Here is a 71,765-nt window from a genome sequence, read left to right on the forward strand (position 1 = left end):
CCAGGGTTTGTATCATGCATAATCCTAAATTAAAGCAAACAAAAACAACTAGGACCTGAATTCAAAATGAATCCAAGCATTCATTTTCTAAGGCTGTTAGAAGTCATCATCAATATGGTCTTTAAATGACATCTACTGGAGACTGAGCTGATATTTCCTTCATGTGGAGCTTCCAGACTTGAGATACAAAGAAAAAAAAAAACAAAATAAAACAATAAAATTAAACACACAATTACCATATGATATAGCAGTTCTATTTCTGAGAATATTCTCAAAAGAATTGAAAGCAGGGACTGGAACAGATATTTGTATACCCATGTTCTTAGCACTTTTATTCATGATAGCCAAAAGGTGGGAGCAACCCATGTGTCCATCGGCAAATGAATGGATAGACAAAATGCAGTATATCCACATTTTGCAGTATTTACACAGCCTTAAAAAGGGAAGAAACTCTGACACATGCCACAACACGGATGAACCTAGAGAACATTATGCTGGTTAAGTAAGTCAGTCACAGAGGACACCTACTTTATGATTCCACTTATACCAGGTTACTAGAGTGTCAAATCCATGGAGACTGAAAACAGAATGGTGGGTGCCAGGGCCTGGGGAGAATTGGCAATAAAGAGTTAGTGTTTAATGGTTGCAGAATTTCAGTTTGGAAAGATGAGAAAGTTCTGGAGATGGATGGTGGTGATGGTTACACAACAATGTGAATGTACTTAAATGCCTCTAAAGTGACACTTTAAAATGGTTAAAATAGCTGTGCATGGTGAGGGGACACACAGCTATTTTAGATGGCTGAATAGGAACAGCCCTGGAGTGCAGTTCCCAGTGAGAATGCAGAGGGTGAGTGATCATCTCATTTCCAAATAACTTTTTACTGCCAGGAGATTCCCAGGCAGAAAAGCGCCACAAGTCTCTGGCATGGCTGAAACAGCCAGCACAGCAGGTCTCCACACAAAAACTCACACGAATCTGGGTGGCAATTTCAACTGGTGCCTGGAACACCTGGGAGACAGAGTTGCCTATTCAACAGAAAAAAAGGGGGCTGAAACAGGCAGCCAGGTGATCTGGCTCACCAGGTCCCACCCCAAAAAAGACCAGCAATCTGAAACACTCTGCATTGAGAGTTTCACAGCAAGTGCAGCTGGACCCGGGATGGTCCAGCTCTGTGGGGGGAAGGGCATCTGCCATTAGTGAGGCAGTCCACCATTACCGAGGCAGTCTGCCATTATTGAGGCCATCTGCCATTACGGAGGCAGTCTGCCATTACAGAGACACTCTGCCATTACAGAGGCAGACTGCCATTACTGAGGCAGTTCTAACTATACTTCTATAAACAAAACCACAAGGAAGTTCGCACAGCAGTTGGACAGAGGGCACAGCAGCTTAGCAATGCCTCTGCTGGCAAACTGTGACTAGGCTACCTCCTCGCTGGGCAGGGCACATTTGAAAAAAGGCAGCAGCACATCAGGAACTTATAAAAAAAGCCCCACCTTCCCAGGACAGAGCACCTGGGGAAAAAAAGCCAGATATGAGTTTTGCTGCAGCAGACTTAAATGTACCTGCCCAGCAGCTCTGAACAGAACAACAGAGCTCCCAGCTCAGTACTTGATCTCCTATAAGGGACAGATGGTCTCCTCAAGCAGCTCCTTGAGCCCTGTATATCCAAAGAGACACCCCAAAAAGGAGAGCTCAGGCTGACATCTGGTAGGTATCCTTCTGGGACAAAGATAACAAAAAAAGAAACTGGCAGCAACCCTTACTGTTCTGCAGCCACTGCAGGTGATCTCCAGAAAAGCAGGGTCTGGAGTGAACCTCTAGCAGTCCTATAGCAGAGGGGCCTGACTGTTAGAAGGAAAACTAAAAAACAGAAAGAAATGACTTCATCATCAACAAAAAGGATGTCCACTCAGAGACCCCATCCAAAGGTCACCAACTACAAAGACCACAGGTAGATAAATCCACAAAGATGGGGCAGCCAGCACAAAAAGGATGAAAACACCCAAAATCAGAATGCCTCTTCTCCTCCAAGGGATTACAACTCCTCACCAGCAAGGGAAAAAAGGCTGGATGGAGAATGAGTCTGATGAATTGACAGAAGCAGGCTTCAGAAGGTGGGTAATAACTAACTTCTCTGAGCTGAAAGAACATGTTCTAACCCAATGTAAAGAGACTAAGAACCTTGAAAAAAGATTGGATGAAATGCTAACGGGAATAAACAGCTTAGAGAAGAATACAAATGAATTGATGGAGCTGAAAAACACAACACAAGAACTTCGTGAAGCATACACAAGTTTCAATAGCCAAATTGACCAAGCAGAAGAAAGAATATCAGAGATTGAAGATCAATTCAATGAAATAAAACGAGAAGGCAAGATTAGAGAAAAAAGAGTATAATGAAATGAACAAAGCCTCAAGAAATATGGGATTATGTGAAAAAACCTAATCTATGTTTGATAGGTATACCTGAATGTGATGGAGAGAATGAATCCAAGCTGGAAAACACTCTTCAGGATATTATCCAGGAGAACTTCCCCAAACTAGAAAGGTAGGCCAATATTCAAGTCCAGGAAATACAGAGAACACCACAAAGATATTCCTTGAGAATAGCACCCCCAAGGCACATAACCATCAGATTCACCAGGATTGAAATGAAGGAAAAAATGCTAAGGGCAGCCAGAGAGAAAGGTCGGGTTACCCACAAAGGGAAGCCCATCAGACTTACAGTGGATCTCTTGGCAGAAACCCTACAAGCCAGATGAGAGTGGGGGCCAATATTTATTGTTGACACAATAAAGAAATGTGTCAACTAATGAGCAAAACAACCACCTAAGCATCAAAATGGCGGGATCAAATTCACACATAACTATATTAACCTCAAATGTAAATGGGCTAAATGCCCCAATCAAAAGAAACAGGCTGGCAAATTGGATAAAAAGTCAAAACCCATTGGTGTGCTGTATCCAGGAAACCCATCTCATGTGCAAGGATACACATAGGCTCAAAATAAAGGGATGGAGGAAGATTTACTAAGCAAATGGAGAGCAAAAAAAAGCAGGAGTTGCAATCCTAGTCTCTTATAAAATAGACTTTAAACCAACAAAGATCAAAAGAGACACAGAAGGACATTACATAATGGTAAAAGAATCAATGCAACAAGAAGAGCTAACAATCCAAAATATATATGCACCCAATACAGCAGCACCCAGATACATAAAGCAAGTTCTTAACTACCTACAAAGAGACTTAGACTCTTACACAATAATAGCGGGAGATTCTAACACACTACTGTCAATATTAGACAGATCAAGGAGACAGAAAATTAACAAGGATATCCAGGACTTGAACTCAGACCTGAACCAAGCAAACCTAATAGAAATTTACAGAACTCTCCACCCCAAGTCCACAGAATATACATTCTTCTCAGCACCACATCACACCTACTCTAAAAGTGACCACATAATTGCAAGTAAATCACTCCTCAGCAAATGCAAAAGAACAGAAATCATAACAAATAGTCTCTCAGACCACAGTGCAATCAAATTAGAGCTCAAGGTTAAGAAACTAACTCAGAACTGCACAACTTCATGGAAACTGAACAACTGGCTCTTGAATGTTGACTAGATAAACAATGAAATGAAGGTAGAAATAAAGATGTTCTTTGAAACCAATGGGAACAAAGACACAATGTACCAGAATCTCTGGGACACATTTAAAGCACTGTCTAGAGGAAAATTTATACCAGTAATTGCCCACATGAGAAGCAAGGAAAAATCTAAAATCAACACCGTATCTTCAAAATTGGAAGAGCTAGAGGAGCAAGATCAGAAAAACTCAAAAGCTAGCAGAAGACAAGAAATAACTAAGATCAGAGCAGAACTGAAGGAGATAGAGACACAAAAAACCCTTCAAAAATCAATAAATCCAGGAGCTGTTTTTTTTAAAACATCAGCAAAATAGACAGACTACTAGCCAGATTAATAAAAAGAAAAGAGAGAAGAATCAAATACATGCAATACAATGGGATAAAGGGGATACCACCACAGATTCCACAGAAATACAAACTACCATCAGAGATTACTACAAACAACTGTATGTACATAACCAGTAAACCTGGCAGAAATTGATAAATTCCTGGACACTTGCACCCTCCCAAGCCTAAACCAGGAAGAAGTCAAAACCCTGACTAGACCAATAACAAGGGCTGAAGTTGAGACAGCAATTAATAGCCTACCAACCAAAAAAAAGCCCAGGTCCAGATGGGTTCACAGCTGAATTCTACCAGACATACAAAGAGGAGCTGGTACCACTCCTTCTGAAACTATTCCAAACAATCCAAAAAGAGGGAATCCTTCCCAAATAATTTTATGAAACCAACATCATCCTGATACCAAAACCCAGAAGAGACTCAACAGGATAAGAAAACTTCAGGCCAATATCTATGATGAACATTGATGCAAAAATCTTCAATAAAATACTGGCAAACCAATTGCAACAGCATATGAAAAAGCTTATCCATCACAATCAAGTAGGCTTTATTCTAGAGATGCAAGGCTGGTTCAACATATGCAAGTCTATAAATGTAATTCACCACATAAACAGAACCAAAGACAAAAACCACATGATCATCTCAATAGATGCAGAGAAGGCCTTCAACAAAATTCAACAGCCCTTTGTGCTAAAAACTATCAAGAAACTAGATATCTGCAGAATGTATCTCAAAATAATAAAAGCTATTTATGACAAACTCACAGCTAATATCACACAGAATGGGCAAAAACTAGAAGCATTTCCTTTGAAATCTGGCTCTAGACAAAGATGCCCTCTCTCACCACTCCTGTTCAATATAGTATTGGAAGTTCTAGCCAGAGCAATCAGGCAAGAAAAAGAAATAAAGGGCATTCAATTAGGAAAGGAGGAAGTCAAATTGTCTCTTTTTGCAGACAACATGACTGTATATTTAGAAGATCCCATCATCTTAGCCCAAAATCTCCTGAAACTGATAGCAACTTCGGCAAAGTCTCAGGATACAAAATCAATGTGCAGAAATCACAAGCATTCCTATATACCAATAACAGACTTAAAGAGAGCCAAATCAAAAACGAACTGCCATTCACAATTGCTACAAAGAGAATAAAATACCTAGGAATACAACTAACAAAAGACATAAAGGACCTCTTCAAGGAGAACTAAAAACCACTGCTCAATGAAGTAAGAGAAGACACAAACAGATGGAGAAACATTCCATGTTCATGGTTAGGAAGAATCAATATTGTGAAAATGGCCATACTGCCCAAAGTAATTTATAGATTCAATGCTATCCCCATCAAGCTTCCTATGACCCTTTTCACAGAACTGGAAAAAAACACCTTAAGCTTCATATGGAAACAAAAGAGAGCCTGCATAGCCAAGTCAATTCTAAGCAAAAAGAACAAAGTTGGAGGCATCACGCTACCTGACTTCAAACTATACTGCAAGGCTACAGTAATCAAGAAAGCATGGTACTGGTACCAAAACAGACATATAGACCAACAGAACAGAACAGAGGCCTCGGAGGCAATGCCACACATCTACAACCATCTGATCTTTGACAAATCTGACAAAAACAAGCAATGGGGAAAGAATTCTCTGTTTAATAAATGGTGTTGGAAAAACTGGCTAGCCATGTGCAGAAAGAAGGCACTGGACCCCTTCCTGACACCTTACACTAAAATTAACTCCAGATGGATTAAAGACTTAAACATAAGACCCAACGCCATAAAAACCCCAGAAGAAAACCTAGGCAAAACCATTCAGGTCATAGGCATAGGCAAGGACTTCATGACTAACACACCAAAAGCATTGGCAACAAAAGCCAAAATAGACAAATGAGATCTAATTTAACTCCAGAGCTTCTGTAGAGCAAAAGAAACAATCATTAGAGTGAATCAGCAACCAACAGAATGGGAAAAAATTTTTGCAGTTTACCCATCTGACAAAGGGCTGATATCCAGAATCTACAAAGAAATAAAACAGATTTACAAGAAAAAAACAAAACAAAACAGAAAACAAAGAAACAAACCCATTCAAAAGTGGACACGAACAAACACTTTTCAAAAGAAGACATCTATGAGGTCAACAAGCATACGAAAAAATGCTCATCATCACTGGTCATAAGAGAAATGCAAATCAAAACCACATTGAGATACAATCTCATGCCAGTTAGAACAGTGATCATTAAAAAATCTGGAGACAACAGATGCTGGAGAGGATGTGGAGAAATAGGAACACTTTTACACTGTTGGTGGGAGTGTAAATTAGTTCAACCATTGTGGAAGACACCATGGAGATTACTCAAGGATCTAGAAATAGAAATTTCATTTGACCCAGCAATCCCATGACTGGGTATATATCCAAAGGATTATAAATAGTTCTGTTATAAAGACAAATGCACACATATGTTCATAATGGCAATGTTTACAATAGCAAAGACCTGGAACCAACCCAAATGTCCATCGATGATAGACTGGACAAGGAAAATGTGGCACATATACACACAGAATACTATGCAGCCATAAAAAATGATGAGTTCATGTCCTTTGTAGGGACATGGATGAATCTGGAAACCATCATTCTCAGTAAACTGATATAAGAACAAAAAATCAGACACCACATGTTCTCACTCATAGGCGGGTGTTGAACAATGAGAACACATGGACACAAGAAGGGGAGCATCACACACTGGGGTCTGTTTTGGGAGAGTAGGGGAGGGACAGCAGGGTGTAAGGAGTTGGGGAGGGATAACATGGGGAGAAATGCCAGTTATAGGTGATGGCGATGGAGGCAGCAAACCACATTGCCATGTAAGTACCTATGCAACAATCCTGCATGTTCTTCACAGGCACCCCAGAACCTAAAGTGAAATTATATATATATATATATGTAAAAATTGCTGTGTGTGGAGGCTCACACCTATAATCCCAGTACTTTGGGAGGCTGAGGCGGGTGAATCACCTGAAGACAGCAGTTCGAGACCAGCCTACCAACATGGAGAAACCCCATCTCTACTAAAAATACAAAATTAGCCAAGCATGGTGGTGTATGGCTGTAATTTCAGCTACTTGGGAGGCTGAGACAGGAGATTGCTTGAACCCAGGAGGCAGAGATTGCAGTGAGCCAAGATTGCACCGTTGCACTCCAGCCTGGGCAACAAGAGTGAAATTGTGTCTTTAAAAAAATTGTTAAAATAGTAAATTTTACATTATGTATATTTTACCACAATAAATCAAAACAACAGGAGTGTGCCCCATGGTTCTTAGTCTGTAGAGATTCTTTCTGAGGGAGGTGCTGAGCTGCTGTGGATGTCCTGGAGGGCATCCTGTGGCATGGGCCCAGGAGTTTCAGGGGCCATCTGATGGCTCTGGAGGGCATGGCAGAGAAATCCAATCAGGGTAAATGTGGGTTTTCTTTCACCTTCTTGGGCAGAGTGGCCATCTCCCCACCAGACAGCCAAGGAGCAGCCTGGAGGGGAACAAAGCCAGGAGGGTAATTAAAGGTACCTCATTCTTCCCCTCCAGGGGCAGCTCCAACCATTGTACTGAGCTCCCCACCCCTTTTCTACCAGGATCCACCAATCATAAATAGGCACAAATAACTGAGGCCCAAATCCTTTCCCATTTCTGCAGTGGGCTCCCCAGTACTTGGGACAAGAAGGAAATTTGGAGGCAGGAACTCAGACGAATCGGACAGAACTTACATTTCCAACTGTGCAAGACACCTCCCTGGAACTCACAGCAGCCATCATAATTGTCACTTGCAAAAGGGGTCTTATCACATAACAGCTTTCTCACTCCTCAGGGGACAGGGGGTGGGGCCCAGACTCAACCGCAGGGACTTGTGTCTTCATTCATTATTTCCCAAACAAGTCAGTAGAAAATTGAGGTTTCTGAGCAATTTGCCGATTAATAACCACTGGAGATGTGGGTCCATATAAACTCACCAAGCAAAAAAGTAAGACCCTCCTCTCTCTCTTTCTGTTGAATAAGGACCTACAGTAGGTATCTCGAGAAGAAAAAAAAGAGAAAAGCAGAAACGTAAGTAACCTTTCCTTTCCAGCGCAGCAACTCTGCTTGCAGCCCTGCCGCCCAGCAACTCCTGGATTAATCTTTCTTTCTTTCTTTCTTTCTTTTCTTTTTTTCCTTTTTCTACTCAATGGATTGTGGTCAAGGCCATTGTAACGTGAGCAGTGCCTCGGAGGGGATTGGCCGAGGGGGCTGTGAGGGGCCCCTTTCACAGAGGGCTAATTGCGTTTCAGACCACCAGTATTCGGGAGCTACAGATGTCTTCCTTCATTTGCCTAGGCAGTACAATTGGACCCATCTGTTGCATTTATTCCGCTGGCTCCCCTGCCCGCCCCCTGCCTACCCCCCAACCCCTTGCCACCCCTCCTCCCCTCCCTTCCCTTGTCTGCTGAGCCTAAATTGAAAACTCATCAAAATGTAATCCAAGAGCAGTTTGGCTGCCTAGCCGCTGAGAAGGGGCTCGGTGGGAATAAAGGCCCCCCGCCACTTTTACACATGGGCCAGAGCCCGGGGAGCCGGGTCACAGGCAGCCTTAGGGGGGAAAGTGAGAAGTTAGCTGGCAGATGGGCTGCTCCATGCGGCCCTATAACCTGATGCCTCCGAAGAGGGGCCCTAGCAACGGGCTGGCCCAGGCCGGAGGACGCCGCTGCCCTGGAGGTGGCGACCCCACCTCGAAGGCCTCGCCCCTGGCCCGAGATTTCAAACGGGGCTGGGGCCAGGGCTCATCACTCTCTGACCCCCATCTGCCCTCTGGAGCTCAAAGGGATTTCCAAGGCAGAGAGGGCAGGGACGGTATGGCCTTGCAAGGGTTGGGGAATGTGGCATTCGGGAAGGCCGGCTGCCTGGCCTAGGGTGCCCCCCTCCTGCCCTGCCCAGGCCTGCCCTCTGTTCACTCCTCCCTGGCTGCTGCTTGGCTGCAGGCTCACACCCTTTCCTGCACCTCCTCCTCTTTCTCCCATGCAGGCCGTGAACTCTAGAAGGTAGGGTAGTGCCGCTAGTGCCTCTGCGATGCCCCAGGCTGAGTCTGGTTGTGGGGCAGGCTTTGGGGCTCTGCGCTTGCCATCAGTACAAGCCCAGGCTGCAGTCTCTTTTGGGGCCCCTTTCTGACACCTGCCCCAGTATGGGCCGGGAATGGGCCTATCGATCCCCAGAACAGCAGATGGCTGCACCTTCGGACCTGTCTGCAGATGACTTCCGGGAAAGGGCAGACTTCCGGCGATCATGATGTTTTAGGATCAATAGGCTGGAGGAGCAGCTATGGTTAAGATTTCATTGAATTGGGTGCCTATGAGGGCTTTGACATCTCATTGTTGAAGTGTTATGAGTGCGGGGTTTCTTTTTTTTAAACTTCTTTTTACTGACATCTACAGTTAAAAAAAAAATTCATAGAACCCAGTATAAATACACACAAAATGAAAGCCAAAGGTTCATGAATACTTACTCTAATGCTATGCAATGTCCTCTGATAGTTTCTATTCTGATATTTTGTTTCATTTCATTCCAATGCTTAAAATGCTGATCATCTTGATCTGTTAAATTGCTTTCACAACCTACAGAGGCAGCAGTTCTCAACACCCACAGGCATCAGAACCCAGTCTTGAAATGCATAAAAGAGCAGGCTCCTGGGCCATCATCTCAGAGAGCTGGGATAAGTGCTGGGGCGAGGCCCAGGAACAGGCGTCTGGGTGTCAAGCCCACAGTCTGAGCTGGAAACTTCAATAGGTTGACCATGGTGGTTAGCTCAAGGTGGGGTGTTCCCAGATCGCCTCCTCCCCTCGACCTCCTACCATTCTTAATTAAATCCTCACCCAGTGAGAGTGTGGACGTCAGGCCTGGCTTGGCTAGCTTTTAATTGAAGTGTTAATTTGCTGCTACAGAGAGTAAGGGTCCTGCAGTTCTGGAGCCTTCATTTGCTGCCATCCTAAGCTGATTAGCTTTGTGGGGGCGGGTGGTGGTGGTGATGGGGGGATCGGCAGGGGAGCTAGCTGGGCCAGAATCAGGCCTTGGAGCAGCCTTTGCAGACAGAGGGCGGGCCAGGGCCAAAACCTTCTGCACCTGCCTCATTCTGCCCACCAGCCGCTAGGCAAACACCTGCTCCAATGGGCCTCCAAGGCATTGACCCGTTTTTGCATCCCCTCCCCTCCATCTCTGTGATAAAGAACCATCTTCATCCTGTGACTTCTGCTCACACACCATTGTCTAAAGAGGAACAATCAGCTCCTCAACTTGATGCTCAAGGGCCCCCAGGAGTGGCTCCAAGAGCACCTCTGGGGCTCTCCTCTTTCACCCTCTCTTCATCCAAGCCAGGCTAGGCTGTTTCCTAGACCCAGTTGTGCTGTGTCTCCCCTGCCAGTCCCAGCCCCTTGATCTTATGTGCTTCCTCCAGGAATACCCTTGCTGAATTGTGCCAGTCATGAACCTGGCTTTGACTTCAAGAACAGCAGAATCCTAGTGCTCCTAGAATGACCTCTCTCCCTCTCTTTGTCTCTCTGTCCGTCTCTTAGCTTTGCTTGCTCCCTCTGTTCTGGTTTTGTGCTCATACAAAGGCGAGATGATTATTATCCATTCCAGGCTTACATTGTATGAACTAAACGACCCCAGCAAAAAGAGTGTGGATTTCTCCTTAGTTCTAGCAAACAACCTGAAATAGAGTCTAATTGTTCAGCTTGAGTCTCTTATACATTCAACTTAGTATACATGTAAGGACACACTTGTCAGATATTTTCTCAGAAATTAAATTGTGGGATTCCGGGAAAGCTCATCTCTAGTGTACCCAACATTCTCTGTCAACACTTGTGTTTCATAGAAGCTAGTGAGGTCTCTAGGTTTCTAGGTTCCTCCTAGAAACATCTAGGTTCTAGGATAAGCGCTGGAAGAACCTCATGCATGGGTTCTCAAGGATCCTAGATTTGACACTGCCTTTGTTAAAGTTTGCTTAAATCTTGTGTCTCTTAGTGCATTAATAGGCAACTGAAATAGCAGCTCACTTGCCAGGTGGCATTTTTGGTTGGCATTTAGGATGAGACTGGCCCACCCTGACCACCGGAGTTCAGAGCCAGCAGACTGTCTAGCTAGTGTGTGATTTAAGAGATGTGCGTGGGTGTTTCTCTTGAGCTGTTTCATGGTCACCATAATAATGGCTAACATTTATCAAACACATACTATGTGCCAGGTACTATGCATTAGTCCTCACAACAACCCTTTGAGGTAGATACCATTATTGTCCCCGATTTATATATCAGAAAATGGAGGCACAGGGATATAAAGCAGCTTGCCCAGGGTCACCTAGCGAGGAAGCAAAGATGGGTTGACTCCCGGGTCTAGGTGTGTTATGTCTACGCAATGTAAAAACAGCAGCAGCAACGATGATAGCAGCTGTGTGGCCTCTCAATATTTCTGGCTTTTGGTCGGCTGTGAGAATGAATGCAGTCTTACTTGGCGTTCTCTTTCTTTGCAGTGGGGCGGCTTCTAGGCAGCTTGTGGCAGGAACAATGCAGGTATCTACCCAGTGCAGGCTTTCACATTTCTCATGGTGCCCAAGAGGCTTCAAGGAGAAATTCAGCACTTGGACCACCTGACTTTATGTCAGCTTTATATCATATCGTTTTCCCACTTTCCAGCCATAGCACTTTCTTACTGGCCCGCAAACATGATACCCATGGGTATCCTTAGAAAATAGACCACAAAAACGTAAGTGCTAACATTTCACTGGAAGTTCAATCCCAGGAAAGCAGAAGTAAGGGAAAAGAGGGGTGAGAGGAGGTGGGGAGAAGGAATACAGGAGACAGCGTCTGAGCCAGCCACTGTGTGGCTACCCACAGAGGTGACTGTGTGGTCCTGCAAGATACCTTCATGAAGCTGCATGAAGCGCCCCACAGTTCAGAGGAGGAAGCGAGAACTGATTCACTGGCTTTTGTCTCTGATTAGTCAACGTCCTCCCACGCAGGGTATCCATTGCCTTACCTTTCTGGGCTGTGCCACCTGGCCCTCCAGCAATCGTGAAGAAGCCAGTTCCCAAGACAGCAGTGGTGGCATCGGCAGCTGAGCCAAAGCATGCTGAGTGAGCCAGTGAGCACACAAACAGTGCACCCACCCGTCCACTACAGCCTGCAGCCTCTCAGGCCTGGTGGAGTGAACTGGCTGGTGTGCATGCATGAGAAGTCTCTGGGTGCTATCTGGTTATGCTGCAAGTGACAGGAGGAATGAGAAACGATCATCAGAACAACACATGCCAGAAAGCAAGGCATATGCGCACATCTTCGCTTGTCACAGTCCTCCCAACCCCTTAAGGGATTTTGTGCACTTTGAGAAATGCTGCCGCTTCCAATGTGCTCGGTGGTCTCAAGCCCATAGTCACATACACAGTCTAGGAACCACTCCTCCATGCTATGTCACTTAAGTAGGCACTCACTTTTCCCAGATAAATCAGTCATTCCCAAATCTGCCCCTCCGCATCATCAAGCACCCACTTCTTCCTCCATTCAGTATTGAGTGCCTAGCCTGCTCCGGGCTCTGGGGATACAGTGTTGACTGAGACACAATCCTGGTTTCAGGCAGCTCAGTGTCTCCCAGAGAGACAGACCCATGAAAAGTCACTGCATCACAGCATGATGGGCACAGTGAGGAAAAAACACCTGGGGTACTAAGAAAGCACCATGGAAAGACACTAGCCAGAGTGCTACAAAACCCCAAACAAGAATTGCTTACACAAGGCAAATGTCTATTTTTCTCTCCAGGTTTTCTGTCCATGGCAGTCATGGCACCTCTACTTCATGAAACCCTCAGGACCAGGTTCCTCCCATTCCTAGCTTGTGGCCTTCATCCTCATCCCCTGAGATGGTGGCACTGTTCCAGGTGACAGGGTGAAGGAGAAGATGAAGAAGAGGCAAAGGGCATTCTCCAGCCCTTGAAGAAAGCTTCCTGGAGGATGCCTGTCGCATGCAGCCACCTTTGCTTAATGTTCCACTGGCCAGAGCAGCATGGCTCCACCTCACTGCGGTGGAGACTGGGCAATGTCATTTTTTTCTTGCTCATTTACCTAGCTAAAATTTCTATCATGGCAGTCTCTGCCACAGACACATAACACACAGAGGTGGTGGTACTGGTAATTGGGACAGTAGTTCTTGAAGGAAGTGGCACTTGAGGTATCTTAGAAGAGAAATGGGTAGAGGGGAGGGCTATTTCAGATGGGGGTGTATGGGCAGAGCACAGGGGTGCAGTCCAGCAGCACGCCTCTCTGCGTGTGCACGGGTGCATATGTGCGTGCGTAGATGTGGCCATGTGCGGAGAATGCTGTCAAGGGCTCACACTGGAAAGATGGACAAGTCATGAGCCATGTGGTTTATGAACCTCAAAAAGGAACTTGGGCTTCATCTCCAAGTGCAGTGGGGAGCCACTGGCACGTTAGGAAGTCAAATCTGCAAAAGGAGATGAGTGGGGAGAGGAAGTGAGAGGAGAGGAGAAGGTTTCTCAGTCTGCTGGGCAGGCGATGAGGGTGGAGGAGGAACAGGCTGGAGGGTGGGGAGAATCAGGTCATTTTGTCAAGTTTGAGGAAGCTGATGAAGGGTGGAGAGGGTTTTTGGGGTGGAGGAGTGTCTGAGGGGGTGAGTGTGGAAGAATTGGACACAGAAGCCTGGGAACTGAGTTTGGGGAGGTGTGTGTGTTTGTGGGGTTGTGTGAGCATATGAGTGTGTAGGCATGAGTGGGTGAGTGCTTGTGGGGTGTGAGTGTGCGAACATGAGTGTGTGCTTGTGGGGTGTGAGTGTGCAGACATGAGTGTGAGTGCTTGTGGGGTGTGTGCGGACATGAATGTGAGTGCTTGTGGGGTGTGAGTGTGTGGACATGAGTGTGTGAGTGCTTGTGGAGTGTGAGTGTGCAGACATGAGTGTGTGAGTGCCTGTGGGGTGTGAGAGTATGTGAATGTGTGAATGCTTGTGGGGTGTGAGTGTGCAGATATGAATGTGAGTGCTTGTGGGGTGTGGTTGTGTGGACATGAATGTTTGTGAGTGCTTGTGGGGCGTGAGTGTGTAGACATGAGTGTGTGAGTGCTTGTGGGGTGTGGTTGTGTGGACATGAATGTGAGTGCGTGTGGGGTGTGAGAGTATGTGAGTGTGAGTGCTTGTGGGGTGTGAGTGTGGGGACATGAATGTGAGTGCTTGTGGGGTTTGACTGTGGGGACATGAATGTGAGTGCTTGTGGGGTTTGACTGTGGGGACATGAATGTGAGTGCTTGTGGGGTTTGAGTGTGCAGAGTATGTGAGTGCTTGTGGGGTGTGAGTGTGTAGACATGAGTGTGTGAGTGCTTGTGGGGTGTGAGTGTGCGGACATGAATGTGAGTGCTTGTGGGGTGTGAGTGTGTAGACATGAGTGTGTGAGTGCTTGTGGGGTGTGAGTGTGCGGACATGAATGTGAGTGCTTGTGGGGTGTGAGTGTGTAGACATGAGTGTGTGAGTGCTTGTGGGGTGTGGTTGTGTGGACATGAATGTGAGTGCGTGTGGGGTGTGAGAGTATGTGAGTGTGAGTGCTTGTGGGGTGTGAGTGTGGGGACAGGAATGTGAGTGCTTGTGGGGTGTGAGTGTGGGGACATGAATGTGAGTGCTTGTGGGGTTTGACTGTGGGGACATGAATGTGAGTGCTTGTGGGGTTTGAGTGTGCAGAGTATGTGAGTGCTTGTGGGGTGTGGTTGTGTGGACATGAATGTGAGTGCTTGTGGGGTGTGAGAGTATGAGTGTGAGTGCTTGTGGGGTGTGAGTGTGGGGACAGGAATGTGAGTGCTTGTGGGGTGTGAGTGTGGGGACATGAATGTGAGTGCTTGTGGGGTTTGACTGTGGGGACATGAATGTGAGTGCTTGTGGGGTTTGAGTGTGCAGAGTATGTGAGTGCTTGTGGGGTGTGGTTGTGTGGACATGAATGTGAGTGCTTGTGGGGTGTGAGAGTATGAGTGTGAGTGCTTGTGGGGTGTGAGTGTGGGGACAGGAATGTGAGTGCTTGTGGGGTGTGAGTGTGGGGACATGAATGTGAGTGCTTGTGGGGTTTGACTGTGGGGACATGAATGTGAGTGCTTGTGGGGTTTGAGTGTGCAGAGTATGTGAGTGCTTGTGGGGTGTGGTTGTGTGGACATGAATGTGAGTGCTTGTGGGGTGTGAGAGTATGAGTGTGAGTGCTTGTGGGGTGTGAGTGTGGGGACAGGAATGTGAGTGCTTGTGGGGTGTGAGTGTGGGGACATGAATGTGAGTGCTTGTGGGGTTTGACTGTGGGGACATGAATGTGAGTGCTTGTGGGGTGTGAGTGTGGGGACAGGAAAGTGAGTGCTTGTGGGGTGTGAGTGTGGGGACATGAATGTGAGTGCTTGTGGGGTGTGTGTGCAGACATGAGTGTGTGAGAGCTTGTGGGGCGTGAGTGTACAGACACGAATGTTTGTGAGTGTGAGTGCTTGTGGAGGGTGACAGTATGTGAATGTGTGTAAAGTTTGAGGAGGTGGAGCAGTGATGGATGATGCCCACGCCTGGAGTATGGTTGTAACAAGGATAGTTTGAGTGGTAAGAGGTCACTGGAGTCACTCGGGGCCTGCAATTGCGATCAGCTCTTCAGGGTGAGAACTGGTTGTCTGACCAGATACTGAGATCTTCAGAGGCAAGGCCCGGCAGAAGGAAAGACAGCGCCTGTGTCACTGTGGCTGTTACCATCATCGCTGTCTTCATCTTTGGTCAGCTGGGAGCTGAGAGGGGGGCACTGGGATGTGGCATGTGGTGGCTTGGAGAGTTATTGCTTCATGTGTTTGCTTCTGGATGTAGAAACACATCCCGGGTAGATCAAGGACAGGAGCTGGGCCTGAGCCAGGCCTCAGGCAAGAACTGTGGGTCAAGGTGCCAGTGCCTGTGGTCCGGTGGGTTATCTAACAGTCGCTAGGAAACCAGGTTGGCCTCTGCCCAACGGAAAGCTGCGTTGGGGCCGCTCTCCTGGTGCCCCAGGGATAATAAGGACTTCAGAAAGGACAGCCCCTACTCAGGGCTCAAAGAGGCTTTAGTTCCTTGTTTGGCGGCTTAAAAAAGGCAAACAGAAGCTTTTCTCCTTTGGGGATCAATGTGAATCCCAGAAAATCCCATTATTTCCCTTTGAGATCAGTGGCCTGCTCTTGAGGGCATTCTCTTCCCCAAGGCAACAAGCCCTCTCCTCACCCTCTGTGAGCATCCTGTCCCTGCGTGGCCTCATAGGTAAGGGGGTGGAAACAGGGTACAGGTGAACCCCAGCTTGCTACAGCTATCTCCTCATCCCCTAGTCCACCCTGACCCCTCCACAGCACACAGCAGGGGGTTGTATGTAGAGGTGAGACGGGGTGGGGGGCAAAGCCACTAGAAAAAATGTTTTTCCATCTCTCCTTTTCTAGGAAGTCACTTTTGACCTTGGAAGATGGCTGAGAGGTCCTGCTTCTCTAGGCTGCTGCCTCATTTGGGATCTGCATCTGTGCTGCCACTTCCCACCACGATTCTCGGCAGGTGGGACTCATATCATCATGGTAGGATGCGCATGATGGTAGAAGATGACATTTACTGAGCCTTTACTTGGTACCTGGCACTGGCTAAGCTCCCTTAATGTGTTTAGGAACTCTATGAGGAGGGCATTATTATTATCTCCATTTTACAGATGAGGTGACTGAGGCATGGACAGGCCAAGTCATTGACCCAAGGACATCCATGGTAGGTGGGAGAGCCCTACCTGGTTCGTAGGATGTTGAGGAATCAGCCCTGAACCATCAGGTTTTCTAGAAAGTTGCCCCTGTTGGGCCTCTGTTTAGATTAAAAAACAAAACAAACAAACAAAAAACCCTCCAGTTTAATTTTTCCAAAAGAGAAAATCAATGGAGCACGCCTGACCACTTGTCCATATTGACCACTGACAGCCAGCTTCTTCCTTTCCAAAACCTGCACCCCAAACTCATCTATCCTGTGTGTGCTAAGCCAGGGCCCAGGGGAAGAGCAACCAAGCAGGGATCATTCCTTGCTATGTGCTGGGCCTGTGACAAATGCTTTCCCAAACCCCTGGCCTTCATAATCCTTACCATTTGGTGATCAGAGCAGACGGTGCTGGTCTGTGAGGAGTAAGGAGCAGGATGAGCCCCAAATGAGGAAATAGGGTCTCAGAGCAAGGGCCAGTGTCTTTCCTAGTAATGTAGAGTCTAGACAGGAACCAGGATTGTCTGACTTGGGAACTCACATTTTGATCCACTGAGATCCCCACACAGCTTGATGACATCTCCTATGTATTGTTTGTTTGTTTGTTTTTTTGCCTGGTTGGCTGCCCCATTCTCAGTGGTGCTTTTGAAAGGGACAGGTTTCCTTGAAGTGACTTCTAAGTGGGTGAGATGTTGGCAACAAGTCCTTCTCTGTCACTTCTAATTCAGATGAATGTGGGTGTGGTATACTGGGAAGCTCAGAGGCCCATGCACTCTGTTTTCTGAACCCTATTTGACTTTGAGACACACACACACACACACACACACACACACACACACACACACGCAGGCACAGGACATGCAGCCCCTATGTGGGAGTCTTTTGGAGATGTGCTTTAATGCAGAGAGAAGTCTTTCATTAGCATTGAAATAGGTGCTCCAGAGAGCACTTGAAAGCTGTTTGCTCTTTTAAGTAGGCTAAGACTCCTCAGCTCTCTGGAGCCTGCATGGTGGCTGACCTTATGCCTTTCCTAGAGGAGCCCGCTGCAGACTAGGATGTGGGGTTTTCAAGCAGCTGCTCCTCTCATCACTCCCAGGAGCATTTTGCACATCCCAGCTGTGGGTTTTGATCCGGGAACTATGAACAGAGGGGCCCTTGTGGATCCGGAGCCTGGCCCAGCTTGTCCCTCCTGCAGTTGTTCTACCCAGGGTGACTCCTTCTCTCCCTCTGGGCTTCCCTTCACTCAGGCAGGACTGATCAGCTTAAAGAGGCTGTGTCCCTGCTGGGCCTCTTGGCCTCTCTGTCCTCCCAGGTGGCCTCTGGGCAGACCGATGCTGGATTTGCACTTACTTAGCCTGGAGAAGAAGTTGGGGACCGATGGCCAGAGATCAAAGGTTAAGAGGGGTTAAGCCTTCACCCCAGAAGGTCACTCATCAGGCTTGAGACAACTGTCTCACAGGTATTTGCCTGAAACCTAGAGTAGAGGTAGGCCTTTGGGGAATGTTCATCCACTTATAGTCACACGACTGAATGACAGGGCTATGTTCGAGAAATGAGTTGTTAGGTAAGTTTGTGGTTGTGCAGAATCATAGAGAGGACTTAAAACCTAGATGGTATACATGCTTTTACTTATATATATTTTTATATGGAAAGCCAAATGCCCCAGCACCATTACTGATCATTAGCCATCTCTCCTACTTGATCCGCAATGGCAATATCAAGTGCCATACATCAGATTTCTGTATGTGCTCCATTATCATCTTATGGGACCACTATCATCTATGTATGGTCTATTGTTGATTGAAAACGTTGGCTGTGCAGTGCATGACTGTACTAAGGAAATACCATCCTCTTTGTATAGACAACCCATACCCCAGATTTTGTGCAAGTTACTGCTTCCCGGAGCCTCTGTTTCCCCATCTTTCCAATAAGGAGTTTGGACTTGACTGATTGGCAATCAATGGCAGATAGTTCATTATCTTGGTCAATTAGAGCCCTTAAATATATTTCTATTCTCAGGCAATGAGAGCAAGTTAGGCTAGACAAGACAGATAAAAGGGAAAAGGACAGTTGGCCTTCATCAGAATTCCTAAGAGGGGTTGTAACATATTTTTCCTGGGGATCTGGATGATCAGAGCAGACCCTGCTGGTCTGTGATGGAGCAATGAGAAGGGTGAGCCCCAAGCTGAGCCTCAGCTCCTTCCCATCTGCCTACCTTCCTTTCCCCTTCACAAGAGGCTATGGTAAGCAAATGGCTTTGATTCAGAGGAGCCTGATTCATCAAGCCTGATCCAAGCTTGAGGGAGCTGGTTTGTCCTGAGCACATAATAGAGTTCCATCTAGTGGGAATAGGTGGGACATTTTTCTACCTGCTTGCCTCTCAGCCAGAGGCAATGCTATGGTGCACCCATCAGGATGGTGGCATCCCAGTGTCTGCCAGCTATGCAGCCCAGAGGTGTAGGCTTCATGCAGAATGGACACACCAAATGTGGCCAGCTGCCCAAAGCACCAACCAAGGCTGCACCTTTGATGGGCATTGTGTGAGCAAGACCCAGTGGAGAAGTAAATGGAGGGGAGAGAAATTTCACAGACTGTCCTTTTCCCCTACAGGGGCTTTGTGTTCCCATTCAAAGGAGTGCTCAAACCATCTCTCCAAGGCACTTGGGTCAAGGCCACAGGCTCTTCCAGGACTGTGGAGGAGTCCTACTTTGTTGGGTCAAAGGGAGGCCGCTGGTCTGGGGAAGGGACACCTGATGTTGACTGAGGACCTGTTGGGGCTTCATAGCATGGCTCTGGAGTCAGGAGGAATGAGGGTTAATCCCAGGCTCCATTTCTGGCTGTGATGCTTGGACAAATGACTTAACTTCTCTGTGGCTCCCCCTGTCAGATCTACACACCGGGGTAATAATGGAGTGTTCGTGAGCAGGCACGTGAAAACACACAGGGAGCACCGGCAGCATAAGTGCTCAATAAGTGACAAGCGATGCTACAAACAACAGGAAGAGGGGACCAGGCAGTGAAGGAATATGATGTTCAAAGTGATTACTCCACTGTGAGTACCACTCATTACTTTTTGTGGCCTTTGATCTAATAAACAGCCCCATGGAGGGGAACTGCTACTGTCCCCAATCTACAAAGGAGCCCACTGAGGCTTGAAGTGGGCTTGGGTTTGAGCTAAACCTTGGATTCAGAGCCTTAGGCTTACCCTGACCTTGGGCCTTGGGCACAGTGCTTCACAAGGGCAGAAGGCTGTGCCTACCTTCATCTGTGAAAAGGGTGGAGAGGCTGGAGGAATGCCCATGTTCCCTGGAGAAAGAATTGGAAAGAGGTGAAAACTGAATATATATATATATATATATATATATATATATATATATATATATATATATGGAGTCTTGCTCTGCCGCCCAGGCTAGAGTGCAGTGGCACAATCTCAGCTCACTGCAACCTCCACCTTCCGGGTCAAGCAATTTTCCTGCCTCAGCCTTACTTATAGCTGGGATTACAGGCACCTGCCACCATGCCTGGCTAATTTTTGTATTTTTAGTAGAGATGGGGTTTCACCATCTTGGCCAGGCTGGTCTTGAACCTCTGACCTCATGATCTACCAGCCTCAGCCTCCCAGAGTGCTGGGATTACAGGCATGAGCCATAATGCCTGGCTGAAAATGGAAGATTTTAATGGCAGAAGGAGCTGTTGCTCTCATAGCCTGGCTCCTGGCTGCTTACCTGGCCAGGACACAGAGAGGGTTTTAGCACCTACCAAGGCCCAGGGCACAAACCACAGAAAGTGGATCCAAATGGGTGGGCTCAGCAGCCTCTCTGTTGGGTGGGGGTGAGGCCCACACTGTTCCCTCTCCCAGCAGGGATGGATGTGGCAATCAGGAACAGATGGCAGTCCCCTGAGAGGCAAATGAGAAGAGAGGAGAAGCCACGGCCCTATTGACAGGAGAAGGGTCAGACTAGGAGCAAAGCTCAGGAAGAGAGATACTTCCCTCCTGGGCATCTCTATCATTGGGGGTCTTGCCCCACTTCTACCCTGGAGCAGCCTGGGATACCCAGTAAAGGTGGCACTGGTAGGACAGAGAGGACAAATGGGTCAGAGCTCCCCAGTGGTTGTGTGCAAGGGCTGGCAGAGCTATCTCACCCTGGGGGACCTTAGACAAGCCCTCTGTCCAGGAAGCAGACGAAGCAGATGACAGTGCCCACCACAAGGAGCCTTGGGTCCAGGGATATTCAACTGGCATCACCTAGGTCAGGGCTGGAGTTTTCCTGCCCACCTCTCCCCCACACTGAGTTTTTCAGGAATCTCACTGTCATTGTGGGGATATTGAGGCCCACCAAGGGAAAAGAGTTTTCTTACTATTAGTCTTATAGAATGTCTATGGGAATATCTGAGGGCTCTGGAGCCTAAATCAGGAGTTTTAATTAAGTGAATTGGGGTTGGGTGGTGAGTGTGTGTGTTGCTCTGGTTGCCCTGGGAGGTTTGATGGCAGGGAGTGGATGGATGACACTTGGCATAGGCGATGCTGGGCACTGGGGTGGTCCTGAGCCTACAGCTAAAAGGAAAAAAGTCTCCAGTCAGCTTTGTGAGTTTACTGCAAGCTGTCCTTAGAGGCAGAGTCTCCCCACTCCTCCAAGAGCCCTGTGGTGGTCTCCTCAACTCAGGCACAATCTCTGGGAAGCCCATCTCAGGACCCCTGGACCCCTGCAGATGTGCCTGTCTGGGCCTCCTTTCCCTCTCACTGTTCCATCTTCTTTGAGAGTGGAGGGAAGGAGCCAGAGACAACAGGCGCTCCACTACCTGACCTGTGACAGGCTGAGCTACCAGGTGATCCTGCTCTGCTTCCCACCTCAGCTGCACTAAATGGGGCTGCACTGAGGAAATGGGGACGAGGGTCTTGCCAGTCTGCCTGAAAGGATGGGGATGGGGGCTGAGGTGTGAGTAATGGCCACGGACCCAAAGGACCAGCCACATAATAAACAGGGACCTTTCAGCTTTGCACTCCATGGCCCGGAACCCCAAGTGAAGTTTACAAGGAAAACTCTTAAGCCTTTAAAACATCTTACTGAACATGACCCCACATGACACTAAAAATAGAATGCCTCCAGATCCCACATTAAATTAAATTTATATAGAACTATAGAAGGTAATGGATTTAAACTTGACTAGATAACAATGTCATATTAGAGGCATTTACTTCAATGCGTATTAATTTCACCTTTGCCGTGGTGTTTTGTTTTGTTTTTACAGCCAGTAATGTTTTCTCAAGTCTCAAACCTTTCCTTAGGCCATGAGAGAAAGCCTACGGCTTTGTGCTTGTGTTTTGCGGGGTGGTGGCTGTAGGTGGGGTTCGGTGGGTGACGGCCTGTCCCCCTCCGCCAGCCTCTTCAGGTCCTTCGGGAGGCGCCAGATTGTGTGGGCGGCGTCGCCTGGGGAGGGTGGGATGGGGCTCCCACCCGGCGGAGGGCAGAAGCGCCTTCTTGGCTGGCTAGGGAAGCTCCGCCAGAGTGGCCTCCTCCCCTCCCCCAGGCCGGGGAGGAGGCCGCGGAGGGCTCTGCCATTGGAGAGGCTTTCATCTCTTTGTTTTTACAGTGATTAACCCGTCCGAGCTCGCTCCGAGCGTGGCTCCTGGCAGCGCAGGGGGAGGGGAGAGGAGGGCCGGGCGAGGGAAGGGATGGAGGGGGGCCTTGGGCTTTGTCGCTTTTAGGGAACTCTGCTGCCATAGCAATGGGCCTTTCTATGGACTGACTTTGATTTTGATTCATTGAAAGAGCCTGTCTGCCCAGTCTCGCGAGTGGAGAGGGCGTTCCGTCTTCTCCAGCCTAGCCCCGCGCCCCTCGCACTGGGGAGGGTAGGACGCAGCAGCAGGGCCAGGATCGCCGGGTCTGTAGGTGGCGGAGGTGGAGGAGCCCGGGACTTAATTTTGGGTACACCTTACCCCCACTAGGGTTCCCCAAGATGGGCGCCTGGCCTTGCGCGCCTGTTCCCCTGGGAGACCCTTCGTCTCCCCGGGCGTCTGGACTGGAAGGAGGCGAGCGGTCCAGCCCTTGTCTGGCCGGAGAGAGGCCGGGGCACCTGCCGGTCGTTCCACCTCTGCATGCATTTCACACTTTCTATCCTGTTAGGCGTCCGCACTCCTATGCCAATGAAGACTCCCCTTCCCACCCCTGTTTTTTTTTTATGTCATGTGGATTTAATCTAGTTAGACGATTTTATGCTTAAAATTGCATTGTTAACAGCAATTGTTTAAAAGTAGGCCGAGAGCGAGGGCGCCCAATCTTTGAACAGGTCGGGTTTTGCAGGCCTCCGCTCCGCGCCCGTGGATCGCTGCACGAAATCGTCCAGCGCGGAGCAGGGCGGGGAGGGGGAGAGACACAAAACAATTCTCGGGCTTTCTCGCTACTGAGCCTTCGAGGACGTTTCCCCGAGTGCAAACAGATGCAAATGTCTCTGCAAACATTGCACAAAGCTATTCAGAGAGAGGCAGCCTCTCGAGGCCTCAATAGCCTTTTAAACCTAGTCCAATTGCCCCCAAGCAGAGGTAAAGGGTCCACACGCATTTTTTCACTTTGGCTGGAAGGGGGGCGGAGGAGGCGAGGGCCTTGGGGAGGAGGGTCTGAGGGCTGCTCTGGTTCAGCAGTTCGTGCCATCGACCCCAGCTGCAGCGTGCGGAAGACCGGTAGGAGGGTGACGTGGCCTAGGGCACTTACGAGCTTCGGGGCCGGGCGGGGACCGCGGTGCAGCCGAAGCTGGTGCCGCGGGAATGCGCGCACCGGAGAGAACCCGTAGCCTTTCAGGCCCACAAAGGCCGCACTAAATCGCGACGCGCACAATAGCATGAAAGGGCGCACTCAGACCCTACTGGAACGCAGTAGATTCACCCCTCCGAGGGGACTAATAAGCTTTTAAGTAAAGCGCTCCGCTCCGCGGTCAGAGAGGGCGTGCGCCTGCTGGCCCCTCCCGGTACGCAGACTCAGTCTTCCGCGTCCCTTGGAGGCCCAAGGGCAGTCGCTGAGCTAAGGGCCAGGCATTCTCTTCTAAGAACTTAGCCAGCAGAGGAGCCTGGGGCCTGCCGGTGCGGTCCTTAATGCACCCCAAACTCACGTGGAGCTCGCGACCCCGGAGGTTCGGCATTTCCTAGCAGTTCAGAAAAGGACGTCGGGCCCTCTAGACTCCAGGCGGGGCGAGGAAGAAGCTCCAGTTAAAGATGCGAGCGTAGGCGCGGACTCAGTCAGCTGTGGCCAAGCCGCCACCACCTCCAGTTCAGGACTGGGGCCTTCTTTCCCGTCGCCGCACGCGGCAGGTCCCCTGGACTCGCTGGAGGCCGAGCCAGAGCAGGCACGAGCGCTGAGGGCCCGGAAACGCCCCTTCTACCTTCGCCCTCTTCCCTACGCTGGGAGACCTACTTCCATGTCACCCACATTTGCTGAAGCCCCTAGGGGTTCTGCCTTCACCCACCTTCTGACCTGGTGGTCTTAAGGACAGAAATCAAGCTGTACATAGCCCCAGAGATCCACCCGCCCTTCCTTCCCAGTTAAGCAATAGTCGGTCTAAGCCGGTTGCTGGGATAGGGAAGAAGTCGCCTCACAAAGGACGGTGAATGTTTGGGCTTCAGAGGCAGCCTGGAGGTGTCTAATCTGCTGGCGACTGTCATTCCTGAGTCCCCAGACTTTACCTTAAGGGCAAGGGATATATTTCACTCCCCACAGGAAATGCCCCGTGAAAAGTGTTCCCCAGTATCAGTGGAATAGATGAGTGAGTGATGTCGTGCTCTGGGCAGGGAAGTCTCACAAGCGCTCAGCAGTGATTTACTTTGAGTCTTGGGTGTGAAGGAAGAAGCCTCCTAGCTTCTGGTAGTAGATCCTAGCTCCAGACGCGATCCAGGCGCTCCTCTGTTAAGGCCCGTGTTTCGTGTGTGGCCACAGAGCTTTTCCCACCTCAAACGCCCCATTTCATGCCACTGTGGTTATCCGCATCTTTCGGATGAGCACATCCAGGTTCGAAGTTGCCGTAGCCTGCCAAACAGTGGCAGGGCCAGGTTTGGATCCTTGGGAGTTGATTCCTAGGGTCGATTATGAATTTCTTGCAAACCGAGCTTCTTTCTTTTCTAACCCCATCCCCACCCGCAGCTCTGGAGACCATTTCTCCAGGCTGGGGGACGCAGCCTGCCTCCCAAGAGGCGCGTTCCTGTCGCCTCGGGCAGGTGCAGGCCGGGCGGGCGTGTGGGGCGGGGCAGGGGCGTTATCTCCTGACCGACGAGGGCTGCACATCTGTTTATCTCTGAAGCGGCGCTGGATTGGATTTCTCGATGTTTATCTCTCTCGGAGGAGCGCCTCGCTGGGGCTGCAGAGAGCGCAGCTGCGGGGTGGGCAGTGATTGACAGGTCGGGAACAGGGCCTCCCGCCCCTCCTTCTTCTGGGGAGGGGTGGCGCTTGGCTGCCCACCGCCCACCCCATTCTAGAGCGCTGCAGGTGATCTTGCCGGCGGCCAGGTGCCTCTGAGTACCTCCGCGCTCAGGCCTCCTCCTCATTAGGGACCACTTAGCTGGGCCAGAGAGACTGCAGTGTTGACTTAGTGAGGCAGTGTAGGGCGTGGGTGGGGGATTGGGGAGGGGGTGGGAGCGGGGGAGGCGGCCAGTGAAAAGATGGATGAAATCCTAATGAGTCCATATCCTAACCTGTCAGGGAGGCAGCCTAGGGGAACCGAGGGAAGGCCCTCGGAAGTGCCCTCTGCTCTCAAGAATGCCTGGGGCTAAGAGGGGAGCCTTAGTATCGGGAAGAGGTACTGGGAGAGGGAGCTTCCAGGCCATGAGTAGGGCTGCTTCAGGAGGCTGTGAGGTCACAGGAACCCCAGAATTAAATGTTCGTCTACCTTCCTTAGCTATCCCACTACCCAAAGCAGGTGACAGCCCCACTTTCTTCTCCATCATTGTGGTTTGTACTTTGACATGGTTGTGTGGTTGGTGAACCTGGGCTCCTGTCAGTAGAGCAGGAACCTGAAGTAGTGTTCAGGCAACCCTTGCTGCTGGCTAGGACTATTGGACTTTTGAGGAGGTAGGCTGAACCATAGTATTGCAATTATTGTTCATAAGGCACCTAGGATCATGAGAAAAGGCATTTGGATTTTGATCTATTTCATGCTGAGCCCCTACTTGGTACTTGTTGTCCTGGTTTATTACATGAATGTCAGCATATGTTGGTGACTTTAGTTCTCCCTGCCCCAGTGACTGCCTTAGAAATGTGACATGGTCCTGTAAAGCTTTCATTCAGTGCCCTCACTGCAGCCAAAATTCAACTGCCCATTTTTCACTTTCCAGCCCACTTCGGAGTGGGCTGAATACCCTTTGTGCTCCTGATGCTAAGGGACAGGCAAGCATGTTTTAGCCCTTGCAGTGGTGGTCTGGGGTCTAGCAGTGACTGGAGACGGGATACTCAGGAACAATCTGAGCAGTGCATACTCTACTTTGCCACTTGCTGTGGACTAAAACTCTATAGAGGATATTGGTTGGTCTTATGTACGTGCTGGCCTGGCAGTGTGGATGGGCCTGTATCTTCAGTGATGAGATAAATCCAAGCGCCTGGATTTAAAATTTCACCTAGATTATAGAGAGCTGGCTAATGGCAATAACCCCACAATAAACTGACATGTCATTTTGATGGGTGAATGGATGCTGGCTGGCCCCCACTTGGGACAATACCACCTCCTTGGGCAGAATAGGCACCGACTCCGTGTGTGGGCAGGAGGGCTATAGATTGTTCCAAGTACAGCCTCCCGGAAGTGAAGCAGGAGCTGGTGTGCGCAGCCTCCAGTGTCCTAGCTCTGTGCTCTAATGAACATTTAATGTCAGGTAGGGTGGGTGGTCCATGAATGCTACCATGTTAGTTTCCTCACTTTTTATGTTGTCCTACAGGAGCAGAGCATGGCTTTTATGAATGTTTATCAACTCAGAAACCATAGCTTCCATGGAGGGCCACCAGCAACAAAACTTGTTCCGATACAGTGAGAAATGAGACAGCCCAAGGCTGCAGTGCATTCTGCTGTGTGTCTATTTATCTTTTCCATAAGCTGCGCTGCAATCGGGCACGGTTCTCCCTGGCTGAGACCTCTGCTGGGAGACCAGAGGGACAGGGAAGGTCTTATTATGCCCTATTTTTTGCTGATGAGTCGTGATGAGGCTATCATAAAACAAAGCCTATTTTGAGAAATGACTAGCTTTGGCTGATTCAGGCTTCAAGATTTGAAATGTTTCCCTTTTGTGAGTTAGAGTGGCTCCTGCTAGCAGCGGCCATTAACGTTGGTGTCTACCAAGACAGAGGCCCAAGCAGGCCAGGACAGGCACGACTCTGTCTTCCCAACCATCACACGCAGGTGGAACTTAATCCATGATTCCTATGACTTCTGAAACACATCTTCATATTTTGTTTTAGAAGAGACCTTAATGGCCTCTTACCAAGAAGAGGCTTAAAAGGTTGTCCCTCTAAGAACAAGGTCCTGAACATCTTGAAGTGAAGAGTCAGGAATGGGAGGAATTTAACTGCCCAGAGTTGCTGGCAGCTGCGAAGGGAGAGCCTGGAGCCTTGACTGAGAAACAGACTCCACAGGGGCTTTGCTGAAGAGAGGAGAGCAGATCATGAGGCTGGAAAGACGGACTTGGGGAAGGACTGAGGAGTCAGTGCATAGCCCCCTCTGTCCTCTGGAGCCTTGAGAATATTTGCTTTTAGAGAGAGGTAAATGGAGATTATCCCGGGCTCACCCCTAAGCCCTGCCAGGAGCTGAAACAAGGGTTTAAAGCACCCTGTGTGAAGGCCCCTGGGCAGTGCCCTGGAGAGTCCTGGCAGAGGCTCCCCCTCTCTGGTTACTGGCTCAGCTCTCCACACACTGCTAGTCCACCATTTAGGCCACAGCGTTGTGCTGGCTGTGGCGACTCCCTGTTCTCCATCCCATTGTAACAGACCCCTTTTAGACCAAGTCCTTTGAGTTGGAACAAGAAAACAAAGGCTGGCTGCCCAAGGAAAGGCTTCTCTTTCTAAATATTTACCCTGCTGCCCTGATTAATCATTAAGACTTCCTTTGTGTGGGGCTCACAGGTGCAAGTCATTGACCCCCAGCCCACCATGCTTGACATGGCCAGTGGTTCAAGCCTCCTCTTCCTTCCCCTGTCTCCTTCAGGGGTAAAGATGTGGAGGCTTGAACCACTTTTCCCTTCTGGCCTTCTGGAGAGGCCCCGGGCCAACCACTGGCTGGCAACACTCAAGAGGTGCCTCTGACAGTTCAGGTTTATTTTCTTTCTTTCTTTTATACGGTCAAAGGAAATTTGAAGATTGAGATGAAAGTTTTCCAAGCATTTTAGGAGCCCATTCCAAGGCAGCTCACATTCCTTCAACAAATGTTGATTGAGTACGTGCGTGAGGTGAGCAGAGTCCTTAGAACCCAGCATAAGCCTGATGCACTGGAGGTGCTTAGAAAAACAAAGAGAATCACAGAGCAGCCATGGGAGGAAGTAATCAGATAGAGAGGAGACTCCTTGAATACCCCAGCAAGCTCTACTTCTCAGAGTTTCACCGCGTAGGATTCTGACATAATGTCCTAAGCAGGTTTAGCTTTAGGCGTCTATAGAAGACATTTTCTGGAAAACAGCATAAGTTAGGTTGTTGTAAACTGGAACCTTGGAATTGCCCCAGACTCCTAGAAATGGGATAAGGGGTGTGAGAGTCCTTATCCAAGTGGTTAAAACATTCGTTGTCTCTCTGTTTCTGTGGGTCAGAAGGTTGGAAATGGTTTAGCTGGGTGGTCTGTTGTGGGGTGTCTCATGCGGTTACAGTCAAGATGTCAGCTGAGGCTGCAAACATTTGAAGGGGTGACTGGGAATGGAGGAGCTGCTCCCGAGGTGGCATGCTCACACTGAAGGCAGTGGGTGCTCACTTTGTGGACCTCTTCATTGGGTTACTTGAGTGTTTTCAAGACATGGCAGCCACGTGGCTGCCCCTAAAGCAAGTGTCCCAACAGGGGCAGGGAAAATGCTGCAATGTCCTTTCTGACCCAGGCTTGGAAGTCATAGCTTATCGGTTCTGCAACATCCTTGTATTAGTTCATTTTCATACTAAAGACATACCTGAGACTGGGAATAAAAACAGGTTTAATTGAACTTAGAGTTCCACATGGCTGGGGAGGCCACAGAATCATGGTGGGAGACAAAAGGGCCTTCTTACATGGCAGTGGCAAGAGAAAAATGAGGAAGAAGCAAAGGCAGAAACCCCTGATAAACCCATTGGATATTGTGAGAATTACTAATTATCACGAGAATAGCACAGGAAAGACTGGCCCACATGATTCAGTTACCTCCCCCTGGGTCCCTCCCAAAACACATGGGAATTCTGGGAGATACAATTCAAGTTGAGATTTGGGTGGGGCCATGGTCAAACTATATCAGTCATACTGGTCAGCCCTGATCAGCGTAGGAGGGCACTACAGAAGGGCATGAACGCTGGGTGGGGAAGATTGCAGGGGTGGTCTTAGAGGCTATCTACTGCACCTTTTTAACATGGTATGTATTTTCTTGTTTGTTATATTTATTCACTTTTTTTCTTTCACTACTAACTGAGAGCAGGGTTCTTTGTCTTTCTTTGTTTCCCAAGTTTCTAGAATAGTGCCTACTACATAGAAGGCATGAAATAGATATTTATAGAATTGCATTCATTGCATTAATTTGAATTATTTCCAAACAAAAGTCTGACCGGAAGAGGGTGGGGGAAGTAGTAATTAGTGCTTCTGATGTGTGTTGTAAACCAAAGAATCTACTGCCCTTTATTGCTACTTATTAAATATGTACATTATTTGCTATGTTGTCCTTTTTTTTTTTTTGAGACGGAGTTTCGCTCTTGTTACCCGGGCTGGAGTGCAATGGCGCGATCTCGGCTCACTGCAATCTCCGCCTCCTGGGTTCAGGCAATTCTCCTGCCTCAGCCTCCCGAGTAGCTGGGATTACAGACATGCGCCACCATGCCCAGCTAATTTTTTGTATTTTTAGTAGAGACGGGGTTTCACCATGTTGACCAGGATGGTCTTGATCTCTTGACCTCGTGACCACCCGCCTCGGCCTCCCAAAATGCTGGGATTACAGGCTTGAGCCACCGTGCCCGGCCGCTATGTTGTCCTTTTAATTTTATTTTTAAAATAAGGCACTCTTGTATTTGAAGGTACCTACTAAGCAAGATTTATAGAAACATAATCCTGTCCTTCTACTCTATAGGAAATAAAATAAAAGGGATCTTTTATCTTTCTATTCCTTAGTTTCCTCATCTGAAAAATAGAATATTGCTAGCTATTTCCTAGGGTGTTTTTAAGGATGAAATGAGAGAGGGATCGAAAGTTAAGTAGATCTCATACAGTAAGCACTCAAAAAATAAACTATATCAGTCAATTTTAGAGGTCACTGGGTCAGGAAACAGGCTGTGAGAAAGGTAGAGAAATCCTCTCTGGAGCTTTTAGGACTGCCTGGATAATGCATCAGCAGGCATGTTGTCCTGTGCTAAAGGCATGTCATTAACATCCACGCTGAGGCTCCTGCAGACGTGGATGACCGGAAACAACCTGGATGTCATCTAGGAATCTTCCTGGACAACTTGGGGAAATTTGGGGATTCACTTGCTAACTCAAGAGCATGTTTAGCAGGCCATCATCTGAGATCCTACAGGTTCTGGTCCTGGACTTGCAGAGATGATAGAAGTGCAATCTCTGGCCTCAGTGGACTTTAGGGAAAGACCGATAAGCTACTCATTCTGATGTGGTGGTCAATGCAGTTGTAGAGATGAGGCCCTGGACCCTTGGTTCAGCGTTCAGCTAGGACTAGGCATGCTGCCTCTTTGGGACTTTGGTGCAAGGTGTCCCCAAAGCTTTCACTCCCTAGTGGATGTTTGTGCAGAGACAGCATTATAAATGGGGTGATATAAGTTGAGTTTTAGGGTTGGATAAGAGTTGCGAGTGTAAATGCTAGGAAGCACGGAAGGGTATGTCCCAGCAGAGGAAACGGCTTGCAAGCATGATATGGGGTAGGAGGAGAGAGCATGTGGAAGTCATAAAGACAGATGAAGCTGAAGATGCAGAGGAGATGAATGGTCTGGAATTTTATCCTGTAGGATTTTCATTCTGTACCCCTGGAGAGAGCTAAACAAAGATTGAGGGTGTCAGACTTGTATTTTAAAACCCACTGGTGGCCTTCTGGAGGACAGACCAGAATGGGTGAGACCGGAGGCAGGAGATGAAAGGGGAAACTGGTGCGGAGACTCTGCAGCATGGGTAGAAATCATGGATTGCAGGATTCCACTGGACATGACCCAGGGACCCTCCCAGTCTCATCTGGAAGAAGAATCTAAGGTTTCTTCCCCGATGGTCTGCCCCAGCTACTGCCAATGGAGGGAGTCCTTGGAGGACCACCCTACTATTCTAAAGTGGAAAACAAGGGAAGCAGTGATTTTGGTCCAATGACTGCACCTGCCTTCTCCTACTGGAGGGGAGGACACCCATTTCAGAAGAGTGGTCCACAACCCCCTCTTTTCTCCTTTATCCCATTTGAAATGCTACTGAAGCCTTTACAGTGACCCTGTACTTGCTTCCAGCACTTAATTTTATGCCTGACTCATTGTACACTTGGGATAAAGACTATGGTTACATGATTTGTTTCTTTTGGAAACCATGGCCTAGGACCCACCTCCTCCACAAAACATAGCACGGGGTCTAGCTTTTGTTAGCAGGACCCAGTTAGTAGATGACATTGGCAAATAAATTCAAGCACTGCTTTCAAACCCTTTCTGCAGAGAAGGTGTGTGCCCACATTTCCACATACGTGTACACACATGTGCACGCCTCCCTGCCCCCCAAGCTATTTTCCAGAATCGGATTTAACAGATCAATCTCCACCCCATTCCCTCCCCACCCTGGATTCATGGCCAGGGAAGCAAAAGATGAGCTGAGTGCTTTTTCTTTTGAGTAAAATGACTCAGATCTCAGTTAAAGGGAGACACATCTGTCATGGTCAGCCTGGGGACTTTGGAACAGGTCTCTGGGGCCAGCCTGCAAATCTTGAACCAACTCACTTCCTTTGATGGGTGATAGGGAATCCTCCACTTGACCATATAGGGACAGAGGGGACCCTGGGTCTCCTGTGCCTCTTCCCTCCACTGCTGGGCCCCTCCCTGGTGCTGGGTGCTCACTGTAGGGATCCTCGTCTCCCACTCCATGTGCGAGGCAGTGGCAGGGGGCAAGTGTCAGTTTTTTATGGTGGAGAAAATCTGGCAAATTCAGGAAAATTTATTCCTGAATCAACCATCTGCTAAGTGTGTTCTCCAGGAGTATGATACATTTTTTAAAGCAGTGGGGGAGGTGAGAGGGTGAAAAACTGGTGATTTCTTCTCCACCTCTTCCTTGCTCTTCTTGGAGCCATTCAGAGAGGGGCCTTGGCATCTGGAGGCAGCATACACCAGGAGTCAGATACAGTCTCAGGTCTGGCTCTGCCGCTTTCCTGACCCTGCCCTTTAGTCTGTTTCCATCACGAAATGGGACAAACTTGTGCATGCTATTCACCTGAGGACCCACGGAGTCACTGTATGCACAAGGTCTTATAAACGTAGAGTGACTTGAGACTGCCATTTGTTGATGGTACTGAAGCAGAATTTGAGAACCAGTGTTCAACTAGGACCAGGCATGCTGTTGCTTTGGGACTTTGGTGTAAGGTGTCCCCACAGCTTTCACTCCCAAGCATGGATGGCAGGGAAGCTGAGATGCAGCTTTGGAAGCTGACCTTTGGTTATCAATTAATTAAAATTCACTGATTGCTAAAGGAGGTGGGGAAGGGAAGGGACGAAGCCAGCACCTGCTCTAATGGGGTGGGTGAGTGTATCCCCTGCCCCCAGCTGCAGCATCCTGGCTTGGCCTCAGAGTCTGACAAATGTCTTTTCTCATAGAAGAAAGGAAGGAGAGGGGGGAGCAAGGCTTCAAGCTGAGCCACAGAAGGGAGTACAAGGTTGAATCAGATGACCCCACCTGCTCTTTCCCACCCCCTTGTAAATACTTCAGATCCCAGAAGAAAAGGAGCCTTTTCCCTCGGAAAAGCAACCAACCATTCTGGTTTACCCAGGACTGGGGGGATTCCTGGGATGCAGGAGTTTCAGTGTTGAAACAGGGGCAGTTCCAGGTGAACCAGGATGGCAGGTCACTCTACCCCCAAGGTAACTGCCTCCAGATAGTTTATTACTGCTGAATTGATTGCTCAGCTGATCCCTTCATTTACTACAGGAGAAGCAACTTTTCTCCCCCTCCCACCCCCACCCCTAGGAGCAGCAGAACAAGGAAACCTCATTTCATCTGAGATTTCTGCATTGCCAGCACTGTGACTGGTATCAAGGAATGGATGATGGATGAAGCATGTCCTTTGACTAACTGAAGGTGATCTACGTAGGTCACGGTGAGATGTGTTGGAAGATATAAGGCATATTAAATGCATAATTCATGTGAAAATGGTGAGCTCAAAGGATGTCCATCCAGCTTTGCCTGAAAATAAATGTGAGATAAAATGGATATGTGTTTACTTCTCTTGCCATAGCTGTAGCCAATAACTTTGGTATTTGAGGGTTGTAAATGCATGTGATCAGGGCTGTGTGTTATGGTGGGAAAGGCCTGGATTTGGCAAGTGGATCCTCATTTGAGTCTTTGCTCTTCTGCTTATTCACTTTTACCTCAGGCAAGTATTTCACTGTCCCCCAGCCTTAGTGTTCATATCTGCAAAATGGGTAACATACTTACCACAAGGTTGCTTTGACGATTAAATGTCACACCACCTATAAAGTGCTTGGCATGCAGGCACAGTGTCTCACACCTGTAATTCCAACATTTTGAGAGGCCAAGGTGAGCAGATCACTTGAGGTTGAGAGTTCAAGACCAGCCTGGCCAACATGGTGAAACCCCGTCTCTACTAAAAATATAAAAATTAGCTGGCCATGGTAGCAGGCACCTGTAATCCCAGCTACTTAGGAGGCTGAGGCAGGAGAATCGCTTGAACCTGGGAGGTGGAGGTTGCATTGAGCTGAGATTGTGCCACTGTACTTCAGCCTGGGTAAAAGAGGGAGACTCTGCCTCAAAAATAGATAAATAAATAAATAGAATAAAGTGCTTGGCATGATCTCTGAACATAGTAGAGACTTCACACCATGAAATCCCTCAAATCTCTCAGGGATCTTAACTTTTGCTTTGCTTTTTGTTCTTAGCATATTTTATAATATTTGTTTCATGCAGTGGAACACACATAAGATATACATAAGTTACAACATAAAACAAGCACCCAGACACTTATCACCCAATCTAAGATCTAGAGCAGGGGTCCCCAGTCCCCAGGCTATGGGCCTATACTGGTTCATGGCCTGTTAGGAACCAGGCCGCACAGCAGGAAGTGAGTGGTTGAAGCTTCATCTGGATTTATAGCACCCCCATCACTCGCAATGCCTCCTGAGCTCCGCCTCCTGTCAGATCAGTGGCAGCATTAGATTCTCCTAGGAGTGCGAGCCCTATTGTGAACTGCACGCATGAGGGATCTAGGTTGTGTGCTCCTTGTAAGAATCTAATGCCTGATGATCTGTCATTGTCCAGTTGCAGGAAAACAAGCTCAAGGTGCCCACTGATTCTGCATTATGGTGAGTTGTATAATTATCTCATTATAGATTACAATGTAATAATAATAGAAATAAAGTGCACAATACATGTAATGCTCTTGAATCATCCTGAAACCAACCCCCGACTCTGGTCTGTGGAAACATTTTCTTCCATGAACCTGGTCCCTGGTGCCGAAAAGGTTGGGGACCATTGATATAGAGCGTTCATTTTCCAGGGCTGCCATAACAACTACCACAAACTGGGTGTCTAAAAACAACAGAAATTTATTCTCTCACAGTTCTGGCCAGAAGTCCAAAATCAGGGTGCCAGCAGGGCTCAACTCCCTCCAAGGGCTCTGGGGGAGAATCCTTTTCTGCTTCTCCCAGATTCTGGTGGTTCCTGGCATTCTTGTGGAAACATAACTCCAATCTTTGCCTCTGTCTCCACTTGGCCTTCTTTCCTATGTCTGTGCCTAAAACCTTCTGCTTCTATCTCTTAAAAGAACACCAGTCATTGTTCTTAGAGTTCACCCTACATTAATTACAACTACAAAGACTCTACCTCCGAATAAGGTCACATTCCCAGTACTAGGGGTTCAGACTTGGAAATATCTTTTTGGGGCACTCTTAAACCAACTATGATCATCATTACCAATGGGTATCCCTCTGCCCCTGCTTTTTCCATTAATGTTATATTTCTTAAGAGTCACTTGTGTTGATATAAGTTGCTATAGTTCATTCACGCTTAATACTCTGGTGCTGGTACCCCAGTGCATTTATCCATTCTCCTGAAAATGGACATTCAAATTATTTCCACTTTGAGGCATCATAAACAATGCTTCTTTATCTCCTGGTGCTCAAGTACAAAAGTTTATCTAGAATGTAAGACTAGGAGTTGAATTGCTGCACCCAGGGTAATAGATGAATAGCATTTTGTAGGATCATGTTGAATTGTTTTCCAAAGTGATTATATCAATTTGCATTCCCATAAGTCAAATACAAGGTGTTCAAAGTGATTTTTTAAGTCCAGGAAGTGTAAACACTTCAGGATTTGTCTTCTCTGTGGCGAAGAGCATTAAATGATAAAATCTCATCTCTCCTGATTTCTTCTCTATAGCAGATTATTTCTGGTGGGTCTCTGCCCACGTAAAGTGCTAGACCCTGCAGTCTCACCTGCTTCTGACTGCTTAGGCCCTGCCTGCTCCACAAATCCATCTTAATGGGTCATTAGAGGTGCCTGGAAACTGTAATTATGGTATAGCATTTCACAGGCTTACAATTGAGGGCTGTGTTTTCTAGATGCCCAAGTGAAGTCTATTGTGGATGATGCATCTCAGAGAGTTTGCACCCAATATAGTCAATAATGAATATTAAAACAGGTGCTTGCCTTTAGCACGAGGGACCTCTTACTGTGAGGGGAGTAGTATAGGCATCCCCTAATTGGTTGAAATGACATGTGTCAAGGCTGGTGGAGTGGAAGATAAGCTGATGCCCCATGAGAGTCAAAATAAAATGGTGTATTCTGGGGGGCTTTTTCTGCAGAGAGAAGGGGGACAAAACACCATTTGTCCCAGTTAGATCACAGAGATCTCACTACAGGGACAGAATATGAGTACAATAAACGGTCCTAATAAATCCTCCTGACTGATAGGGAAACTGAGACCCAGAGAGAAGATATAATCAGCTCCTGCTGTAAGTGTAGGGCCTTAGGGAGAGCTGCATCTTGTTTTGAAAGCCTAGCTAGTTGTCTTAGCTTGTCTTCTCTGAAAGCATAACCTGGATCAGGGATTCTTGAGCAAGTTATTTATTAAATGAGTGCTTCCAGGTAAGACCTATACAGGATATGTCAGGGGAAGAAGCTGGGCAAAGTTGTAGGTTCAGCCAATGTCCAGCTTTAGTCTGATTTTTTTTTTTTTTTATCCTCTAGAGAAACCAGAAAAGAAGGCTGATTTTATAAGGAGGCTTTAGAGTATGAATAGCACCTTGAGATTGTTCAACCATGTACCCTCATTTGTGGGACATTGGCTGTAGGCTGCCCTGAGGGAATGGAGTAACCACCCACACGTTCCCTTGCCCCTGCAGCTGAAGGCAATTCTGTTAGCAGCCAATACTCACAGCAGCTGATGCGATTATTATTTGGGTTGGGGAATGGTGTGTGGTCCAGGGATGAGGATTTGCTTTGTGCAGATTCTACTGATCACCATCTAATACTAACTCATGCTTTTGCCATCACCTCCATGAGAAGAGGGATCAGAAATGCAGAATTAGGGAATTAAGACAAATGTGCTTCATCTCCCACTTTCTTTTTTTTTTTTTTGGGTGGGGGGAGGACAGAGTCTCACACTGTTGCCTGGGCTGGAGTGCAATGACATGCTCTCAGCTCACTGCAACCTCCGCCTCCCAGGTTCAAGCGATTCTCCTACCTCAGCCTCCCAAGTAGCTGGGACTCTAGGAGTGTGCCATCATGCACAATAGTTTTTAGTAGAGATGGGGTTTCACTATGTTGGCCAGACTGGTCTAGAACTCCTGACCTCATGATCTGCCCACCTTGGCCTCCTAAAGTGCAGGGATTATAGGCATGAGATACCTCTCCTGGCCCATCTCCCCCTTCTTTCAGAATATGTCACCTCCTGTCTGCAGCAGGTGACACACTGTTGGTGCATACCTTATTAGATGCTCCAGAAGCTCCACCCATTTTTCTCTTTCTCTTGGGCCAGGAAGTTCCCTGGAAGAACTCTCTCTCTAAATTGTGGGGAGACCCAAGCAGACAGGGCCGCTCTCTTTGGGGGTCTTTTGGGACATTGGTAGGATGTGGCTAGGGAAGCAGCTGAGACTCTTGCAGAATTCAGGAAAACAAACTGTTCCCAGGATGTCAAACATAGGGAAAAGTTACCAGGGAAGGGGGATGCAGAACAAGTGGGGACTGGAGCTATTGTGATTTGGATGCAAATGATCTCTTTGGCCCATGGGCTAAGTTACTTGGGTGGAAAAGGATATAAGCACACCAGAGGTGAGAACCAGAAGGTGTTAGTCCACCCCTCACCTCACACCTATTCATCTCCTCTGTTCCTCTTTTCCTGACTTTGCATCCCTTACCAAGAGGCCTGAAAGGGCAGATGGGCAGGGACCGTGGTCATCCTGCAGGAGATGCCATCAGACTGTAGAGATGGGCTGGAGTTGGGATTCAAAAGGAAAACATTCTGTTGCTGTGATTCCTGCTCAGAGGATAACATCTCTTTCCAAGAGGGTCCCCAGTAGAGTGTGGCAACAGAGGAAGAAGGCAAATTAGTTCTCTCCCCTTCCTATCCTGTTGGTGTCTTTCAGCTCTGCTGCTGGCTTTGCTCAACCAGCTGCTGAAGCCACTTGCTTCATCCCACATTCTACACCCCTCCTTCTCCGCAGCCATCTGCTAGAGCACCTTTGTTTGCAGAGAACTCAACCTGTGTCCTACAATGAAGCTTTCTGTTCTGACTCCAGGAAACTCTTGGGTGCAAATCAGGAGCATTGAAACTAATATTTATGAAGCTGCCATCATCTGGACTGGCTGCATTGGTGCATGCAAAAGCCTGGGATGCCCCCTAGAAAATGCCGCTAACATTCAACTCAGTACACTTCCCAGAACTTACAGCTCTGATGTGCCGAGGCTGTCAGGACACTTCCAGAGCAGCAGCTGGAGAAACCCTGCGCAGGGTGGGTGGAAGTGCCTATACCCTGGGTGATGTTGTGACCACAGGGAAGGAGGAGGAACAGCAAGGGCCTTGGACTTCTTAATCATTGGGCTTCAATCTCAGGAGTCACCTGTGACCACAGATTTTCTGGGTGGGAAACCCCTATTGAATGCTACCGTGGGAAACTCACTATGCTAGGTGAACCAGGAGGTTAATTGCCATGTATGAGGTTGTGTGAATCATGGGAGAGAATGTGGGGGAGGCACGTTGGACCTCCTCAAGCCCATGGGAGGGCAAGTCAGGTGGTGTGTGAGCTCATGGCTGGTGCCAGCTACTTGACCTGACCTGGTCACGTCCTTGGTCACCACCCTCAGTGGGATGGCCTCAATGGGATGGGCTGGCCCTGTCATCATTTTCCTTTTTCTTTCTCTAAGGGACATAGCCTTCTCAGTCAAAAATGAGCTTGAGGCCAGGCGCAGTGGCTTGCGGCTATAATCCCAACACTTTGGGAGGCCAAGGCAGGTGAGTCACTTGAGGTCAAGAGTTCGAAACAAGCCTGGACAACATGATGAAGACCTGTCTCTACCAAAAATACAAAAATTAGCCGGGTGTGGTGGCGGGTGCCCATAAGCCTAGCTACTTGGGAGGCTGAGGCAGGAGAATTGCTTGAACCCGGAAGGTGGAGGTTGCAGTGAGCTAAGACTGTGCCACTGCATGCCAGATTAAATTGAGATTTGTCAGACTATTTGGGTGGTGGCAGGGAGGTTTCTTGCATTGTTTAAGGGCTGTCATGACATGTATAAAGCAGGGACTAGAGCATTGAGAGCTTCAAGTCCAAGCTCTGACAATTACTATCCACATAACCTCTGGTAAGCCCCATGAACTTTCTGAGCTTCAGTATCCTCTCTGCAAAGGTACCAATAGTTCTCTGCTGTGAGACCTGAGTAGCATAGTGTTTGGCACACAGTAAGTATTCAGTTAGCACTGGCTGCTATTGTAATTATCATGGCTACAGCAAATAATAGTATAAATTGAGGGGACTGTCCAGATGGGAAAGTACTAAGAAATACACAGGAAGGGCATGATGGCTCTTGCCTGTAATCCTAGCACTTTGGGAGGCCAAGGTGGGGAGATAGATCTCTTGAGCTTGGGAGTTCAAGACCAGCTTGGGCAACATAGTGAAGCCCCATCTCTAAGAAAAAAAAAAATTAGGCATGGTGGTATGTACCTTTAGTCCCAGATACTTAGGAGGCTGAGCTGGGAGGTTGGCTTGAGCCACAGAAACAGAGGTTGCAGTGAGCCAAGATTGTACCACTGCACTCCAGCCTGGGCAACAGAGCAAGATCATCTCAAAAAAAAAAAAAAAAAAAAAAAGTAAAATAAAGAAAATAAAAGAACAACAACAGAAAAAGAAATACACAGGTAAATGGAGCTAAAGTTTTTTTCCCTGGGAATGACTGTCATTCCAATTAGTGGGTGTCATTATCAGTCTTTAAAGGCCAAACGAGGGTACATGTGAACACAAAGATGGGAACAGTAAACACTGGGAATTCCAAAAGAGGGGAAGGAGCGGAGGAAATTAGGGTTGGAAAACTGCCTGTCAGGTACTGTGTTCACTACCAGGGCGACAAGATCGTTAGAGCCTAAACCTCAACATCACACAATATACCCAAGTGGCAAGCCTGCACACGCAACCCCTAAATCTAAAATAATTAATTAATGTAAGTTGTTTTGTGCTAAAAAATAAAGGCTAATTGGAAATTAATTTTCTTCCACATGAATGGTTTTTGAGAAAGTTAAAACCATTTCCCAAAGAAGCAGACGTCCAGAAAGCAGTTTGGATTTTGCTGGCTGTGCTCTTTATTCAGGTATCAGGTGGCAGCCGGGGCTTGGTCTGAAGGAGGCTGGCTTTCTCTGAGTGTTTGCTGGAGCCGGGCTGACACAGATCTGATAGAGGTTGTCAGATCTCTGAAGAACAATCGACTTTCTAAGCAGAGCCCCTTCTCTGAGCCTCCTGGTGCTGCGTTACATTTGTAAATGCCAGCGCGCTGCTAAGCACGTCCCCGTGAATAGAAGTGTTTTGATGTTTTGTTTTTGGTCGGAGATTGAAGTCCAGTGTCTTGGGACCCAGTGACTTCAGCTGACCTTCCTGCTACATGGACAGGGCTAAATTTCAACCCCTGGAGGCTTCTGCACACAAAACCTCATGCCTTGCAAGGGCAGGTGCAAGGAAACCCGGCGGAAATCTGAAATCTTCGCCGCTTCAGAGACCCGAGCTCACTTCTGTCAGAGGAATTAGGTTTCACAAGCCCCTTTTTTAGTAGAAAGCATATTATTAGGGGAATCTGGCAGGGCGACTTATTAAAACTACTGCCTATAGGAGAGAGAAAGCCATAATGCCTCAGGACCTTCAAGGGTTAATGGTGTGACTTTTCTTTCTTTTTTTTTTCCTTGCCAGAAGGTTGATTTTTAATTACATGTATATACAAACTTCTCTGTTTTAACATTCAACATATTCAATATTAATTCTAGAAAGCTGCTATAGCTGATTTATAAAACAAAATGATTTCTCAGAGAGAAAATAGGGACAGTTTTACGTAGTCTCTCCCTATCTACCCTTGCCCATAGCATCACCAAGTTTTTGCTTTTTTCGTTTTTTGTTGTTTTTTTGTTTTTGTTTTAGCTAATGCCACAATTGAAACCTGTGCTAACTTAAACCTTGACACTAAAGGCAGGAATTAAGTCATTTGTTATGGCTTTTAAGCACTCGACTGCTTTAGAACCCCCTTGACAATGCTAGTGAACAGGTCTTATTCCTTTGGATGTTGCTTCGATTTGAATCTTGGTGAAATCTAGATTCCCTATTAAATAGATCCATGCTAATTTTGGAGAAAGCACGATTTAAAACCCTTAACAACTACTCTATTGACTGGAGAAGGGGATTTTAGTGTGTTGCTGTTCGGACTAGAGAAGCATTTCAACACCTTTCTGCAAACTAAGATAAAAAACAATGAACGAAACCTCCAAATAGAAATCTAGTAAGGCAGTTCTACCATGCAGGAAAACTCTGCTTCCCAAACGTTTTCTACACTGACATAAAAGATATGATACCCGGTTCTTCCACATTCAGTGTATAAAGCTCAACTTTAGATGTGTATGTGCAGAGAAGATTTGTATGTCCAAAACCATCCATTTGCATGGAAATCTTACGTTGCATTGCTTTGTGTCATTCTGGCTTTGATCACCGCTGGAGGGCTGGGAGGCCCAGGAGCTCAGCACTCTTAACTCCTCCATGACTTCCATGACAATTGTCCGTGGGCCCATTAGGATCAGATTGCTCATGGTCCGGTAGTCTACATGCAGGACATTGAGCCCATTGACAGATACGACAAACTGACAGACCTTCATTCCTGCTGCAGTGGCTGCAGGGCCACTGGGGTCGACATCCTGGATGTGGCAGGGCTTAACTTCCTCACACCACAAAACCGCAGCCAACCGAGTCACCAACAATCATGAATGTCTTCCTTGCATACGGAGCCCCGGGAGTGAGGAGTTCCTCAGACGTGACAGGTCTCTACAGCACAGACTTGGGGTTGCAGGGCACCGGGGGGCTGCTGCTGAGGGTGGGGCTGCTGCGGAAGTACTCGCTGCTGCCGCAGGTGCTCGTGCTGCTCCTCCTCACTGCAGACACAATCTTGATCTCCTTGCTGGGGCTCACTGACATAAAGCTGGTAGATTTCCGATTGTCATGGCTCTGCTTCCTCAGGCAGAAGGGGCTCTCATGAGTTTCCTAGGAGGAGGAAGACTTTTCATTGATCAGCTCTATCAGTCTTCGCCTCCACCGGAAGTTCATTCTGAACTGGTAGAGAAGATTGCTGTCCACAAATGGGTGCTTGTTGGACACACGCTGGATGATGCCATGCTCCATAAGCTGGTGGCAGAGGGGCTCTGCCTCTTTCCTGGTGGTGGCCTCACCTTCCTGAACCAGCCAGTCCAGGAATTCAGATTGCATGAGGGTGCACTCATACTTGACCCCTTCCTTCTCCCTGGGCTGCAGAAGTGTGTTTTCAGGGCTCATCCGCTTTTCATACAGCCTCTGTCCTCTCATAAAGGCCTTCACTTCGTTATCCAATGGGAAGGTGCCGTCATCCTTTCTAAAGTGGTAGAAGAGTTTGACATCCTTGAATTCCTTATGCTCATCACACACATGGTGAATAATGCATTGGTCTGCTAATTTCTGCATGAGTGTAATTGCCATCTCTCTGTCGGAAGCCTCTTTGTGTCCAATCAGCCAATCAGTTCTTTTGTGACAAAACAGTTTGGGTAGGTCTTGAGATGATGACGTCTATCTTTAATAACCTTTTCTTCATGCAGCCTGAGCCGTAGCTGCTCCCCGGTGACCAAGACCTCAGCCATGTGCTCCAGCTCCCTTTGCTGCGCCCCACCACTTCCGCTGGTGCTGCTGTCACTGCCAGCACTGCCACCCTCTTCCATGTTTGGAGCCACACTGCTACCTCTGGCTCCACTGTCTGCTGAGGGTTTGGGTGTTTGGATCAGTCTCTAACTTTTATTTCTGATAACTCTTGTAGTATCTTTGTAAGAGAATTGCTTGGCCAGAGTGACTGACTTCTAGATGGAGATGACTCTGATATTTTAGGTCTTGCTAGTTTTGGAAAACATGTTTTCCTCAAAACTTGTATTGCTGTTTTGAAATCAGGAGAGACCTTATATTTCAAATGTTCTAATTGAGTAACTTTATAAAACCTGTAACTTCTCCCTCTCACCATTTCTGAACTGCTGTTGACATCTCTCTCTAATTCCTCCAAACTTGGTTGTTTTTGTGTGTGTGTTTTGTTTTTTGTTTTTACACAGCTAGTATTTGAATCATCTTGATCCTGTGGATGTAGTTTGCAGTCTCTTTTCCCCCAACGTTTTATTCAAGCTGTATAGTTTATTTAGTTGTAATAGCTGCTTTTTGTGGGTAACTTTTTTCGTGATGCCATTCTGCTCTTCTCTACTGAGTAATTCCTCTGGGTTTGAGTACTTAGGGATTTGTTGTGGTTGTTATAAATGGATTTTTTGTTGATCTTTGTTTATTGAGGTTTTTTTTTCTCTTTCTGTACTTCCTTTAGCTACATTATGGAAGGCAGTTGTGGGAGGTGTCTGATATTTGCAAGAACTCTCCAGTTGTCCAGGCCTGCCCCTTTCCCCTCCTTTTAAAAACTCTAGACTCACACCTGCAAGGTCTTCTTTGGCCCCTCCTCTAATATCTGGAAGAGCCCCTGACATGTCAGCGGCCATGGGTAGCCCATCATTATGGGAGACTCCTGTTTTTGTTCCTTGGACAATCTCCAGGAGGAGTTTTTCAGTAAGAGCCCATGTCAACTGAACTCAGTTGGGTGTTACAGAAGCTCTACTCCTGAAAAGAGCACACTCCGTGCCATCTGTAATCTTGGTACGTACTCTTTTTCTGGACAATCATGCTACCTAAATCATTTATTTATTTATTTATTTATTTCAGCAAGTGGTCACCTTCTGGATGACAGTTGCCGATGTGAAAGAAGCTCATGGTGTGGGATCGAGCACCTTCTGCAGTGTGGTCATCCTTGTTACCATGGCTGATAGGATCTGATGGGAAAAGCTCAGTTGTGCCCACTACCATTTTGACAGGAGGCATCCTTGTAACTTCATGGAGCCCCACATGGTCTGGCTCCTGCCTGTCTGTCATCACCTCCACCACTTCCTCCACCTCACTGGCTCCACCCACACTGACTTCCTCCCTGTCCCAATCATTCCTTTTGCTTGGAGTGCTTGTCCGGCTGATCTCAGCAACAGTGATTCTCACCACTCCAGTGTCAGCTTAGTGGTCCCTCGTCCGAGAGGCCTCTCCTAACCATGCTTTTTAAAGTAGCTCCCATTCACTCGAGCGCATTTTCTTCTTTAAACTCTCCCAGAGCTTTTTTCACTAATGATAGTTTTCTTGTTTACTTACTTGTTTGCTGACTATCTCTCCCAGCAATTGATAAGTCCCGTGAAAGCAGGGGTCCTGTCTGTCTTATTCCCCCAAACCGTAGAACAGAGCTGCACACATAGTAGGCATTCAATAAATGTTTGTTACGTAGGTGAATGGATCGTTTGCTCAATGAGCACTTATAAAATGCTCCTTGGCAGACATTATGAAATTCAGAAATTTGAAGCCAGGGACACAGTAGGTTGTCACCAATGCTGTTGCCAGCATGGCTTTCTTGCAGATCAGTGGAGAGGTTGAGGCAGAAGAATCACTGGAACCCGGGAGGCGGAGGTTGCAGTGAGCCTATATTGTGCCACTGCACTCCAACCTGGGTGACAGAGCAAGACTCCATCTCAAAAAAAAAAAAAAAAAAAAAAAAGATACAGTATTACAACCTCATGGGACCACCACATATAGGTCCATCATTGACTAGTATGTCCTTACGTAGCACATGACTGTGCAACCTCCTTGCTTGCAGCCCAGGGAGACCAGGCCCACTCTCCTGGCTATTTCCTTGTATTGCCTCTTGGTGAGTGGCAGCCACAGCTCTGTGTGAGACACTGTAAGGACTTTTAGGACACAGTGCCGTGTGCAAAGAGACCACTCATTTACACGCATTTATTCATTTTATTCATTTAACCAGTACTCACCTAGTACTGTCAAGAATTCTGAATCTGAGACTTTATCCTACTGGCAAGCTAACTAGTTCACCTGCCACCATTTCATGCTGAGAGAAGATAGGAGACTCTTAGGTGAGAGATAAAGGATGGTTTATTACTCACAGCAGTTGCAGTATTAGCATCTTTGTAGTGGTTCCTCAAGCCCTGACTTCCATAGAGTGACACAAAGAGGGCTTGATGACACCTGCATGCTCAGTGAGTTACATGAGGGGAGCCCTGAGCTTAGGGAACCTGACTATAATGGACAGTCTGTCTGCCCTTCGCTCTGGAGGGAGGCACCATCTCTGTCCTCCAGAGTTGTTTGATATACATGTCTTTGAAAGTGTAGTCCGGTGCAAAGAGCCGTCAGTGCGTCTGCTCACAAGATGTGCAGAAATGCTTGAGACCTGTGGAGAACTGCCTCACAATAAGAAGCCTAGGAGGCCCTCAGATTTGTGGAATGAATTAATGAATACCACGGGTTGGATGCAGCATTATATAGCTAAATAAGACATGGTTTCTGTCATTAGAGTTCATGTCTTCTTGCTGGGGAAGGAATTGGTAGGGCAGTACAGTGGGTGGTTAACTGCTTATGCCCTGGGCTTGGATGCCTTGATTTAAATCCTGCCTCTACCACATTGCATAGCTTTGGAGCCCTGGCCTTGGATTCCTCATCCTTAAAATGGAGATAAAAGGGTTATTGTGATTATATAGACCAATATAATTCAAAGTGCTTGGCTTAGTTCCTAATCACTGCTAAGTATCCAAGTAAATGTTAATTACTAGGTTGAAGTATACAAAATTACCTTTTCCGCAGTTAAATACTAGCAATTTAATATGATTCAACTTAGTCATATACCCACTATTATTAATCTTTTATTTGTTTACACATTATGATATGTAAACAATTGCCATGTGGAGGTGTACTCTGCAACATGACAGGCAAGCCCGGAGAGGCAGAAAGTATCTAAGGAAAAGAAATGGACTTGGAACCAGATGTGGCTCCGAGCCCCACCTTCTCTTCTCATTAACCTTGTGACCTTGGGTGAGCCACTTAACCTCTGAGCCCCTTGTCTCATCTGTGCTACAGATACAATAATCCCTTCTACTTCACTGGACACTGAGAAGCTGATGTCAGATGATGGATGTGAAATTGCTTTCTAACCTGGAAGACACTATACTCATGTGCTCATGCTCAGGATGGAGAATTCTTGAAGGCAGTGTGATTTGAGTCTGGGCTTGAACCACACTATCACTAGGTGTCACATAATATCCCTCTTAAGTCCTCCAATCACAGTTTTACATTTGAAGTATAGTATTGGTCACTACACATAAGTTGCTGTGTTAGAATCAAGTTACATCAGTCAGGTTTGTGTTCAAGGTCTATAGCCTTCAGCAGGGTAGGGGCCATCTGGTGACCACAGAAAGATCATTTCATTACAAAGGGTAATGGCTTGTAGCTAAATCAGTCAATAGCTAACATTTATCAAGCTCCTTCAATGAGCCATGGATAGTTTTAGCTGTTTGCAAGAATTGCTTCTGACTGAAACCTTGAAAATCCCTATAATATAGGTGGGCACTATCATTATCCTCCATTTTAGAGATGAGAAGACTGAGGCAAAAATGAAGTTTAAATTAGAAAATGGTGGAACTAGACTGGTCCAGTTCCCTTTCAAGTTCCCTTTTAAGACACACAGTCGTTTGAGTATTAACATCATTACATTGACTGAGCACCCTCAGAAAAAGAATTACCAACGCTTAATTGGCCCCATACAAGGGAGGCAGACCCCAAAGCCATCTTTCTGGAGCAGCTATAGTTGTTTAAGCTGCTACGGTTGCACAGTCATGTGCTACATAAGGACATGCTAGTCAATGATGGACCTATATATGGTGGTCCCATGAGGTCGTAATACTGTATCTTTTTTTTTTTTTTTGAGATGGAGTCTTGCTCTGTCACCCAGGTTGGAGTGCAGTGGCACAATATAGGCTCACTGCAACCTCCGCCTCCCGGGTTCAAGTGATTCTTCTGCCTCAATCTCCCAAGTAGCTTGGACTATAGGTGCCCGCCACTACACCTGGCTAATTGTTTGTATTTTTAGCAGAGATGGGGTTTCACTATCTTGGCAAGGCTGGTCTTGAACTCCTGACCTCATAATGATCCACTCACCTCAGCCTCCCATAGTGCTGGGATTACAGTCATGAGCCACTGCGCCTGGCCTATAACACTGTATCTTTACCATATATTTTCTATGTTTTATATATACAAATATTTACCACTGTGTTACAATTGCCTACAGTATTCAGTACAGCAACATGCACATGTACAGGTTTGTTCCTAGGAGTTGTAGGAAATACTATGTAGCCTAGGTGTGCAGTAGACTATACCATCTAGGTTTGCATAAAAACCCTCTGATGTTCACACAACAACGAAATGGCTTAAGGATGTGTTTCTCAGAACTTATCCCAGTTCAGTGATGTAAGACTGACCTTGCTGATGGAAGTTCTGCTCCTCCCACAAGCAGCCAGGGAAAGCCAAGTGGTGCTGGGGACTTGAAGGCTATTGGAATAGCTCCATCCCTCTATATCTGTACACTGCTGTATACACCGCTGAAAAAGTAAGAACTTTGGTTTTCTTTGGCAGACAACCTCTGTGGTATGAAAAATAATGCTCAACTTGTTTGCTTTTCACATATCTTTGGAGCCTATGCGCTCCAAAAAGTTCTTGCGTTTAGCTTTTCCTGAACTAAAGCATTGGCCCAGAATCAGCAGATAGCTGTCCTTGTGGAGGTCCCAGACAATTAGAGTAAGGTTTGCCTTCTATAGCAGGAAGACACAAAGAAACAGTGGTTTAAAGAACAAAATTTCTTTCTCATTCTTGTAATAGTCCAAGAAAAGCATTCCAGGCTGCCTGATGATTCTGCTCCATGCGGTCATTCAGGAATTCAGGTTCCTTCTAAGTGGATCCGCTATTCCCTAGGGCAGTGCTTCTCAAACTGTATGTGATAAAGGACTGATTTCATTTTCTGTAAAAAGTAATAAAAAGCGAATTTCTGAAAAAAAGAAAGGAAAACCTCAAAGACGCAAAATACAAACCTACACTATTTTATTATCAGCTATAACAGCCATAATATTACTTACTTAAATTGCTGTAAAAGTTACTGTGCCCTCTCAGTTTCTGTACTTACCTCTTTGTTGACTGGTGCTGGAAACCCTTTGAGAAGGACTGGCCTGAAGCTTTGTCATCATCCCCATGGTTGAAGCTGGGTTGCCATCATGTTCGGGTGACAGTTATGGGAAAAAAGAACAGAAGGTGAAGGAGGCCCCATAAAACATTATCATTATTTTTTAAATGTTTAGTCAGGCTTATTGAGGTCTAATTTACATAAAATAAAGTTCCCTTTTAAGATGCACAGTGGTATGAGTATTGACAAATCATGAAATTAATAAGACATAGACATAAAACAATGGAAATGTTCCTCCAAAATTCTCTCTTGCTCCATTTTAAATTAATCTCCTCCTCTTCTTGTTTCTGGAAATTGCTAATCTGGTTTCAGCCCCTATAGTTTTGTGTTTTCTAAACACCACGTAAATGGAATCACACTGTATTTAGCAGTTTGAGTCTGCCTTTTTTTAAAACCTAGGATAACACTTTTGAGATTCATTCTTGTTTTCGTGTGTATCAAGTAATTGATTTTAATTAGATATACAACAATTTCTTTATCTATTATGTTGATGGGCACCTGGGCTCACCTAGGATAGTACGAATAAAGGTGATGTAATCGCTTGCATGGAGGTCTTTGTGTGAACGTATTTTATTTTCCCTTATGTCAGTACCTAAGAGTGGGATTTCAGTGCCATATGGTAAATGTGTAACTTCATAAGAAACTCACACTATCTTTGGGAGGCCGAGACGGGTGGATCACGAGGTCAAGAGATTGAGACCATCCAGGTCAACATGGTGAAACCCCGTCTCTACTAAAAATACAAAAAATTAGCTGGGCATGGTGGCGCGTGCCTGTAATCCCAGCTACTCGGGAGGCTGAGGCAGGAGAATTGCCTGAGCCCAGGAGGCGGAGGTTGCGGTGAGCCGAGATCGCGCCATTGCACTCCAGCCTGGGTAACAAGAGCGAAACTCCGTCACAAAAAAAAAAAAAAAAAAAAAAAAAAAAAAAGAAACTCACACTATTCCAAAGTGGGAGTAGTACTCTCACCAGGAATGGATGGGATGACAGTTTGAATTGCTCTGCATTCTAAGCAGCGCTTGCTGTTGTCAGTTGTTTTTTTTTGTTTTTTTTTTTTTTTTTTCCTTTGGAGACGGAGTTTCGCTCTTGTTACCCAGGCTGGAGTGCAATGGTGCGACTCGGCTCACTGCAACCTCCACCTCCTGGGTTCAGGCAATTCTCCTGCCTCAGCCTTCTGAGTAGCTGGGACTACAGGCACGCGCCACCATGCCCAGCTAATTTTTTGTATTTTTAGTAGAGACGGGGTTTCACCATGTTGACCAGGATGGTCTCGATCTCTTGACCTCGTGATCCACCTGCCTCGGCCTCCCAAAGTGCTGGGATTACAGGCTTGAGCCACCGCGCCCAGCTGTCAGTTGTTTCTAAGAATTGTCTGGTTGTGATATCACATTGTTGTCTGAACTTGCATTTCCCTAATGATGGTTTGTGTTGAGCATGTTTTTATGTGTCCATTCGTCAACCTTATCTCTTCTTTGGAGGAGAGTTTTAATTTTTTGCCAAATTTTAAATTGGGTTGTTTGGGGTTTTTGTTGTTGTTGATTTGTGAGAGTTTTTAAAATATATTCTGGATACCAGTCCTATATTAGAACATGTTTTGTCAGTATTTTCTCCCAGCCTATGGCTTATCTTTTAATTTCCTTAACAATGTCTTTTGAAGAGCAGCCATTTAAAAGTTTTGGATAAAATATAATTTATCAAAATATTTCCTTTTATGGTTCATTATTATTATTATTTTGAGACAGAATCTTGCTCCATCACCCAGGCTGGACTGCGGTGGCATGATCATAGCTCACTGTACGCTTGGACTTCATAGTTCACCATACCCTTGACTTACTGGGCTCAAGCGATCCTTCCACCTTAGCCTCCCAAGTAGCTAGGACTAGATGCATGTGGTACCACACCTAATTTTTATTCTAATTTACTGTACTGTCAGGGTCTCACTATGTTGCCCAGGTTCTTTTGTGTTTTATTTAAGAACGGGCTGCGTAACCCCAGGTGGCAGTGATTTTTTCCAATGTTTTCCTGTAAAAGTTTTACAATTTTAAGTCTTACATTTTGAGATAATTTTGTCTATGGTGTGAAATATAAGTTAAGATTTGTTTTTATTTCATATGGCTATCCAATGATATTTTAGCATTATTTGTTGTAAACACTATATTTTCCCAGTTGAATTACTTTGGTACCTTTGTCTTAAATCAATTGGCCACGTATGTGTGTGTTTATTTCAGGATTGTTTATTTGGTTTCCGTTATCTCTGAGCCTAGCCTTTCACAAATACCACACCATCTTGAAATAAGGTGATGTGGCACTCGAATCAAAACAGAGAAGTGGGAGGAAGCTGGCGGCCAGGAGCGGCAGCGGCAGCGGCAGCGGCAGCGACGCTCGGAGCAGCCACAGCCTTCCGGGAGCTCCAGGTAGTCTTTCTGCCGAGCCTCGGTCCCCGCCCCCATCCTCCCCGCCCCATCGGTTGTTGTCTGGGCGGATTTAAACAGTCAAGTAAAATCAAGCTGGGTAATCCTGGCAGAAGGTGGATTTTATCCCTGTGAATGTGTTTGCTCTCATGAACATGCGATGAGAAGACTGATAAATCTGTTACGGCAGTCCCAGTCCTACTGCACAGACACAGAATGTCTTCAGGAATGACCAGGACCCTCTGGTGATAATGGCATCAGTGTTACTATGATCTTAGTGGCCTGGATGGTTATTGCATTGATCTTGTTCTTACTGAGACCTCCTAATCTAAGAGGATCAATCCTACCTGGAAAGCCAAAAAAGTCCTCATAATGGAAAAGATCCACCAGCTCCTCCTGTGGACTAACTTTGTGATATGGGAAGTGAAAATGGTTAACGCCTTGCACGACCAAACGAATGAAGATGACCAGAGTACTCTTAACCCCATTAGAACTATTTTTCCTTTTGCATCTGCCATATGGGATGGTTTGTTTTCATGAGCTTCTAGAAATTTCACTTGCAAGCTTATTTTTGCTTCCTGTGTTATCACCATTCCTATTAACAGTATATTTGAGTGAACGGTATTTTTAAAAAGTTATGGCTTTTTTGGTTGTCTTAATCTTAAACATTCCTCTCATTCTGTTTGTAACTGTGATTATAATTTTTGTGGTAATTTCTGGCCTGATTGAAGGAAATTTGAGAGCTCTGCATTTATATATTTTAAATAGTTTTGATAGGGTTTTAAATTGCTTTTTTAATAAGGTATTTATAAAGTTATTTGGGGTTGTCTGAGATTGTATAAAAGAAAATTAGAACCACACTGTATTTACATTTACCTTGGTAGTTTATTTGTGGATGGCAGTTTTCTCTAATTTTTGGGACTGTGGTAGCTCTTGGATTGTTTTGCAAATTACAGCTGAAATCTGTATCATCCATTAAACTGGCTATGTGGCCAGAATAGGAAAAGAGAAAAAATATATAAAATGGTTGTTTACTAATTTTATACTCCCATTAAAAATCTATAATGTTAAGAAAACTTTAAATAAACATGATTGATCAGTAAATAAATTTAAAAAAAAGAAATCAGGTTATGTGCATCATCCAACTTTTTTTTGCTTTCTAAAACTGTATCTATAGATGGTCATGTTGTCTGCAAATAATAACAGCTTTTTTTCTTCCTTTCAAACGTGCATGACTTTTATTTCTTTTTCTTGATTTATTCTGCTGGCAAAACCTACAATATAATGTTAGATAAGAGTGATGAGAGCAAACTTCCTTGTGTTGTTCTTGATTTTAGTGGGAAAACATTCAGTCTTGAAGTATGATATGAGTAGAAGGTTTTTCATACACGTCATTTATCGTGTTGATAACAATTTCTGGTTTTCTGAGAGATTTTTGTCATGAATAGATGCTGAATTTTATCAAATGATTTTTCTGTATCTATTGTAGTGATTATGTTGTGTTTCTCTTTTAGTCTGTTGATAGGATACGCATTACATTAATTAACTTCAAATGTTAAACCAAATTTGCATTCTTAGGATAAACTTCACTTAGCCATGGTACATTTAACCTTTTATATATTACTGGATTTGATTTACTGCTATTTTGTTAAGAATTATACGTATATGTTCTTGAAGAACATAATTTATGGCTTTTTCTACTTATAATATCTTTGCCTGGTTTTGATATGAGGATAATGCTGGCTTCATAAAATTAGTCAAGAATGCTTTTTCCTCTTCTATTTTCTGGAGTAATTTCTATAGAATTTATATAATTTCTTCCTTAAGTGTTTGACTGAATTGCGTCCCCCCATCCCCAATTTGTATGTTAAAGTCTGAACTCCTACTGTGGCTCCAAATAGAATTTGGAGCTTGGGCCTATAAGGGAATAATTAATGTTAAATGAGGTCATAAGGGTGTTGGCCCCAGTCTGGTAAAATTAATGTCCTTTTGAGACCCCAGAGAGCATCTATCTTTCCCTCTCTCTCCCTCTCTTTCTTCACACACACCGAGAAAAGGCCATGTGAGGACTTAGTGAGAAGATGGCCATCTGCAAACCAGGAAAAGCAACCGCACCAGAAACTGAATCAGCCAGAACCTTGATATTGAACTTCTAGCTTTGCTTTCAGAAATTAGGACATAAATTTGTCTTCTTTAAGTCACTTAGCTTATGGTATTTTGTTGTAGCAGCTGATGCTGATTAATACAATAGATGTCTTCAGCGGAGCCATCTGGGCCTGGAATTTTCTTTATGGGAAGTATTTAAACACAAATTTCTTATTCAGATTACCGATTTCTCTGAGATTAAGCTCTTGTAGTCTTTGTTTTTCAAGAAATTTGTTCATTTCATTTAAGTAATCAAATGTATTGGGATAAAGCTCTTTAGAATATTTTCTTATTATCTTTATAAGGTCACATGACCTGTAATAATGTTTCTGCTTCCATTCTGGATACTGATAATTTATATATTCTCTCTTTTATTAAATTAGTTTGGTTAGAAGTTTATCAACTTTGTTGATTATTTTTTAAAAACCAACTTTCCGTTCTGTAAAATTTTTCTGTGGCATTTTGTTTTCAATTTCATCGAAGTTTGCTTTTGCCTTAATATGTCAGTCTTTCTGCCAGCTTTGAGTGAAATTTTCTTTGTTTTTCCATTTTCTTAAGAAGAAACCCAAATGACTGAGTCCAAATCTTTCTTGTTTTCTAAAAAGCAATTATTGATACTATACATTTTCTCCAAAGTACTACTGTTTTAGCAACTTGCCTCGAATTCTGGCAAGTATTTTCATGTTTTCATTTTTGTTCAATTAAAAATATTTTCAGATTTTTTGTGTGACATCCTTTTTAATGAGTGGGTTATTTAGGAGTGTGTTGTTTAATTTCTAATTATTTTTGATTTTTTGAGATTTTTTTCCTGCTATTAATTTCAAGTTTGATTCTACTGTGTCAGAGAATCTACCTTATATGACTTGAATTTGTTTTAATTTCTTAATATGGCTTTATGGTCCAGAATATGTCTATCCTGGTGAATATGTTATGTGTGCTTGACAGGAATATATTCTGCTGTTGTTGGGTGGAGTTAGATTAAGTTAGTTATAGTGTTGTTCAGATCTTCTATATCCCTTACTGTTTTTCTGTCTACTTTTTCTATAGATTACTGAGATGCTGAGAAATGGGACTTGAAGTCTCTATGGTTGTGGATTTATCTATTTGTTCTTTCAATTCTATAAGTTTATAAATGTATTTTGAAGGTTCATTGTTAAGTGCTTACACATTTAGGATTGTATATCTTCACGGTGAATTGTCCCCTTTATCATTATATAATGTCCGTCTTTGTGCTTGGAAATAACCCTTGTTCTGAAGTCTATTTAGTCCGATATTAATTACAGCCATTTAATCTTCTTTCAGTTAGTATTTGCATGGTATACCTTTTATTCTTCTCCTTTTAATCAATGTAGAACTTCATATTTGAAGTTAATTTCTTGTAGATAGCATATAAGTGGGTCTTGCTTTTTTGTCCAGTGTGATAATCTTTGCAATTTGCATTTAATATAATTACTGATGTGATTGAATTTAAATCTTCTGTCCTCCTAATTGTTTTTTGTCTTGTTTCTTCTTTCATCCTTTTCTCCTCTTCTTTTACCATCTACTTTTAGCTTTTTTTATTATTCCTTTTTATTTCCGCTGTTGGCTTATTAGTCACACCTCTTTTTACATTTTTGGTTTACAATAGATAGACGTTGTTAACTTACGCGAGTTTACCTTCAAAGAATATTATGTTACTTCATATAAAGTGAAACAATCTGACAAGACTATACTTTTGATTCCTCACTCTTATTCTTTGAAATATTTTTGCTATATAATTTATTTTAACATATGCTATAAGCCCCATATACATTGCTATTCATTTGGTTTTATATAGTCAATTTAAAGTGACCTAAAATAAGAGAAAAAGGGGTCTTTCACATTTATTTTTACCATTTCATTTACTTTATTTCTTTGTATAGATTCGAGTTTTCATCTGACATCAAAGTTTTATATACAAACCAAAGTGTTCATGAAAGTTCTCACATGGTCACTCAATACAACGCTTCAGCTCTAGTCACCAAATGTGTGCAGGAATTTCTCCCCACCAGCAGACAACTGTGTAGCACGTTCTCCAGTGGACACAGTTGAGTTTCCTCTAATTCAGTTCTCACACTGTTTACCTGGAGATCCCACAGGTTGAGGGATCAGTTCTACAAGACTGCCCCCACTTCAGATGGCAATCACAAGCAGAGGTTGTAACCTGTACTTCTGATGGACTGGCTATAAATCGGGGTTCCCACAACTCCATCCGTGGGTTTGATTAATTTGCTAGAACAGCTCATAGGACCGGAGAAAATCCCTAGATAACTGGTTTATTATAAAGGATATTACAAAGGATACTGATGAAAACCAGATGGGAAAGATGCATAGGGTGAGGTATGGGAGGAGGAATGTAGAACTTCCATGCCCTCTCCAGGTGTACCACCCTCCAGGAAACTCCGTGTGTTCAGCTAACCAGAAGCCAATCCAAACCCTGTCCTTTTGGGGTTTTTACAGAGGATTAATTACATAGACATGATTGATGACATTATTGGCCATTAGTGATCAGCTTACCCTTTAGCCCCTCTTCCCTCCCTGGAGGTTGGTGGGTGGGTCTGAAAGTCCTGACGCTGTATTCATACTTTGGTCTTTCTGGGGACCAGCTCCTATCTTGAAGCTATGTAGGGGCTGCTAGCTGCTTGTCATCTCATTAGCATTCAAAAGACACTCTTATTTCTCCGTAGATTCTAAGGGTTTTAGAAGCTAAACAGAATCTAAACTCTGTAGATAATAAGTGTTTCAGGAAACAGGAGCAAAGACAAAATATGTATTTAACAATGTCATGAAACTACTTCCCGAAGATCTTTCCTTAAAATTTCTTGTAGCACAGGTCTACTGGCAATAAAGTTTCACTGCTTTCGTTTGTCTGAAAAAGGTCCTTATTTTCATTCAGTTTGGAAAGGGATCTTTTTCTGCAGTGGGCATAGAATTCTGGATTCACAGTCATTTTCTTTCAGCACATTATGGTATCACTCTATTGTCTTTTGGCTTAATTTCTGATGATAAAAAAATAATTACTGATGATAAAAGTGTGATATTTGTTGTCTTTATTCATTTGTATACAATGTGTCCTTTTTTCCTTTGGTTACCCTCAAGATTTTTGCTTTATCTTTGGTTTTCAGTAGTTTGACTATAATTACAATCTGTCAAATTTTCTGTTTTGTTTTGTTTGAGAAAGTTCTTGCTCTGTTATCTAGGCTACAGTACAGTGGCACAATCATAGCTCACTGCAGTCTTGAAATCCTGGGCTCAACCAATCTTTCTGCCTCAGCCTCCCAAAGTAGGGGCTACAGGCATGTGCCACTGTGCTAGTCCATTTTTGCATAGTTATAAATAAACACCTATGGCTGGGTAATTTATAAAGAAAAGCGATTTATTTTGGCTTATAGTTCTGCAGACTCTACAGGAAGCATGGTGCTGGTATCTGCTTCTGGTGAGCCCTCATGAAGCTTATAATCATGGTAGAAGGTGAAGGAGGAAGCAGTGCATTACATGGTGAGAATGGGAGCAAGAGAGAGTGGGGACGTGCCACACTCTTTTAAGCAACCAGATCTCACATGAACTCATTCGTTACTGTGAGGATGGCACCAAGCCATTCATGAGAAATCTGCCCACATGACCCAGTACCTCCTACTAGGCCCCACCTCCAGCATTGGGGATTACATTTCAACATGAAATTTGGAGGGAACAGACATCCAAACCATTAACCACCACACTTTAAGTTCATTTGTTTATTTTTTAACTTATTGTGCTTGAAGTTTCTCTGAGATTGTTGCGTCTGTGCTGTGAAGTCTTTCATTATTTTTAGAAAATTCCAAACCATTATCTCTTCAAATATTTCTTCTGGTCTGTTCCTTCTTTCTTCTCCTTCTGGGACTCTGATTACATGTATATTAAACTATTTTCTGTTTTCCCACATTTTTTCAATGCTCTGCTCTGAAGTCCCCCCTTCCCCACTCTTTTTATCTTTGTGTTTCTGTTTTGATAAAGTCTGTTGACCTATTTTCAAGGTTATAATCTTTCCTCAGCTTTCCAGGTTACTGTTGAGCTCATCAAATACATTTTTTATCTTGGATATTCTATTTTATTTACTAGCATGTTAATATAACTCTTTCTTATAGTTTCAATTTCTCTGCTGAAATTCCCCATCTGTTCAAACATGTCCATCATTTCCAACAGATTCTTAACATATTTATCAAGGCTATTTTAAATTTCCTATCTGCAAATTCTAACATCTAGGCTTAACATCTAGGCAATATCTGAGTCTGGATCTGTTGATTACTTTATCTCTTGGGAGTAGGTTGTTTCTTATTCTTTTTGTGTGTGTCTTGTGATTTTTTATTAATGCCAGGCATCATGGATAGAGGAACAGTAGAGCTTGAGGCATAATGTTATGACTGGACATGCCACCATTTTTGTTATGCAGTTAATATGTAAGGGTGTGGGGGAAGTCAATTTAGTCAGGAGTTGAGCTTAGTTTGTGTTTTCTTCTTGTTACTATTATCTTCAGTGGGATTAGCTTATTGCCATGCTGCTATGAAGAACTGCCCAAGACGGCATAATTTATAAAGGAGAGGCTTAATTGACTCAAAGTTTCACATGACTAGGGAGGCCTCAGGAAACTTACAATCAGGTTGGGAGGGGAAGCTAATATGTCTTTCTTCACATGGCAGCAGAAGAGAGAAATGCCAAGCAAGGGGGTAAAAACCCCTTACAAAACTATCAGATTTCATTAGAACTCACTGAGAACAGCATGGGGAACTCCCCTGTAATCTAATCACCTGCCATGAGGTCCTGCCCCCAACACATGGGGATTACAATTCGAATTATAATTCAAGATGAGATTTTGAGTGACAACACAGGCAAACCATATGTTTTCACCCCAGTCCCTCCCAAATGTCATGTCCTCAGATCTTAAAACACAATGATGCCCTTCCAACAGTAGGCCCCCAAAGTCTTAACTCATTCCAGTATTAACCCAAAAGTCAAAGTCCACAGTCTCATTTGAGACAAGGCAAATCCCTTCTGCCTATGAGCCTGTAAAATCAAAAGCAATTTAGCTACTCCCCAGATACAATGGGGATACAGGTAATGGGTAAATACAGCCATTCCAAATGGGAGACACTGGCCAAACAAAAGGGCTACAGGTCCCATGCAAATTTGAAATTCAATAGGGCAGTCATTAAACCTTAAGGCTCCAAAATGATCTCCTTTGATTCTATGTCTCACATGAAGTTCACACTGATGCAAGAGGTGGGCTCCTATGGCCTTGAACAACTCTGCCCCTGTGACTTTGCAGGGTACGGCCCCCTCCCAGCTGCTTTCACAGGCTGGCATTGAGTGCTTGTGGCTTTTACAGGTGGATTTACCATTCTGGGGCCTGGAGGACAGTGGCCCTCTTCTCAAAGCTCCACTAGGCAGTGCCCCAGTGGGGACTCTGTGTGTGGGCTCTGATCCCACATTTTTCTTTTACACTGCCCTAGCAGAAGGTCTCCATGAGGGCTCCCTGCCCCCCGACAGCAAACTTCTTCCTGGACATCAAGCTGTTTCCATACATCCTCTGATCCTCTAGGTAGATGAGGTTTCCAAATCTCAATTCTTGACTTCTGTGCACCCACAGGCTCAACACCACATGGAAAACACCAAGGCTTGCACCCTCTGAAGTAATTTCCTGAACTGTACTTTGGCCCCTTTTAGCCATGGCTGGAGCTGAAGCAGCTGGGATGCAGGGCACCATGTCCCAAGGCTGCACAGAGCAGGGGAGCCCTGGGCCCAGCTAACAAAACCATTTTTCTTTCCTAGGCCTGTGAGCCTGTGATGAAAGTGGCTGCTGTGAAGGTCTGTGACATGCTCTGGAGATGTTTTCCCCATTGTCTTGGTGATTAACATTTAGCTCCTCATTACTTATGCAAATTTCTGCAGAAAGCTTGAGTTTCTCCTGAGAAAATGGGTTTTTCTTTCTATCACTTGGTCAGGCTGCAAATTTTCCAAACTTTTATGCTCTTCTTCCTCTTGAACCCTTTTCTGCTTAGAAATTTATTCTGCCAAATACCCTAAATCATCTCTTTCAAGTTCAAAGTTCCATAAATCTCTAGGGCAGGGGCAAAAAGCTGCCCACCAATCTCTGCTAAAGCATAGCAAGAGTGACCTTTACTCCATTTCCCAACAAGTTCCTCATCTTCATCTGAGACTACCTTAGCCTGGACTTTACTGTCTATATCACTATCAGCATTTTGGTCAAAGTCATTCAACAAGTCTCTAGGAGGTTTCAAAGCTTCCCCCACTTTCCTGTCTTCTTCTGAGCCCTCCAAACTGCTCCAACCTGCCTGTTACCCAGTTCCAAAGTTGCTTCCACATTTTCAGGTATCTTTACAGCAGTGTCCTACTCCTGGTACCAATTTACTGTATTTGTGTAATATTTGGGTTCAGGGGTTCAGGGTGCCCTCAGCTCCCCTGAGAGGATGTTTCTCCAGGTTCTTGGTCTCCTGTCCTCTCAAGAATGAGAGAGGGGACCACAGCACAGTGCACAGTAAATGTTGGACTCAAAAGTGTTTGTAGAAAGTGATTTATTTAGAGAGAGAAAAAGAAGGAGAGAGAAACAGCTAGCTCTCAAACTGAGTGAGAGAATCCAGAAAGATGGAATCTGTGCGACCCCCTTGTAGACCCCTGCCCGGTACCCGACCCCAAATAACAGCTCGAGAGTTGGAAGCCGAGTTCAGGTTTATTGGGACCAGCGGGCAGGCCAGGAAAGGAAGGAGATCGGGGGCTGGCTGCGACTGCGCAGCTGGGGTAGAAGGGTTTTATAGGGGGGGTGGACGGGGCGTGGACACAGGGCTGGCGGAGTGTAGTAGGAGCTTAGGATAGGCTGTCCGTCTCTGGGCAGACTGCTGAGGTGGCTCAGAGGGTTACGTGTCGGTTCAGGATAGGCCGAGGCTTGGCGGGCTTTCCTGCTGCGATGATTGGCTGCTTGTTGTTGCTGGGCGAACAGAGCAGGCTTGGCGGGCTTTTCTCAGAGCAGCAGGAAGCCTGGGGGGAGGGTGGGGGCAAGAAACCTGGGGGAAAGATGGCGGGACTTTCTACCAAACAGAATCCAGGAGAGGAAAGCAGCTTCCATGAGAATGTTAGGGAATAGAGAGAGATGGAGTTCAGGAGGAGAAGACAGGCTTCCATGAGAGAGTGTGGAAGGGGACTCCAGAGGGAAAATCCAATAGAGAGAAAGATGGCTTCCATGAAGGGAGTGTTCGTGGAAGAGGACCCACACATGGAGTCAGAAGGGCTGTGAAAGAAGGAGACTTTTAACCTGGAAGGAATCCCCACTTCTCCAAGACCCCAGGCCAATGAAAGGAGTTCCTTAGAACTTCTGGAGTGATTGACTCTTAGTTTCTTCCCACACCTGCAAAATTCAAACATAAACCATTAAATCTCCTGGATGGAGAGAGGGAAAGGGGGCATGGCACTGGAAAGTTCTTGCCCCTAAAACTACCCCCCCGCCATGGACCCGGAAAGAGAACATCTTCCCTCATTAGTCCGTTCTCATATTGCTGTGAAAAACTACCTGAGACTGGGTAATTTATAAAGGAAAGAGGTTTAATTAACTCACAGTTCTGCATTGCTGGGGAGGCCTCAGGATACTTACGCTCATGGTGGAATGAGAACTAAACGTCATTCTTCACATGGTGGCAGGAGAGAGAAGGGCCAAGGGAAGGGGGCAAAAGCCCTTTACAGAACCATTATCTCTCATGAAAACTCACTCACTATCATAAGAACAGCATGGGGGAACTGCCCCATGATCTCATCACATCCCATGAGGTTTCACCCCTAACATGAGGATTATAACTTGGATTACAAATCAAGATGAGATCTTGGATGGGGCAAAGCCAAAGCATATCAAGTGCACCACAGGCTTCCCATCCCCTCAGCAGTGGACTGTTGCTGTGTTCTTTTATTGGAATGGGATGAGGGGATGCAGAGGATTTGTTTTTGTTTGTTTTCCCTCCGCTGTCAGCTATTCTTGGCTGCCTGTGCTCCAGGGGGCATCTCTATCTACACTCTTGTTCCTCTTCCAGCACTAGAATGATGTTGCTTGTTAATTACTTAATGTTAGGCTCATAACAGCATCCAGCCTCAGTCTTTGGCAAGACCTGTGCATCTTGGCTTCACAGTTGAAGATTTCCAGCACCATACCTGCCTGACAGGCAAACCCTATTTTGGTTGTTCTTAAGAAGGAGGGAAGAAATATCCTGTTTCTCTCCCTTCAGAGTAGCAGACTTTGTTTGGTATTGGTACAGGATCCTTAAGTTTCCCCCAAGAAATAGGGTGTTTGCCTCTACTTCTCCTCTAGCAGCAATTGATCTTTGCCTTTGTCCTGATGTTGAGATAATTTTCTACACCTCTACCAGAAGATTTTTGTAGATTTTGTTTTTGTTTCTCTGCAGAAGCAATAGATATATGCCTGTATTCTAGGGAAGATAGTTCCCTTCTTCTGTGGCTTAATGTGTCTTCTGTAGGATAGAAGTCTCTGGGAAAATGAGTGAGCTTTGTGCCTATTCCTAAGCAGAAATCACTTCCTGAACTCCTTTACTACCAGAGGAACTTCCTTAGTCTTCTCCTCTGACCTGATCTTTCTTGTGAATACCTGATGGAGGAACATGGATGCAGGTGTGCACTCCTCTGTTCCAAACTGACACCCTAGTCCACACTTTGTGTTTAACATTTTGTTAAAATTTTAGCTGATTTCTTCTTACCTACCTTAGGCCACCCCTTTCTCTTGTGTTTTGCCCAAGGTGAAACAGTCAACATGCCGTGTCTCTCCTGGGGGTGGGATGAGCTTTCCCATCTTTGTAATTTAATCACTTTGTGACCTCAGCTTTCTGATTGGCTCAAGAAAAGTTATGATTTTGTACATTATCTAGATTTTCTCATTTTAGAGTAAGAGTGATGTTCTTTGAGCTTCTTGTATTTTACATGAAAGTTCAAGTTTCCACATTGTCTTAAAGTCCCCATTTCAGAAATGGCTCACATTTCCACTCATGACCCAGTGAAAAGGTCCAGTCACATGGTCATGCCTAATTGCAAAGGATTCTGGGAAATGTAGTCTAGTCATGTGCCGTAGACGAAGTAAGGAAGGGATTTCAGTGAATAACCAGCAGCCTCAGTCTCCAGGCTCCAAACAAGTGAAATCTAAAATAATTCTGGGGCTGGGTACTGTGGTTCATGCCTGTAATCTCAGCACTTTAGGAAGCTGAGGCAGGAGGCTTGCTTGAGCTCAAGAGTTTGGGACTATTCTAGGCAACATAACAAGACCCTGTCTCTTAAAAAAAAAAAAATTAGCCATGTGGGGTGGCATGCCCCTGTAGTCCCAGCTACTTGATAGGCTGAGGTGGGAGGAACACTTGAACCTGGGAAGTGGAGGCTGCAGTAAAAGCTGTGATCGCACCACTGCACTCCCAGCAGATAGACCATATCTCAAAAACAAAAGCAAAACAAAACAAAAATGATTCTGGGCTTGGAGCAGTTATGAATCACTGGCTCCATTCTTGGTGTGAGCCCTGCTGAGATGGTAAGGAATCTGAAGAGAACAAGGTGCTTTGGGCACCTCTGAGTTGGCCGTGGCTGAAACAAAAGTGAGTGATGAGTTCTTTTGGCCTCCTTCCTGAGCTGATGGCTGCTTCTGTACTGTACCTCTCCCCCTCCCATACCTGCAGGGTTGTCTGCCTGCAGAATTATACCCTTCTCCCTTAAGGGAAATTGGCTGGGACCAGATGAAAGATCGAATAAAGTCAACTTATTTCTCTTGATCCACCTGTAAGCCCTCCCAAGGAAGACTGGGAGCTATTTCAGTGATTCTCCAGTCAAGTTATGAACTGCACGAAAGCACCGCATAAATGATAGTATATGAGTTTGGGGGACTATTAGAGGCTTTTAGAGGACTTGGACCTGCTTCCTGGGCTTAAGAAACCTGAAGTCCCTTAGAAACTGATATGTTCACAGTATATGCAATAATCAGGAAGGTGACTGAGTGATAAGTGCCCAGAGGATGATGGAATGACTAAGTTTGCCTAGGCTATCTGAGGAGGCTTCACAAAGGAGATGGCATTAGAGCTGCAGTGTGAAGGATGAGTGAGGGCCTGGGGTTAGCCAGATAGGAGACAAGTGGGTAGAAGACACAGAGTCATGAAAGGCCCTGCTGTGTTTGGGGGGTGGTGAGAGGGCTCTTGTGGTCTAGGCCTAGGTGATATGGAGGGGGTGGATGAGTATACAACCAAGGCATCTGGATTTAGCTCTAGGAAGAGCCAGCTATAGTTATTTGGTACAATGTGTTTTGATCAGATTTCTTTGAGGAAAAGGCTATGAACAGATTTCAGATATGCACTATCTTGTTTTTTGGAATCTCCTAGAAGCAGACCTTGAGATGAGGAACTGAGCAGGTACTTCTCATTTGGGGCTCAAGCTGAAGGGGTAGCGATATAGTTTGGATGTTTGTCCCCTCCAAATCTCAGGTTGAAATGTAATTCCCAGTGTTGGAGGAGGGGCCTGGTAGGAGGTGTTTGGATCATGGGGGTGGAGCCCTCACGAATGTCTTGGTGCTGTCCTCACAGTATTGAGTGTGTTCTCGCTCTGAATTCATGTGAGATCTGGTTGTTTAAAAGTGTGTGGCACCTTCTTTTCACTCTCTTACTCACATTCTCTCTTGTTCTCTCTCTCACCACATGATGGATCTGCTCCTGCTTTGCCTTCTGCCTTGAGTTAAAGCTCCTTGAGGCTTCACCAGAAACTGAGCAGATGCTGGTGCCATGCTTTGTGTACAGCCTGCAGAACTGTGAGCCAATTAAACCTCTTTTCGTTATGAATTATTCAGCCTCAGGTATTCCTTTATGGTGATGCAAAATGAACAGACACAGGTGGCCACTTTCTCAGTCCTGCTGCCCTCATGCAGAACGCAGAGTCTGGAGAAAGCAGAGGTGGAGACAAAGACAAACTGTACAAATGCAAGGAAAGCATCTGCTTAGATGTGGCATAGCTTATGTGTACTTACAATCCATTGGCCAAAGCCAGTCCCACGACCAAGGCCAGAGTCACTGCGACAGGAAGGACTATCAGACTATGTAGGAGTGCACAGAGTAAAAGTGGGGGAAGGAACCAACAATTGTGAACAATAGTACAATCTAACAAGCTCACATGCTGGCTGTGCAGGAGGTGTTCAGTTTGTCTTGAGAAGAGTTTAACCAATAAAAGCAAGCAGCGTATGATTAAAGGCCAAGTGCAGTTCTTTAGATGGAATGAAGATCAAATTTGAGTCAACTAAACAGTGTATACTCTGGCTCTCCTCTTTTGCTTGTATCTCAGAGAGTTGAGACCACTTTGGCGTAATCTGGATGCATGTTTCCCCTTACTCTCAAGACCAGAAGATGACATCTGTCAATGACACAGTGGTCTTCATCCGAACAAGACAGTGACCTTAGAAGACAAATAGTACCCTGTCATAAAGGATGGCATAAGCTCAGCCATCTAAAACCCCAATGTCTAGTTTTAGCATCCTGCCTTCAGGGTTTCCTGGCTCATGGTCATCAGCCCAGCAAGCAGCAGGTAAACTCAGTGCTTGAGCTGAGAGTTTTCCTGAGCTTCTCTGGGAACTGACAGCTCCTAAGGAGAGTTATAGAGTTATATTTAGGCATATTATTGACTTAGGACCATTGCAGGCAACTGGTAAAACTTACCAGGAGCATCTTCTAGGCTGAAATCTTCACCACCAGTCTCTTTGATGTTGAACTTTGTGGCCTTAATTTCCTGCTTTGCTGAGGTTGAAGCAACTGCATACGTATTTTCTAAAAAAAAGTCTAGGACAGGTAAGATGTGAGGGGCTTACTAGACAGACGTGGATTGGTGGAGACTGATTTTTCACAAGAGGATGCCACCAGGTTCTTAGCTCTGTTGGTCCTGCAAACTGATACCCCAGGTTGTTGCCAGAGAACTCACCCTTAAGCCCTCTTGGGCTAGCTCTCTCCTCCCTAAGTGAGAGGAGTAGGGTGAATGTGCCCTTTTCCTCATTCAGCCAAAGGCCCTAGAACGGCAGCTGTGGTCCTGTCTCCTGCTATGATCCAGCTTCCTCCTGGGTTAGACTGGGGATCGAAGCTAAGCTTATGGCCCATGATGCTTTTCACTCAGCTGTACTTCATTTGATTCCTTGAGAGATAATTGAAGCAGCAGCAGGAGCACTAATGCCAGTTTACCTAGGTTCAAATCCCAGCTTCATGAGTTACTAGCTGTGTAATCTTAGGTAAGTTCTTTGACTCTGCCTCACTTCCATCATCTGTAAAATGGAGATAATAATGTTATCAACTTCATGGGTGGAAGAGTGAAATAAGTTATTGTGTGGGGTTTGTTTGGGGTAGTGCACAGAACACAGGGTAAGTGCTATGTAAGTGCTAGCTAGGGTGGTGATGATGGGATGGTGATACTGAGGGCACTGGCCGTTGCACCACAAGTCCCTTCCCCAACTTTTGCCATGAATTTTCTTTCGGGCATTTCTTTTTGGCCCCAATTCAAACAAAGCTATGGTTCTCTTGAGCACCAGCCTGTCTTTAGCTCATGGACACTGATTTGGTTTGGCTGCATCCCCACCCAAATCTCATCTTGAATTCCCAAGTGTTGTGGGAGGCACCCAGTGGGAGGTAAGGTCTTTCCCGTGCTGTTCTTGTGATAGTGAGCAAGTCTCATGAGATCTGATAGTTAGAGTAAGGAGTTTTCCTGCACAAGTTCTCTTTGCTTGCTTCCATCCACATAAGACGTGACTTGCTCCTCCTTGCCTTCCGCCATGATTGTGAGGCTTCCCAGCCACGTGGAACTTAAGTCCAGTTAAATCTTTTTATTTTAAAAATAGCCCAGTCTCAAGTATGTCTTTATCAGCAGCATGAAAATGGACTAATACAGACCTGGAGACTCATGTTTCTATCTTTGTTTTAGATACTAAAATGAGCATTTCAGGCAAAATCCCCTGTCTGTAGAGGGCTTTCTGTGATGGGTCCTGTATCCACATTGCTCCTAATTAAAATCCTTGAAGCCATCCTTGATTCCTCTCTTTCTTTCATGCTCTACAACAAATCTTGGTGTTTCTATCTTCAGAGTGTATCCTGGTCCTGACCACTTTTCACCAGCTTTACACTATGTACTCCTTTCTTCAGGACTAATGTTCAGATGCTTAGTTAGGTCCCTTATTCTGCCCTGGCCTCAGCATCTATCATTCATATAACAACCAGTGTGGCCTTAGGACATCTTTGCTTTCAGCCCTCCAATCACCTTGAGGAAAAACCCCTGAAGTCCTCATAATAGTGTACAAGGCTCACTGTGATTTTACTGTGCACCCCATCTGTATTAGTCAGTTTTCATGTTGCTGATGCAGACATACCCGAGACTGGGCAATTTACAAAAGAAAGGGGTTTAATTGGACTTACAGTTCCACATGGATGGGGAAGCCTCACAATCATGGTGAAAGGCAAGGAGAAGCAAGTCACATCTTACACAGATGGCAGCAGGCAAAGAGAGAGAGCTTGGGCTGGGGAACTCCTCTTTTTGAAACCATCAGATCTCACAAGACTTATTCACTATCATGGGATCAGAAAAGACTTGACTCCATGATTCAATTACCTCCCACTGGGTCCCTCCCACAACACGTGGGAATTCAAGATGAGATTTTGGTGGAGACACAGCCAAACGATATCATCATCTCTTAGGCCATCCTTTGTTGTGAACTGAATGTGAGCCCAGGAATCTCTTCCAGCAAGGGTCCCAAACCTGGAAGAGAGCATGCATCGGAAAAAAGGAGAAAGAAAAGAGCGAGGTCTGGAGGGCCACGTGAGCTATGCCCATGCAGCAATTTTATTTTTGCAGTAGGTTCCATTATATAGTTTTCTGCTTAATGTTTACATCATATCAAAATACTTAAGTCAAGTCACAAGGTAAGCAAGTTAAGCCCACTAAATAAGTTACGCCCAGTAAGTAAGTTACACCCAGTAAGTAATTTACGCCCAGTAAGTAGGTTACGCCCGGTAAGTCAAGGTAAGTAAGTTACAACCAGTAAGTTACGGTAAGTAAGTTACACCCAGTATATACTTAAGTTAATATTTTACAATGAATGTAACAAAGGTCCAAAATGAACACAATGAGACAATAAACCATAAGGAGCCGAAAGTGGACACAATGCCTCCCAAGTCCTCTTATCCATAAAGTAATGTCTGGTAATTATTTTGAATAACATAGTCCCTCTCTCAATTCCTGCTTTCCCTCAGCTCGACTCCGCCAACCGGGGATCTGTGTCCAGGCTCAAGCTCACTGTATGGTGAGGCCCATTTCCTAGGGGCCTCACACGGGAGCGATCCCCACAGATCCCTCAATCCTTGCCCACAGCATGCCTGCTGTTCCAGCCATGTCAGCCTCCTTGCTGCCCCTCTAATACACTGCTGGCCAGGGCTTTCCCCCTGCTGGGCCTTCTCCCCTCACCTGAGATATTGGCATGACATCCCCCACTCCCTGTCTTCATTCAGTCCTTTGCTTAAATGTAACCTTACATTTAAATAACTTCCTTGACTATCTTTTCTAAAAGAGCAACTATTCTCCCACGCTGGCATTCCATAGCCACCTTCTTTTGCTTTATTTTTTCTCCTCAGAACTTACTGCAATCTTTCATAAATTTATTTTGCCTTTCCCCACTAGAATGAAAGCTCCTTTGGGTCAAGAACTTTGTCTGTCCTGGTTATTCCAGTGCCTAGAAAGGTGCTCAGCGTATAGTAGGGGCTTGATAAAGAGTCATTAAAGAAATAAGAGAATGAGTGGAATCCTCATTTTATTAGTTTATCCTAATCTTCCCTTCCCTGCTTTCACAAAGGCTTGGAAGAAGTATATACAAATATACATGTTGGCTGGGTGTGGTGGCTCTTGCCTGTAATCCCAGCACTTTGAGAGACCAAGAGAGGTGGATTGCCTGAGGTCAGGAGTTCAAGAACAGCCTGGCAAACATGGGAAAACCCTGTCTGTACTAAAAGTACAAAAAATTAGCCAGGCGTGGTGGTGTGTGTCTGTAATCCCAGCTACTTGGGAGGCTGAGGCAGGAGAATTGCTTGAGCCTGGGAGGTGGAATTTGCAGTGAGCCAAGATCATGTCATTGCACTCCAGTCTGGGCAACAGAGTGAGGCTCTGTCTCAAAAACAAAAGCAAAGCCATATGTTAAACCAGAGCAAAAATAAATTTAGAGATTAAGGTAGAGAATGAAGAAGGTTTCTGAAGATTATGTGGAGGATAGAGACATGGCTGTCCCAGGGAGGTCTATGTTCTATCATTGTTTAGAATATTTTAGTAACCTGCCCGCTCTTCTCTTACCCCCTGACCCCCATCCCACCCCCTACCTTCACAGGTTTCTGTAGATGAATGAGAATTTGTTGCAGGAAGAAAGAGGTCCCTGAGGTGGGGATAAGCATTTTTAACCACTGTCCTTCTTTTCCCCATTTGAGAATTCTAAAAGCTGCACATATATGCTTACTTCCTTAGAAGAATAGTATTAACTGGCAGGGGTAAAGATGCCCCCCAACCAGCAATGTTGTTAAAGACTTCTCTTTTTGGAAAGGTGCTCTGGGGCCTACATCTTGAGTTGTGGGCCTATGGTGGCAACAAACTTGAGGATACAGTTTGCTATGTTCAGTCTCAGTGGTAATGGTCTTTCCCCTGCTTTCAGTGCTGCCCATATGCAGCTAGCTGTATGAGACAAAGCCCCTGATCCAGCTGTTTGCCAGTGCTTGGACAATAATCAGGACACAATCTGTTGTTCTCTTTCCCTGTCCCAGACATGTGTGCCTATGTTATGGCTGGACTCTCCTCTCCACAGAAGACTTGCCCTTCTCGAACCTGGCCTGGGCCCTTTGGAAAGCTAGAGGAAGTCAATTCAAGCATCCTGTGCATGGGAGAGCAGAAAATCTGTTGCAGACCATTTTGCTGTTTGTGCTAGGAAAACAGAAAACACAAAGCTAGTCAAGTGAATCAATTCTGAGACAGACAATAGAGACCCTGGACTGGGTTATTTGAGAGACACAACTTTTTCCTTGGAGCTCTTAGAAGAAGCAATTTGAAGATTTTCTTGGATGACTTTGTCTCTCTGGAGGCAATTAGAGAAGGTATTCAACTTCCCAGAAACTTCTGCAAAGTAGCCTTTGTATCTGAAGGTGGGTGCCTTCCCAATGGCTAGGCTTAGTGATGCCTTCAGGGACCTAGTGTGTGGATCTGTGGCTCCAACTCACCATGATGACATGTGAGGAGGGAAAATGCTTTCATAAGTAGAACCTGCCATCAGTGGCTGTACTCTGGCCCTCTGTTTCTATATGCCTCCTACACAAATGTAATTTCTCTATCAATATCATTCACTCTACCAGCTTTGTGTTCAGGACTCATTTTCCTGAGCCCATTCTCACCTTCCCCGCACCCTTGCCAATAAATTATTATATTCAGGAAAAGAAGAACCCAGTGGAAAAAAAGACCTGGTTTTTTTGTTTGTGTGTGTGTGTGTGTGTGTGTGTTTTAGACAGGGTCTCTGTCATCCAGGTTGGAATGCAGTAGCACCATCAGGTCTCACTGCAGCCTCTGCCTACCTGGGCTCAGGCGATCCTCTCTCCTCAGCCTACTGGGTAGCTGGGACCACAGGTGCTTATCACCGCGCTGGCTAATTTTTGTGTTTTTTGTAGAGATGAGGTTTCACCATGTTGTCCACACTGGTCTCGAACTCCTGAGCTCAAGTGATCCACATGCCTGGGCCTCCCAAAGTGCTGGGATTACAGATGTGAGCCACAGATGTGAGCCACAGTGCCTGGCTGAGATCTGGTCTGAGCAACATACAGTAACTTGTGAGCTGAGGAAATGTCAGTAAAAGCATTTTAGGAACTACCTCTTGTAATTACCCACATTCTAAAAATTTAAAACAAAAACTGCTACTAGCTGGTGCTGTTAGCTAATTGTAAGACAACAGACAAACATACTGCAGCCAGAAAAATCCCCACTGAGTTTGGGCAGCTGATTTCTCTGGCATCAAATGAAAGCTTTAGCTATTGCCCCTGAGGCCTGGCTGAGCAAGCCCTGCACCCGAGCCCTCCCTGTGTGTGCCTCCCCCAACACTGTGGGCCACAGAGAGTGGTGTGTGTGTGTGTGTGTGTGTGTGTGTGTGTGTGTTGGGGGGATGGGGGCTGAGGAGAATGCAGGCACCCTAGCTGACAATATTAGGCAGCTATACACCCCACTCAGGACACCACACCAGCATAATTCATCCCATACCTCACAGCCAGGGTGAATCCAGACTCAATGGAAAACAATTTGGACGCATTGTTTACAAATTAATTTCCCCCTCTAAATAGGCTGTTATAAGAGTGGACCCTTCTGCTTGCCTAGCCTTGGCCCACCTGTCACTGTGACTTCCTAACCAGTGGTCACACTGTATTGATCTTTTTAATCCCCTCTCTTTGAAACACAGAGCCAGCTGATGTGGAGCTCCTCAAAAGAAAGACTCTCCCACTGCCTCTACCTCAACAGGTAGCTGTGGATCCGGGGCTAATTCTCTACTAAAAAGTCTTAATTGGCTTATGGGGAGCCTGAAAGATCTCCCTTGTGTTTACAAGGTGAAAGAAAATGATGGATCCCAAATGCCCTAGTCTGTCTTTATCCGTTTCTTGGTGGAAATCAGGTGCGTTTTATTTTTTAATTGTTTTTGAAACAGGACTGGAGGCTTTGGAGGTGAGTGGGGATAGTGTTTCACTTTAGTGGTTGAGCCACCAGGGAAAAGCAAGAAAAGCCCCAGAGACACCAATATTAGGCAAGAAACTTGGTGACTTATTTTTTTCGTTTTTATTTACATGAAGCATCTGCAGTACAAACGTAAACTTTGACAGCTCATAATAGAATAAACTCTTTATGTACAAAAATACATTTTCATATGAATGAAGCATCTTGAATAAATTAAAGTACTCTCCAGCCCGGTGCCTGAATAGCTAAGCAAGAGTCTCCAGTTCTTCCTAGAGCGAGCCTGCAGTGGTGGGGGTCGGGATCCATAATGCATGAAGCCCACTCCTTGTCTCTCCTTTTTAAGCCTTTTCATTGTATTGTCAGCCGGCTCAAACCGAATTTTCATGCTCGTTTTTCTTCATTAGAGTTCTACAAATTGTAAAATTGACTTTTCACCTCGTCTTCAGGGGCTGATCTGTCCCTTTTCTAAATCACACTGAAGTGGTGGCTGGGGTCAGTTCTGAGCCAGCCACAAAGGAGGTTTTGTGGAGTTCAGAAAGAGCAAAAGGAAAGGCCGTCTAGGGACGGGCAGGAGGGGCCCGGGGCTGAGGGCTGGAGAAACAGACCAGACCAAGAGGCAGCCGCAGCCAGGGTGCGGTGACCTAACAAGCGGCTCAGGTATCCCCGACCCCTTCAAAGCTCCCGCCTCCTCCCTCCGCCTGGAGAGAGGGTCCCGAGGAGGCGGCAGCTGGCGCCCCATCTATTGCCTGCTGACTAGGGGAGGGGGAAGGTAACGGTGTCTACAAAGGGCCTAGTGGTAAGGGATGAAACAAGGCGTCGTGTGGAGCAAGTCTTTGGGCAGGCCTGGGAAGGAGAAAATGGGGTCGCCGGGGCCGTAGGTGAAGTCTTCGGAGGCGGCGGGGCTGCTGGGGTCAGAGAGTGGGGAGGCGGCGGCGGCGCTGGGAGAGGCGGCGGCACCTGAGCCCCAGGACTCCGCGTCGCTGGCGGGGCTTGGGGGTCCGGGCAGGCAGGGGACGCACTGTGGTGATAGGAGGCGCTCCCGGGCACCGCTTCCGGGGAGCCCTTGATCCGCCAGGCGCAGTGTCTCGGCCAGAGCCCAGATGTAGTTGTAGGCGAAGCGCAGCGTCTCGATCTTGGTGAGCTTGGTGTCGTCGGGGAACGAGGGCAGCACACTGCGCAGTGCGTCCAGCGCCGCGTTCAAGTTGTGCATGCGGTTGCGCTCGCGATCATTGGCCTTGACGCGCCGGCTCCTGCGCAGCGAGTGCAACAGTGCCTCGGAGCGCACCCGCGCCCGGCCGCGGCGCCGCCGCCGCTCCTGCTCCTCGTCCTGGGCCCCTGGAACCTCCGACGCCCGGGAGGTACTGGGCGCGCCCCTGCGGACCGGCGCGGGCGGCCCCGAGGCGGAGGCTGGCGGTTGGAGCCTGGCACAGTCTTCCTCGTCGGTGAGGAAGCCGGAC

General features: G+C 45.9%; 1 protein-coding gene, 1 long non-coding RNA gene and 2 pseudogenes across 2 annotated transcripts in view; 1 reads left to right on the top strand and 3 right to left on the bottom strand.

Annotated features, from left to right (window-relative positions):
- Nucleotides 1-7,225: 7,225 nt before the first annotated feature.
- LOC144581497 (uncharacterized) lies at nt 7,226-9,262 on the bottom strand. Its single transcript, XR_013532378.1, has 3 exons — nt 9,007-9,262; nt 7,985-8,046; nt 7,226-7,506 (listed from the first exon to the last, which is right to left on the bottom strand). It is a non-coding gene; the product is annotated as an uncharacterized LOC144581497 (long non-coding RNA).
- A 14,624-nt stretch (nt 9,263-23,886) lies between these two features.
- Nucleotides 23,887-42,542, bottom strand: LOC100413749 (DEP domain-containing mTOR-interacting protein-like; annotated as a pseudogene).
- A 7,300-nt stretch (nt 42,543-49,842) lies between these two features.
- LOC108588422 (small integral membrane protein 14 pseudogene) lies at nt 49,843-51,414 on the top strand (annotated as a pseudogene).
- An 18,972-nt stretch (nt 51,415-70,386) lies between these two features.
- The window catches only part of NEUROG1 (neurogenin 1), a 1,730-nt gene continuing 351 nt past the window's right edge, over nt 70,387-71,765 (bottom strand). The window contains exon 1 of the mRNA XM_002744176.6: nt 70,387-71,765. This exon is cut by the window's right edge and continues 351 nt beyond it. Within this exon, the coding sequence (XP_002744222.3) occupies nt 71,099-71,765 (667 nt within the window). The 3' untranslated portion in view covers nt 70,387-71,098.

The sequence above is a fragment of the Callithrix jacchus genome, chromosome 2 (genome assembly GCF_049354715.1).
Source record: "Callithrix jacchus isolate 240 chromosome 2, calJac240_pri, whole genome shotgun sequence".
NCBI lineage: Eukaryota > Metazoa > Chordata > Mammalia > Primates > Cebidae > Callithrix > Callithrix jacchus.